The 72,089-nt window shown below is 37.8% G+C and overlaps 1 long non-coding RNA gene across 1 annotated transcript; it reads right to left on the reverse strand.

Moving 5' to 3' along the window:
• Positions 1–16,447: 16,447 nt before the first annotated feature.
• On the reverse strand, positions 16,448–51,719 carry LOC140250385 (uncharacterized). The gene is made up of 4 exons (XR_011903157.1): positions 51,605–51,719; positions 49,882–49,981; positions 23,682–23,832; positions 16,448–16,513 (listed from the first exon to the last, which is right to left on the reverse strand). It is a non-coding gene; the product is annotated as an uncharacterized lncRNA (long non-coding RNA).
• Between the last annotated feature and the right edge of the window lie 20,370 nt (positions 51,720–72,089).

Below are 72,089 nucleotides of genomic sequence, written 5' to 3' on the forward strand. Positions count from 1 at the left end.
CTAATCTGATTTAAAATAAAATAAAAAGTATTTTCCTGACTGGGGGATTAAGTTAATACATCTAGAAAACAATAAAAGAAAGTCTACCTAAGTCAGTGGGTGTCTTTTTGTCTGATTACAATGAGCTTTGCATATTGTCTCCAGTTCAAATGTTCATATGCAGAAAAGTAGGATTTGAGACAGACGTGTTTTCTATGAATGTTCATTGCAAGCAAATGGGCTTCATGACTGTTCACAGAAACTGAAATCATACGAGTCACAAATATATTTATTGAAAAGCTCAAATGAGTATCAAAATTTATTGAACATCTGGCCATCTGGATAAATATAACTATCTAGTTCTACAGATTTTGAAAGGAAAAGAAACAAGAAGAAAAAAGCATGCATAAAAAAAAACCACACAAAAATTGTTACTCAGCAGCATATATTGTGTATTTCCAGCAATAATTCCTTACAGTGTGGATGGACTAGGTGAATTCCAGGAATTCTTTTCAACCTAATACTTTCTATGATTTTTAAGTATATTTTGAATTCATACCTCTGAAAAATACATGTAGATTTTTGGTTTACACAAACAAAACTAAAGGTCTGTAAGCAGCCTTTCAAATGGTAATACAGAAACCTAAGTTTTATATCAGAAAGATGTGACACCCGGATATGTGAGGATACAAGAAATTATTTCAAAGTAAACCTTAACTGTAATTCAACAGAGAAAAAACATCAGAGACTGTTCTCAAAACAGTGATTGTTAAGGAGGAGCATAGCTTAATCAAGTACTTATATAAGCTGCTTGAAGTCTACTTAGAGATAAATTGTAGAAACCTAGTGAGTATTTCTTTCTGCCAATAATAGAAGTTCATCCCCTCAAGGAATTTATAACAAGTAAGCTGAGAGATGTCTGTCAAGCTAGATCTACTAGAAATGGATGTATATATCTGAATTTATAGAGTTTCCGTAGGTCCAGACTAGACTAAGATATTAAGTTTACTCCCTATCTCAGAGTCATGGAATTGCTCTGATGACAAAGGAACAGCCCCTCAATGTCTAGAAAGATGTCTGTGCAACCCTGGCCAAAAGACTGGTCATGATTTTTTAGGGTGGATCTGAACAGATGCATCGCCTTTCAAAACCTCCAGTCAGTCACTGAATCTCTGAGGAAGGGTGTCATTAGGAGCATGCCCTCCCAAGTGGAGAATGACTATTCAAGAGTAACTACATTGTTTTTCATGAAGGGATAGGAAGATAAATCCTGCTTTCAGTGTGCCATTAAATCAAGTATATTTCATTCTGTCTAGTAAGTCATTATGGAGCAGACAGCTAGCAGAAATTACTGTTGCAGGAAGTTATTGTTTTGGTAAATAAATCAACGATTTCTTTTGAACAACTCTAGGAACTGTCTTGGTGGCCTGATATACCCCATTTAGAAGGAAGAACTTAGCTGTTAGTTAATTGTTTATAAGCAGGAATCGATCTAACTCTAATTTCAATCCCAATCTAATAATAAAAGCTATTGAGCAAGTCTTGTTAATAAAATAAAGCAAGAAATTTCAGGACAAGTTTTGACATTGCTTGATATGGCAACCTTTTGCTACAAACCAGAGACCACAAAAATAATTACAGGATAAAAAAAAAAAAAAATTAGAGCTGTGTAAGCTTTTTTAAATGGCATATTCTTTGTGATGGTTTAGTATTTAACATTTACTAGATGCAGCTGGGACTGAAAAGTCAGTAACTAATCAGAGAAAAAATACAAATGGGAAACTACTGGGATTTCAGATAGGACAGCCAAGACAGAAAACATACACATATTATTGAGAAAAATTTGTAGATTAGAAATCTTTCTTTTCCTAAGAGACATTTAAGACCTTGCAGGAAGCATGGTATTAGCTGTCATGTTTACATGCTTTTGAATACTTACATATTGGAATATTTTTTAAGATAAATAGAGGAATAATTTAAATGAAACTTCACAAAATCTATTTTCACTTACCATATAACATAAACTTAGAACCATAGAATCACTCAAGTTAGAAAAGTTCTTAAAGATCATTGAGTTCAACCATGACCTAACCATACTACCCTAACTAACAATCCTCCGCTAAATCATGTCCCTGAGCACCACATCCAAACAGTCAGGTTTAGATTCCAGGGATGGTGACTCAACCACCTCTCTAGGGAGCCCATTCCAGTGCTTCACAATCCTTTCTGTAAAGACGTTTTCCCTGATATCCAACCTAAAACTCCCCTGGTGCAACTTGAGGCCGGTAAGGTTGAATAATATGAAGATGATAGCCAAGATGATACAAAAGGTTATTTGTAAAGGGAAACTCACCAATATCAATGCCTTGGCTGGAAAAGCTGGGGCAACCTCAGAGAGATGCTGCCTCAGTGGGGGTCAGCCCTTAAATGAGGTCTAGAGGAGGTGGAGTCATGCTCCACCCCTTCCGGGAGCACAGCTAAATTACTCTCACCTGTGCTCCCACAGCTGACCCAACATTTGCCTCAGCTGATTAATCAGAGGTTCAGGCTGTGATTACCAGTTTCCCATACAAAGCCATTTCCCCTTATCCTGTCAACTGTCTTGGAGAGAAAGACGAAGTCATTCAACCTCTAGCCTTTGACTTCTAAGCTTCATCTAGTTGACCATACCTCCCACAGTCAGTCCAGTTTTAGCACTGTGAGATCCTCAAGAAGCAGTCACAAATAGCTTTATTATTATTATTATTGAATCTGTTAAAGCTTGTTTGTGAATCTGAACAAGTAACATCCTCAAACTGCTTTAGCTTAGATAGAAAGAGCTAAGACTAGCAATGTGCATACACCTAATATAAATGAAATTATTTGGAGTTTACATTAGCATTCAGATTCATGGTAAAGATTTGTCAAAGATTAAACAATCTGTTACCAAGAGAATAACCAACATTTTCTGAAAGATCCACAGAGAATCCACGTAGTCAATATATGGAGGAACCAAAAAGATAAGATGGAAAGATTTGAAGCATAAACTATACACAGAAAAACTAAACACTAGATACACAAACGGAAAACATTTTGGTAATACTAAAATGCACATAAAAGACCAGAACACATAGCTGTAATATGTGCTATAGTGTTCTGCTTTGTCCCAGAGCACTAACAATATCTTAAGTTAATACAGTTGAACATAACACCATAAGATTAGGAATCTCTTTAGGATAATTATCCTATTCTGAAAAGGACTAATATAAGCATTCCCTGATAATTTTAAATATACAAAAGCAGTTCAAATGTTGTTATAAACAAAACTTTCAGTTTAATAACTTCTTTAACTATTTTTTTCTCTCCTTTATACAATCTAATATCAAAATATAGTCTAAAAACAGAAAAGCTACACAGCCATTGAGAAATTATCACCATATTTCCAGGACACCACCATCCAACAACATTTCTGGTAGGATAATTTAGAAGTTTCATTTCTCCCCTGAAGTTCTGAGTGCTAAGGAGCTTAAGCAATGATCTGACTGTTTTAGATGAATACAGGTAAATGCTCAGATTTTGGGCATTAGGTAAATAATAATAATAATAATCCTACTAGTCTTTGTCTCCAATAAGTTGGTGAATTGCCAAAATAATTCTAAATGTTCTAAAAACCCTTAGAATGACCTGACAACTACTAAGTGACATTTCTGAAGTCAGCCTTTACCAAGATCTAATAAAATGGACTGTGATCTTTTGTATCTCTTGTACCTTCCAAATACTTCATACATGAAGGACTGAATAGGGGCTAAGTCAGCTTTATTACTATATCGTGGAAATCCTCCCTAAACTGTTCCCTAAAAAGTAGTTTTACAGCCACTTCAGGCTACAGGAAACCTCTGAAGACTCTTCCTGATTTCTAAATTGTTTACTGGTAAAAAACTTCAGAAATTTTATTTAAATGGAAGTTACAGTGCCCACATTAAAAACTGCTTACTTCTAATGGTGGAGAAAAAAGAGTGTTGCATTCCAGGAGCCAGCAGAATTATCTGGCACTGGCTGTAAGAGGGAGAAATTAGTTCAGTTGTAAGGGAAATATAGACAAACTCAATTGATATAACACAATGGATGTGATTATTTATTTATTAGTAAATAAACTCCTTAAGAATATTTTGTCTTGATTGGTTTTGTCTTGATGTATTTATTATTACAGCTGCTCATAACACTCTAATGACTCATGCCTAGAAGCTACAAAAGTACAAAAAGTATCTACACCAATTTAAAGTTTTCTAGAAGAAAATAATTTTTAATTCATTGATTTCTCATTAAATATAAGCAACAAACCTTTGAAGGTGACACAATTTTTTTATTTTAAAAGTCTGAGTTTTGGGGGAAGAACTCCAGTCTTTCGGTTTCATAAAACTGAACATTGAACTGAAGCTTGGGGAGTAATTAAGTGTAACAGAAAGGCCATCAAAAATATGTTGGCCTCAGAGGAGGCCTGAGTTCAAAACTTTAATATGAATTTGCTATAGAAAAGCTGAAGCTGGCTCTGTTTCAGCTGAAAATTCAGATAAATTTCCTATCTCTGTCTTCATTTTGGCTGTTTGAAAAAGAAATTTATTTAATTAATTAGGGAAAATACTGTTTCTTTCCATCCTATATGAACTTATTTGCATTAATAGAAAACCCCATAAGTTTTTGGCTATGAATTAATCGTATTTTTTGCCCTTTTCTTCATGTTTCCTAAAGCATTTCACATATTTGATGACTTATAGGTAGTTTAGAAACTTGCCATACACCCATAAGGTATAAGGATTCTCACTTGCTTGTTTGCTCTGAGGGCCATCGTGAGGATAAGACATCTGAATATTTCCTGGCAAACCATAATCTGGCTTGTTCTTGGTTTGTTAGAAACTTCCTTGTATCTAAGTGCTGGTGATAGATCTAACAAACATAATTTTAAAGTGACAGGATTTTATTTGTTTCATTTGACTAAAAAACGATGAGCTCAAAAGAATGAGTTTTATAATGCACAAGACTAAAATGCTATAATTTTGCTAAACCCAAGATACGCTTGTGTCAATAACTTTTTTTCCACAAGATCATCAAAGAAACTTCACTAAATGAGGTGAGAAGTAAAATGGTGAAGTTGTCATAAAAACCTTCTTCTTACCATAACATTTTCATATCTTTAAGTGTCTTGATCAAAAAGAACAGGGTTGGTACATTTGTGATTCCATCATCATCCTGCCTCCTTGCTCTCAAGTAGCCATTAAAGAAGAGGAAAAATCTGTCAATAGTTTGTGATCGATGAAAAAATCTGAAAATCTGAAAATCTTACATGTTTTACTTGGCAGTTATAATTATTCTAGGGTAACTGACAATATTTTAAAATTGGATACAAAATTCCTGTGGGAAATTTATACCAATCAGTAATAAACCAGCTGGACAGCATTTTGCCTCACTTGGTCTTTATCTCACTCCAGGACTATTTATATTGTTCCATCTCATACAATAACTGGTACAAGACACAATCTTCAGCTTTTTAGCTTTCAAGGGTCTAACAGAGTAGCTCAAAAAAGCAAGCAAGCACTGTGATGCTATCATTTACTGCTGACAGGGGCCAAGAGGACAACTGATTGCATATCCTCTTGCAAATCCTCCAAGCTGATATTTCTGAAATCTAAAGTGGAAATTATTTCTGTGGAGCAGATGGATTTAACTTTAATATTTTCCTAGCACCCATCTTCATGCAGGTACTGGGAAACACATCAGACTCATTTGTCATCTGGATGAGACCTGGTTCTTCCTTTAGTTGAGACAATTGAGATTGAAGGTTACTTTATGAGAGACAACAAAATTTTTTATTTTTATTTATTTATTTTTTTAAGAAGCTATTTCTTCTCATCAGCACTTGACTAGAATAAGCTTTGGCAAATAACCTATTCCAGGCCCTAATAAGCTCTCATACAGCAGGAAAACATATGAGGAAAGTAAATTCAAATGCAAAACCAAGGCAGAAGACAAGTGAAATTCCTTGTAGTTTCTATGCCAGACCTATATGAAACTATCCCACTACTTCCTGGAGAAGGAGAAAATAAGTTCCCAGTTCCAGCCCCTTGTTTGCTGATCATTTTGCCTGAGGGCTGGAATGGTAATTTTTTTAATTAAGGAAAAAAAAAAAAAAAAAAAAAAAAAAAAAAAAAAAAAAGAAGTAGTGAAGATGACTTGTATTCACATCACAGCTTCTAAGGTTTCACTCTAGGTGAGCTCTCTGACATACTTACACTGTGCTCTGGAGTAGGCCTACAGTGATATCTTAGATCAACTAACCATTCTCCTTATGACTGCTAAAAACTTTTCCACATGCCCTTGATACCTGTGAATTTCTAAAGTATTTTCTCAGCTATTGGGCCAATCTGTTCAGTTTGCTCATTGCCTGGAGGCAAACTTTGAGCTTTAATACCTCAGCAGTTTTAGAGACAGAGAAGAGGTAAAGGAAAAGAAATTTTTTCAGCCTGCAAAGAAAAGTATTGCAACAATTTTCGTACAGAACTGTTAAGATTCTAAGCAGTGGCTGCAATTCACTCTTTGTTATGTTCATGTTTCATTGCTATTTTGAAAAAGAAGAAGTTGGCTTTAACCAAATCTGCTCTCCAAAGGTGGTGATCATTTTTCTACACAGAACAAAAACAACAACAACAAAAAGATAAAATAAACAGTAAAGGTTGGCCCTCATCTGTTTATTTGCCATTGTACAAGCATAAAGTATTTCATTTTGAATTCCTCTGTCATTCATTTGACTATACATTGTACTTTCCTTCAGAAAGATGCTTAATGGTAACATCAATCCCACTTTCAAGCAATGATAAATCACAGTAGCATAACCTGGTGCAGATACTGAGTTAGGAGCTGGGAAACTTAGTTTCTGTTTTGTACCTGATTCCTCATACAATACACTATTTCAACGAGCCTTAACTTTCCCATCTGCAAAAAGAAGATAGTAGCACTCAGAAGTTAAATCATGTAAAGGAATAAAATATTTATTATTAGATACATAGCACTAATACTGTAGAAACTACTGTTGTAAAGCAACATCCATCCTTTCAAGTTTCTCACAAATTCACCTTTCTAAAATAACATCCTATTTGGAATGACATTGAGATAATGGCAATTGACTATGAACACACAAACATCAGATCAAAACTGATCATCTTTAAGCCTTATTACAATAGATTTCTGGCAGAGTACCAAGATGCCAGTAATTATCAAATCTGGACTAGCTAAGGATCCATTTACTGTGTTCAATGTGTTTTGACATATATTATTTTGAAAAACTCTATAAGCACCACAGGGAAGGTAATGATATTGCTTATTTTTTCTCTGTGGCATTGCAGTTCAGCTATCACATCTATCGGTGTGAGGTGACATGACTCGTGTGGCAGGAGGGAGCCCAAGGATACATTCATTTGGATAACAGCTACAATTATACAAGTGGGTACAGTGTAGGTTCCTACTGCTAGCTCTTTTCTCACATAGCCACAGATCAATGTAAGAAACAGACAAAATTAACTGCTCATTGTAGTAAATTTCTTATTATTTATAAGGAAATTCAGAGAGGAAAACAAAAATAAAAAATACTAGGTTTTACCACAGGCCAGTATCTAGTTACCAGTGGGTAATGTGAGTAATTTAAGACTCTTTTAGATCCGATGCGTAGAGGACTGGAATTCTGGGATTGCTTCCCAGAAATGCTTGCATCCTTTAGAAAACACTTGGTCATTTTAGCTAACTAAGGTCAAAAGCAAGTTAAAAGCCTATCAAATCTATGACCCCCACACTCTACGTTCCTCTCTCAGGGCCCATTGTAGCTATGGCTCAAAATATTCATTGAACGATTCAATTGTCTGCTCATGCAGTACGGTCACCCCTGGAGAGATAAGAGTGTGCTGTTGGGTTGAATACACTTGGGCTGACCAACACCTCAATGGCATGCTGGCCTTGATCTGTTTGTTGAGCGTATATTTGCACACAGTTTCTGGGCCTGGCAGACATGTTTAGGCTCAAGAGTGAATTCAGCTCTCTGCAAAAATAAGAGCGTACACAACATTTGTTGGCAACAGCCCTGGTTTACAAGGTTGTGTTACTTTCCTGCATCCACAGTCATGTTTTACTCTGGTAGTATAACAAGTCTCATAGCTCATTGGAGACTAGAGATAAGCTGCTTAAAATTTGTTTTCACTTTTATCTTACAAGGATGCACTGGGATTTTCTTAGCCAGAAGCTATTTGCCTTCTACTAGTGAACTAGTACATTACCTTTGAATAGCTGTTACATTACCTGTTGCATAGTTACAATCATCTGTCTTAATAAATAGTAAATGACATACAATCTTCACAGAATTATCACTTAGCAGGCACAATCATCCAAAAAAAAAAAAAAAACAAAAAAAAAAAACCTGACTAAACCTCAGGGGAAAGACAGTTGTTCTGAACACAAATAATCCTACAGCATTTGTATATTCCCTAAATCAGATTTCTACAGGAATATTCAATCTTTTCTAAAAGCTTAGATAAATATATTTTTAATCAAATTATGTCATTTTCAGAAAACTGGGCTACTGCATTCTGCAATGGGTAAAAAATCAGGGCAGGTTTTATCTCTGGATAATTTGTATAGATAAAATACCCTATGTACACAGACAACTCACTTATACATCCTTCCAGAAAGATTCAGATCATCAGTCTTTGTTTATGACGTAAGCAAAGTATAAGGAATGATGGAAAGCAACTACTACACAACAGAGTCAAGCCTAAATGGACCCAAATTTGACTGGTGGTTATGCCTGAAGTACCCAGGATTGTGTCACAGGTTTAGTGGTTACACCCAAATACCAGTGCAGGGCTACAAAGCTCCATAGTAAACTGTAATTGAGGGACAAAGCAAGGCAAGAAGACACCCAAACTACTCCTAATTTTGAACTGGTCAATATACTATGACTGCAGCCTACATCACAAATATTTACTGTGACAAGTCTAGCAGATAACAAAGCCATCTTTCTGTTTGTGTGATTTTCCATGCTGGCAGTAATAAACTTGCAGATTTACATTGCCCACTTCAAAATCAGAGCAGCCCACATTACCCTGGGCTGTCATGTTGTCCACCAAGCAGGTAACAGAGACAACTCTTCTACAGGTAAAAGGGAGGAATGGAGGTGGACTTCACAGCTAAGTACAAAGAGAACCATAGCTTTAAACACCAACATTTTCATAAGTACTGGAGAAATAAATAAATAGAGAAATAAGTCAGATTAATTATAGAATTGATTTAATGCAACCGTCCAATGAATAACTGATATGCTATCATTACTATAACAATTAATTCACATGACAAAACTAATACACGACACCTTCTCAGAAGCTAGTTAAAAATCATTTCTAATCATGTCATTGTGCATTATGGCAAGGCAAGTAGTATGAGTAAAAACCTATTTGTAAAACATTTAGTATCGTCATTTTTCATAGTTCTCTGAATGAAATACTAATGGTCATCACAGTTAAGACTGAAATGGCTCTCAGAAAGAAGAAAGAATTACATATCCCTAACATAATACAGATTCATAACTGAAAAACAAAAGGTCTACAGACACATCAGCATAATGGTTTTAGATTTTTTTTTAACTAAACTAGCAAGGAATTCATAATACCCATTAAAACAAGATGTCAACAGGAAAGCCATGCCATAGACACAGAAATTAGTCACTTTTAAACAGGCACTTGAATAATTCTGCCTTCATTGCTTTGCATTCTCATGTTTTAAAGTGATTAAAAGAACAATATGGGGCAAAATTATCATTTACTTCCCATGAGGGAAGCCAAATTTGTAACACATTTTTTGCCTTTTCACGATCATCTTAAGAACTTCCTATATCTATAAAAAGGGCAGAAGCTTCTAAGATGTCAAGAGAGAAAGAAAAAAAAAGGTATTAGTTAGTTATCTTTAAGAGGGGGTGAAGAATGGCATTTTAAAAGGTTAAATTTGGCAAATTAATTGGCAGTACCAGATGGAGAAATCAGTCCAATTGAACAGATAACTTTTTCATACGGTTCCAATGCATTCTGCAATACTTTTAATTTGGCCCTGGCAGCAGATCTGTTATGGCAGGTAAGGAAAAAGGACATTTATTTATTCCAAAGAAGTGTGTCAAAAATTATATCAACTTCTTAACATGTAGGAATGTCTGGAGGAACAAGGAAGAGGGAAGCCAACTCCTTTTGAACAGAAGTTATAAGAGCTTTAAGATATTCAGAACAAAGTCTTGTGGGTTTTCTTGAGATGACAGAAACAATTTTAAAATCTAATTTTGGCACAGCATGACTCAATGACATGCCTCCCGAGTTTTACACCATCATCTCACTAAGCCCATTTTCTCTGCTACTTATGTCATACTTTTTCAAGCAATTTCACACCCCTACTTTTCCCTGGATGAAAAGCAACAAAGGGTAAATTCTTATCCTGATGTGCCAGAATATACATATTACTTTCTAAACATCTAAATATTTGAGCCTGAGACACTAAACTTGCAACTACTCATTTTAAGGGAAAAGCTCCTACTCTCATCCTCTATGCCATTTATTCAACTGGAACTTCACTGACTTCAGTGAAGTTTGCCCAGGATAAGAATGCAATACTTTCCTCTAATACTGAGAAGAAAACATGTTTCCTCTTTTGAACACTTTTATATGACAGATGCAAGAAAAAGAAAGAAAATAAACCCAACTACTAAGAATTATGATTATTCCTTTTCAGTACAATAGGATATTCAGTTCAAAACATCTCCAGAGCGAGGCAAATATATGTCCTTATGAATATACCCTAATTAAAGAAAATTTGTAGCTCCCAAGCCTGATGGCAAGATCTGTTCTTTCCCTCCCCAGTAAGCACCCCCCAAAAAAATTAGTAATTTAGCCTGTAACTCAGTTCTCATTCGTACAATGTCCTGATAAGTCTCAGGTCTAGAGCCTTCTTGTAACAATTATTTGGCACAGTGACTTTGTTTGAATGTTACCTAAGATAGAAAATGATGGTGTCTACTCACAAGTGCCTGCCAGTGCCAACTTGCCAAAAGTATTCTCTAATAGTTTTAGAAAAGAAAGACATATTAGTCATCCTAAGAATGTAGAGACTGCAGATAGTATGGTGATCTTCAACATATATGCACTAAATTTGGGATCTTTGGGGCTGATTGATAGGCAAAACTCTCTACTTTGCTGCAGATCACATGGGGTTTGATTTATACTTGCAACAACATTTTTTTATTTTTTTTTTTCATATTTTCAATTTGACGTAGGTCTAGGTCTGTTTCTCTGTCTGAACTCTTTAACACTGCCAAGTTCCAAAAGTCTTGCAGGAAGGTTTAGCCAAGACAGAAGAAAAAAACTCCAGGGAAAAATAGCATGACCTTTTTACAAAGAGAGTACATAAACATATTGAGAGGAAATACAGTATAAGGATAACTCTGAGAGACATCTGAAACCTATATAAAAGCATTCAGTACAGTTACCACATTTTCCATTTCCTCTGTACTTTATTTCATTCATGGTAAACAACTTACAAAAAACAAGTTTGGTTAATGTAGTTCTATTTCCAAGCATTTTTACTGGCATTCTATTGTATTTTTTGTTAAATAGCTTTTATTCCTGATGCTAGAGGGAAGTACCACCCTGAAGTCTAATTAACCACCCTCCTTGCACTTCGCCTGCACGCCAAAAAAATCTGCAGTAAGACATGTGTCTTTCATATGTTTGCAATGAAAAGAGGACGCATACAAAACAGCGCTACATGGAGGCAGAAGTGCTGTTTTGCTTACCCTGCAGAGGCTGAGAGGAAGGGAGGCTGCCTGCAGCCCTGAGTCCTAGACAGACTCATGGGAAAATAACCAGGATTTCTTCAGTGCATGCTGGATGGCAACTTAGTGCAGCATCAGCAAGCAACTTTAATTTTGGACACTTTAGCAAAGCAAACCTCTGTTTTTTCAGCAGTAACCAGTGGCCAAGCCACAAATCTAAACCTAACTAATATTGTGCTGGAACACTGAATTTCATAGTTCCATGCATATGTGAGAATCACTATAGGGCAGCTGCAGTCCAAAGGAGCTTGCTGGTGGATGAGGTGTTGCAGCTTTGTGTGATGTTCTGCTACACCAGTGCTATCAGACAGTTTCAGAGTTTCCTCTGGCTGCTTTGTGCATGACTTAGCCTTTGTTATACATCTTGGCAGATTTATGTTTCTAAGTTGGGCAGACAGTCCACTTTGTCAATCTTTTTAACAAATATTAGTAAAACTAAGCAGTGCCAGCATTCCTAGACATGCACGCATGCTTCTAAGAGGCTTTCCCACATTTCAGCATGAGCCCCAAAAACAGAGAGTAGCATGTTCAGCTACTGTTTCAACCTAACCAGAAGTCTCTGAACCTCCACAAGTAAAAATTACCATTGTGATGACTGTCCCTACACTCTACTATATTATTATGTAATAAGAATAAGAATATACAGAAACAATGATTTGTTACTTAGGCTATGAACACAAGAACCAAGTGTTGCGTAATCAAGCAATTAATTTGCTCTAACCTTCATTGCGTGCTCCTGTTAGCAGATACCTAACAGCAGAAAGCTGCAGGACCATTTTGTTTTAACCCCTTCAATTCTTTTGGAAATTTTACAGTGCCATGTAATTAATATTAAGCTGTGAACACTCTCTAGAGGAAATAATCAGTTGAGATCATCAACATTGTTAAAATGAGACTAATCAAAAAAGCTGCTGAGCAAAATGAAGGATAGTAAATTAAATGACCTTGTGTTCCATTTCCATCTCTGTGTCTTTTACCTTCAATCCTTGGACCCATCTGTGAGCCAGCCAGCACATGACCTAAGAAAGAAAATTCACCATATTGCCAGATGTTTCTACTTCAAATTACTATGAAATCTTGTTTGTCAAAATAAAGCATGTTATGCGGAGTTACTTCCTTTTACAATCCAACAGGCATTGTTAGTCCCAGTGATTTTTCATTCATATGCTGATACGCAAAGTTCAGTAGCTTTGCTTCTCACAAATAGCACCATGGACCGACAATTTCCAGTCATAAGGAGATTAAAAGTAGAGGGCACCTTGGAAACATAGTTCACAAAATCCTTTAAAAGTCTTTGAGCTACTCAGTAGCCAGCCACACTCAGCAAGGAAACCCAATGGTCAGACACTATGCTTGCTCACTGTAGGTAAGAGATGAGAAACTCTGGAAGCTATTGAACAGTGAATTTTCACAGCAGCTCAGCACCAACATATTTAGCACAGAGGTTTCTGTCACTGTGAAGTGTCAAAAGAAATTGGAGAATGTTCAACAGTTTTCCTGCTCTGCAGTTGGCTTGTACTTCTTTCTTCCCCGTAGTTTCTCTTTACTGAATTCTTATATGCTGTATGGTAAGAAAAGTACCCTTTTATTACACTGCAAGGAATTATTTAAGAGGACTTGACCAAACAAAATTTTGCTGACCTTAGTCTTTTACTCTCGTAGCCTTATAAAGCAGTGATTCAGAACAGCTACACAGAAGGGGTAATGAATAAAATTTCTGTTTAGGTAGCTAATCCCCCATGGAGCACTGAGTCAGACTGCAGTATACAAAGGGTCATTGACCTATATTTTCAGTCTTACTCTTCAGGATGATAAAGACTACAGAAGAGTCAAAACAACAACATAATTAAACAAAATGCCTTGTAGGCAGCTGTTTTCTGAAGAGTCGTACATACACGCCATTGAAACCTTAGTATCAACCAAAAATTAAAGCCCAGTGGCACATAACATATGAGTGTGGCCTCTCTTCTGGGTTAAGAGAAAGGCTTAAGGACACCTGCAGTAATGGATAGTAAATGTTTGCTTTACTATGATATCCACTAAAATTCCCACCGTTACTTCTCAGCACTCAGCAATAGCTGTTTTGGATCCATTCACAGCAACATCAGCTATCAGAGAAGACAATAAAATATCCAAAACTTGTTTAGAATCTCTTTCTCTCATTATTCAAAATCAGATTTAAAACTAAGACACCAGCCTTGCAAACACACATCTGCATAAATGTCAGTCACTTTGTTCTACCTTACATTTTTGCAGTCAACAACAATGAAGTCAGGGATGTGTGCACAGTATGTTTCCATTATTTAGACCCAAAGCTGTTGAAAAAAATTTTACACCTTTCTCTTCTCCACTATCCATTTCACAATTTGGAAAGGGAGTCATGGAATATTTATAAATATAAAATACATTGTCTTTTTAAGAATTAAGATCTGAATCATCTACTATATGTCCCAACAATTTCTAAAATTCAATTAAAATTCCAATTTGTTCATTGCACGTGAATGAATTAGAAGCAACAAAAAAATAGCATTGTATTTTTTTACAGTTATTACATAAATACATATTTACAACAATTTATGTGAAGCCATCTGTATATATTTTTTATGTATGCCTACATGCGTAAATACTTAATCTTTAGCATGACTCAGAATAATAGGGTTTGATCTTACACTACTGTATGGGAGATTGGTAATCACAACCTGAACCTCTGATTAATCAGCTGAGGCAAGTATGGGGTCAGCTGTGGGAGCACAGGTGAGAGTGATGTAGCTGTGCTCCTGGAAGGGGTGGAGCTCGACTCCATCCCCTCTGAGACCTCATTTAAGGGCTGACTCCCACTGAGGCAGCATCTCTTGGAGATTGCTCACCAGTGAGGACTGCCTCAGCTTCTTCAGCCGAGGCACCACCACTGGTGAGTTTTCCTTTACTTATTCCTTCTGTACATTTGCTACCATCTGTATATTAACAACCAATACAACTACTGATGGCAGTGGGAAAGCAGAAGGTGGACTGTGAAATACAATGCAGTTAATGGAGACAATGATACACTATCAAAAATGCTCTTAGATTGTTGTTAATAAAGCAGTACTGAAAATATTCTGTTCAGGCAAATGAAACAAAGAAATCTTTGTTTCAAAAAAAGCAAATCTTAAGCTTTTAAAATTGTGTTGAATGTATTTTCATTAAAAGAAATAAAAACATCACAAAGATGCCTGTAGCAAAGGCACAAGGAGACACACAGAGGATGTAGTTGTATCCTTTCTCCATGTTAGTGCGAAAGAGCAGGGAAAATGAAAGATGTGGAGAGTACTTGGAATACATGTCAAGCAGAATCTGGCTAGCTCCTATGCATTTTGAAAGCTTTCTTTTCCCCGTTTTGAAATTATTCATTACATTGTTCCTCATATGCATAAAGTTTTTCTAGACTGCTCTCAAACTAAACTAGCATTTAATTAAAGCAGGTTATTCTGATTGAAGGACTATCACCACTGCATGCAGTGGTTTGGGGCTTGCCTCTCTGACAGCTATGTTAAGGCATTTATTTTCAGCCTTTCATGAGGCCTTCAGCATCATCTGGTATGGGACTGAGATCCGCACAGGTGCTCTCTCCTCCAGGGTAGGGAAAAGCAAAGGTGCGATATCAGAAAAGCCAGAACAGCAACAGGAAGCATGATTTATTCTGCTTCAGTGGGAGACTAACACAAAAGAATGTATTTTTTATATTGTGTCACAACTAGGCTTCTAACAATATAAACAAAATACACAGCAGCCGTGCCAGCAGTGATCATAAATACATGTTTAGCATTGCAGCTATAATAACTTGCACATCATCATACAGGAACAAATTCTTGTCACAATCTTGTACGCAGAAAAAAAAATGTGCTCTCTAAAATGTTTCACATGAAAATTCAGTGCTCCCATTACCAGAGAGTGTAGTTCTCACAGGACAAATAAGACTGCAGTCTGAAAACTATTTTAATAAATCAAAACTAAATACACCAATGTCTATATTCTCTTTAAAGGCTTATTTTGACTCGGAGTTTTGTAGAGCAGATGCAGTAAACATATGCACACTTACTAGCATCTTTCTCTGCCTCACTTTTCAAGCACAATAGACAGAAAACAAGTAGCACTTGATCACAGTCTCCAGTCCCAGAGAATCCTCAAAGCTCCTTCTAATCCCTACTTCTGCTAATAAATATAATATGTAGAATAACCGAGTGGAAAGCCCAAACCTCAAAAGAAGCAGTGGATATAATTTAAGCACAGCTCTGTTCCCAGTTCTACTCTAGTGTTTCCTGGGACAAGCACAGAAGTCCTTTTGACTCTCTTATCATCCACTTTCTCTCAGTCTTATCCCCTCATTTCAGATCACAAGCAGTATAACACGGTGATTTTTTGCACTGCCAAACCCACTTTAGGAACATTAAACCAATGAAATCACTTCCAGATATTTGCCCTTATATATCAATCAGTAAATCAAATAGTTGTGCTTTCACATTCTTTCATTTCTGCGCACCTAGACCTCTTAAAACCCTCCCTTCTCACAGGGAAGAGAGACGAAGAAGACCCTCCCTTCTCACCTGTTTTGAAGCTCACAGGGAAATTTCTTCTGACCAAAATCACATACAAGCATTCAGCTGTTTCCTGTGAATTGGAAAGCCCACATTGTGAGAAGCAGAGAAGCATATACCTGTTTCATGCTCTTATATGTTTCTATCAGAATTTCTGATCCATGCTGATTAAGAATTTAAAATACCAAATCAGGAGAATGCAACTCTTACTCTGCATGTCAGTAATTTCTCCTTTCTCCTTCCCATTTTTAACAAGTAATTGGAAGGGCGTTTAGAATTTATTCAACTGCATGTCTTAATTGTTCCAATATTACTTTCACAACTCACTTCTATTCGGTATACATTTTACTTTTACAATGCTGTCTTTTAAGAACTTTTACTCTCATAATATGACTGAAATCAAGTAGGAAAATGTACCGGTCTTCTATGTTATCTTGCACTGTCAGCACTTCAAATATTAAGCATTTATTCACTCCTGTATTTCTGATTGTTCACTCCAATCTACTTAGTCTTTCTCTTTTTTTCTTGGCATCCAGGGAGTTAGGGCTACAGGCTTCTCAAGTCAGTTCAGATGGTTATCTGCAATTTCTCTTTGTAGTGCTCTTCGAGGTCAAATCCATTACAGTGTGTGCTCAGACTGACTTTCCACTCTTAACTCTACCAGCTGTACTGTGTCACACTCAGCAGTTCCTCTCAGAAGCTGTTATCCATAGATACAGCAGATGTAAAACTTGATACAGAAGAAAAATTTGCTTCCTGCCTGCTCCTCGTCTCAACAATTCTTGTGGAAAGAAGGACATTTGTCACAAAAAAAGATAAATGTCATACTGCATACTAATTAGTACCACTATATCCAAAATAATACGCACCCATAAAAATTACATTCATGTAGTAAAGTCAGAAAGCCCGATCACATCGGTCATCCCAAGAAGCATAGGGATTATGATTTCTTATCATACCATACCATGTCAGCAGGAAAATAAACGTACATCAACAAACAGATCTGCTTCAAATTTTGCAGCTGATTTATATTGGAAATTACAGAACCAAAGTAATGTTATTTTCTTATGCCCTGCACTCTTGGGTAAAATAGTACATGTAAGGTGTTTAAAATCCAGGAACAGATTTAAAACACCTCATAGGCTTTCCAATGCTGAAGCAGTCTGCCCCAGATACCCACAATTCATGCTCTCATGCTCTGGTAGGAGATTAATACATAAGCCTTTTACACCTGCAGCTGTTTTGTTTTCTTTTTCCACAGTTTTCAAAGAATGGTTTGGGTAGTTCTTTTTTTTTTTTTTTTCTTTTTTTTTCCTCCTAATCTAATTAAGATGGAGATTATTATAGTCATTAGGACAAAGATATCAATGCAAAAGGACTGAAGAAATATCAGTTCTCCAAATTAAGATAATGCTCTGAATCTGGATGATTTTTTCAGGTTCCACTGCATACTAGTGACTAGGAAGGTCCCTTCCCAGCTTCTATGCTTTAGAGATGGAGCCAGACCTTGTACACAGAGAGCAAAAACAAACTAATCCTCAGTTAAATTATTCCAATTTCATTTGTCACACAAAAATACAAAAGCAGAAGTGGAGAAGGAAAAGTAAGGCTGATTGACTCTACACTAAGCAGGGTATCTTCCCCATGACTGTGACATCTGTATTTTTTGAAACAGGACTAGCTGCCTTTACCATTCACTTTAAGGGAAAGGTTTTGAATGATTAGTGTCCAGTTATAGACAACAAAAATGGGACTAGGGCTGCTTATCTAAAGACATTGTGTCTGTCCCTGCCCCTCTAGTCAATGTTACGGTCATCACCCACAAGGAGTACAAATTTCAATACCCTGTCAGCATTCATCAGTTTCTTCTTCCACGGCCTGGTAATCCCCTTGGTCTTAAGATGGAGGATCCCTATCATTAGTTCAACAGACACCTTACTGGCAGTACAGATAGATGGAAAAAGGGAGAGTTAAGGTTTACAGATAAGCTTACCTTTATCTTTTTCAGTCATTTCACACTGCAAGCTTATCATTCACAGCTGAGGTGGTCAGATGTGCCTCAGTTGGGCATGCTAGGAGCTTCTATACTAACTCTGCAGCTACTTCACTAAAAGTCAGCAGAAGCACCTCAGAGCATTTTGTAATAAAATAAACAGAGCGAGAAATGCCTCTAAATGTTAGAAAAGCAGAAAGTAAAATATGTGGCCATATCACCACACAACAATAAAATTCTTCTCTTAATTGTTCAGAAAAGTGCCTTTGATTTTCAGTAAAAGGTGCTTTGTACCTCATAGGTATAGTACAGTAACTTGATTATTATCGTGTAATGTGGCATTTGCTAAGATAATGACTTTTTTTGGTGAACGGCTAAGTCAATAAGCACATAAAATCCTTATATTTTGTCAATGTCTGTGTTATTGCTGCCCTTGGGCTGAAGTAATTATACCTCTTTCCTTTTCAGAAAACTTATCCAGTGTTTTCTTTCTCTTTATTAGCATTGTTCTACTCGTATTTAATTACTCAAGGCTCAGTGAGCCTGCTTCCTATTGTTTGTGCTCCTGTTCTATGAAATGAGCTGCAATAGACTTGCTGATGTGCTTGGTCAGAAAAATAGTATCAGCTAAAACTATCGGAAAGAATAAGTAAAAACAAACAAACAAAACAAAACATTTTTTTTTTCTTTTTTGAAAATTTGTACAGAGATTCAGAGATTATTAGGCAAAAATACTCACTTCACCAGCACAACACTCAAGTGTAAAAAAAAAAAAAATCTTTAAAGCAAGAAGATACTTAGTTCACTCTGAAAGTAATGCCTTCTATTGATTCCCATGGAAACTACAACAGATACAAAGAGCACAACAGCACTGTTTGATGGAGAAAATTCTCAACAAAACATTTTTCAGCACAATCACCACAATTAGCTGTGCATTTTTGCTAGCAGTCAACCCTGCATGATACACTCTTTTGATACCAAAAGAAATGACCCACTGTTTCACAACTGCTTTGTCAGCATCATTTCTAGGAAGATTTTGCCCACACAGACCATCTTTCATTTACCAGATGGAAGTCAGAATGTGCCAAATCTGCGCTATACAGTGGGTGTGGTTGGACAGTCCAGCCAACATTGGCAGTGTGCTCTGAAATGGTCTTCAAACTGGTGCTGAGCCTGGCATTATCGTGTTGCAAGAGAAAGGTTCTCTTCTTCTCTGCTCTGACTTGGAAATTTGAGCCTTTCAGAGTAATGATGTAGCAATCAGAGCTGAACGTTTGTCTGGGTTCCAGGAAATCCAGAAGGATCACATTTACTATCCCAAACAACAATGCACATTGAGGGCTGTATCTCGAACCTTTTCTCCAATGGGCAATTCACATGTCAACACTCCATGGACTGTTGTTTGAAGCTGGCTCGCAGTCATGATACCATGTCTTGTCACTGATAATGATGCAATCCAGGAAACTGTCAGCCTCATATTGGTACAATAGATCCCAATCAGCTGTTCCTCTGTGAGTATTTGTGGGACCCACTAACTTTGTAGTATTCTGATGTTGCCACCATTGTTTCCAGTATTCAGCTCCATACATAAATCCCAGGTCATAATCCACTGATTTGAGCAGATGAGCTGATCAAAACACTCATTTCATTGTGTGACAGCTGTGCATGGCTACCATCAACATCAGTGCTGCCCCACTGAAATGCACCGCCCATTGCCTCATTGTGCCAACATCCTTTGTTTCGTCTCTATAAACATTCAGCAATGACTGTCAGTGGGTGCCATTTTTTTATCATGGAGGATTTCAGTTTCATACCATACATGCTTCCATGTCAGACATCAGTTTGTCAGACTGCACCTCTGCTTCCATTTGTTGCATGGCCAGAAACTGTAATGGAATATTGTTGGGAAGGTTCAGCCTCTACTGCCATGCCACCAACATCTGCCTCTGACGTTGTGGACCAAAATAATAAAATAGAACACATTACTTTTGCAAAAGTGCTTGTGTGTTTCCTGATCCCCAGTAAGATTAGCTCACTTTTCTGTCTCTGTCACTTGTTCAGATGTTAGCAAGAGGTCTAAAGGAGGAGAGAGGATGAGTGGAAATTCCTCTGAATTACACCAGAAGATTAATATACAAAGGGCAGGACCTGGGAAATTGGGACATTTTTTTGCTTTGAAATATACTGTTAATATGGCCCTAAATAAACCATTGGGTTCTTGAGCCTCAGTTTTTCACACTGATAAATGGGACTAGTATTACTAACTTTCTCCCATTCTAACTTTCTCTACTTCGATTTTACATTTTTCAGACACTGTGTTCTCATACTGTGTAGAGGCCACAATTCCAGACTCCATGAATGATTTTTATACCTCAAATAAAAAAATGTATTTATTCAGCTCATAAAAGGAAATCCCAATTGAGCAAACTCATGACCCATATGTATATAACTGAAGTCAATGGGGTCACTTAAAGATACGGATATTTTTAAAGGCACTGCTGATTCAGGGCCTTAACCTCTCAGAATAACATTGATTCATAGCTTGGGGTAGTGGTTATTTTGCTCTTTCTTTCAGTGCATGCTTATTTATAAAGATTTTCCTTTCTGAGCAGACCTTATGGCCTTCACAGTTCTGGGTTTCTGCTCAGTAATCCCAACAGTTTATAAAGATTTCTAAATATCTAATTAAAAACTTTTACATCTGGCAATTGAATTCATCAAGGGATTGAAAAGGAAGGAACACAAATCTTTTCACTGGCAACTTAATGGCTTGAAATACAGCTGCAACATTTGGAAGAATCTGCTGGAGTATCATTTATGAATCCCAGTTCCAATGTGTAGATTGATTCATTCCCTTCTTTTGCTTTCAGATTATTTCAGAGTAATAACAAAGGAGAGAGGAAAGGCTTTAGTATAGCATAGTATGGCATAGTAGGGATGACAGTGGGACACATCTTTGAATGGAGCACCCCAGGATAACTCAAGCTCAAAGTAATCCAAATTTTCAGCTCTGCTCTTTTTTTGCTGTGGGTTTTTGATAGTTTTGCAGATCAAACTCAATATACTTGATGAAAGTTTGTGACGTTCATATAAAAGGATCTCGTTGGTCATATTAAAGCAGGTAAAGAAAAGACCAAGAGTAAAAAATATAAAACATGCAGCACTATAGGGAGGGAGAAGAATTCCTATTTGGGGATCAAAGTCAGAAATGGATGGCGGGAACCCAGAACCACACACACATGGGCTGTTTTCAGATACATGTGCATCATTCATGTGAAAAAGCACATTGTGGTTATATTTTTCAACCTGATGCAGTCTACATGTTTATCTTGTTTCTAACCACATTGGCCTCAGGAGGTGATCTGAAAACCCTGAACCATCAAAGGCAGGATCCCTGTGGGCTTGGTCTAGAGACCAGGAACAGTGAGCTGTAGGGTCCTATGTTTGTGAACAAGAAAGGGGGCTGGCAACAGGAGCTAGGAGCATAATAAAATGAGAGAGTACTGTGGCCTCTTCAGACATAGCAGCTGGAAACCCAACTCATGAACCCAAGGTTCCTGTGTTTTCTCTGAAAAATATCTGTGTGGGTGCTCTGTATACTGCCAGCACCCACAATGCTCAAATTCCATGGGTAAGCTAAGGACCTGAGTTTCCATTAGTCTCAAGCTGGTATTTATTGTGAGCGTAAATATCCTCTTCTAAAACAATGCTCGTTCACCTGCTTTCAAAGACTGCCAGACTGGCACACCAGAGAGATGAGAGATGCTGCTTGCCTCTCCAAATGCAGCTCACACCATCTGGGAGCAGAGCAATGGCTTTCAGCCTAGTGGACCAGCAGGTTCATAAAGCAGCCCGGGAGGATGACAAGGCATTTCTACCCTCAGGAGCAACTGAATTTTCCTGGGCAGCTTTGAATGTTCTTCTGCTGCTTTATAATGCACCTGTCAAGAGGTTTAATTGATGTTATGTTTTCTGAGCACACTTGTATTGACTTTTCTGATAACCTTTACCTAACAAATCATGCATGAAAACTCACCGAACAGATGCTAAACTTTTTTCCTAATAGCCATTCTGTCCAATTTCTTATACACCACACACAGATGCTTATTACATATTTAGCAAAAGTCTTTATAGCTGCAAAGCAGATTTTAATAAATCCCTGGTGTCAGCATGAAACACAAGTAAAAAAGATCAGGTATGAGTCTGTGAGTGCCCTATAGAACATGATAACCATGGCTTAGCAGGCTGTGATGTATCAGTTTGAGGCATCCATTTGTGTGCACACCTTCCACATGAGCATAGATAAGATGAGGAGGAGATCAGCACAGGGATAATAAGAGCTGCTCAGTAGGCACACAGCAGCTTGTTAAGCTGCCAAAGCATGATTTTGTGTCTGAGCCAGACTGAATAACACATCCTGGGTTAATATCCGGAGATTTTCTATATGGAAGTAGGGTGACATAGTCAGGCTACTAAACACTGGTCAGTATCTCTATGTGACTTCGTATCTATTCTTTTTATTACATATGTTTGTAGGTGTTGTATCTGCAGTGATGGTTTTCCGTATTAGACATATAGTGATGCTTGTCATGGCAGACAACAGTCTGTCTGAAGAGATGACAGGAGGCAGATGCAGCAAGTAGAACTGCCTCACCAAGCTTCCACCAGTTACAAACAGTTACTTAGGCAAGCTGGTTAATAATCAGTGCCAGGTACAAAAAGAGGACATTTTCAGACATGTCTTAGGCACTTCTTTTACATAAGGTGAATGCCTCACTGTCAGTGGTCATTTGATCCCTCCCTCTCAACAAAATCATAAAGCAAGGACATCACACCTATCTAGCCAAAGGATGTATGAGGCACATACATATCATCACTATCTGAGCTACATGCCAGTACCAGACCTGAGCCTAGACCCTTGTGAAGCTGCAGGCCCTGCCTCTGGCCCTGGCACTGCTAGCAAGCAGACAGCTGCACTGAGTGGCAGAGGCCGGAGATCCTCCAGCTGCATTCAGTCCCAAAGCATGGCCCCAAGAGCTCCCACATGCCTGCAGCTCTCAGTAGAGGAGCCCCTGTGAAGCAGAATAATTCATTACATGGAGCAAGCCCGGAGCTCAGATGCATTGCGCTAACTGCTATTAGCCACGGATCAGTGGCTGAAAACAAGAGTTTATTTTGAGGAAAAGGAAGAAGCATAAGTGACTGCAACATTACCTACAATTAATTATCAGGATAGTCAGTTACAAACCATTTCAAGCCATCTTTTGTTTCTAACATCACTGTTAAAGCCACCTTCTGGCTGACTGCACTGGAACCTCCTGGAGCATCACACTGCTTCATTCAGTGCTTTGTGGGCTCACGTTCAGAGAGCCATTCGGCCTGCAAACTTGCTGGATTATCTGTAAACAAAGAAAGAAGACGGTTATTGCATGAAGCCCATGGAATGCACCTGCATGCTAATGAGTTAAATGTCACGGCAGAAATGTAAGACCAACGCTCTGCACTACCCTTTAGACAGAATCCCATTTACTTCTATAACATTTCAAACAGAAAATTACAGTGTAATTTCTTGTGTCAATACATAATTTATTCCATAATAAATAACTAAATGCATATTTATTGCACTCCTACTTAATCCATCTGTTGTGCTCTTCCCAGGTTCTCCCTGCCTGAGATGCATTGTTCAGGCTGGTTAAAATGCTTTCTGTCTGAGGCTGCTCTACACTAAAGCTCTGTAGCAATAAAGGTATTCAGACTAAGACACAGCTACTGTTCCCCTCCAAATGCCCCCAGCTTATTTATTTTGCTATTTTTACTTTAACTTAAACTTCAGGGTGTTCTAGTACCAATAAAGAAGAATGTGAAGAAAGCATCCACTGTAAAGCAAATAGGTTTTCTTTTATTGTTATTAAATCTGCTTTGCAACCACAATAAAAATCAACTATGCCAGTAAAGTCAGGGCTAAGGATGCATTCAAAATTTGGTATTCCCTATGCAGTTAGAAATCATAGAGACACGTAGGAAATGCATCATTATAAACTGAACTATGGGTTGCAGCACACAGCAATACAGCATATTTGCAAGCTGATTTTAGACTTCTGCAATGCAGATCCAAAGGACTTGAAGAGAAACTTCCATTTTCTGCTATGGTTTGGAGCTGATTCACATTAGCAGTGATCAAGAAGTGTTGTCAGATGGTTATTTGACTATCAATATAAAATAAGAAGGATTTACTTTAGTTAGACTTTATTTATTTTCACCAATCCTACTTTGTGACTAATGAGCACCTACAGCACAAAATAACTTCTTGCATATGATAGAAACCAGTAACAACAACTAAGTTTCTATTAGTTCTTAAAGTACTACAAAGGAAATTACTCTGATTCTCTAGTTCCATTTATGCATAGTCTCAGACAATATCAGCTGTGTCTTCAGTTGTATCTCAGGAAATGCCATGGATGTATTACAGAGCCTCTGAGTTGACACCTGTCCCACTAAGGCCACACAGACCCTTGGGAGGGCAGATCAGTGAAGGGAACCACCTCATCTCCAATTCAGCTTTGTGCTTATGCCACCAAACTATTCTTAAAACACAAAAGTAAACGTAAATTCTTACCATAATTATGCAGCTGAATTTCTGATATTGGCACTGTTGAAAATCACCTTTAGAATTAGGCCTTGCCAATGACAAAATACGGTAACATGGTGCCTATGCCCCACCCTTGCCTGGCAGCTATTTCCTGATGTGGTTTCAGGAAGGCACATCCAAGCCAGACCTCATGCAGAACATTATGGCAGAACCATCAGGGGACCTGAGCAGGTTCTGTTCTCTGCTCTCTGAACACATTATGTCCTCCCCAGCTCAACATCTGCCTTCCAAGACCACACCAAACCCGTCTCATTACACAGAAGTGCAGATTTACCAAAGAGCTGAAGGGTCTTATTCTCATCTCGCCTCTTCTTTTTGTACACAGGAAAGCAGAGCAGAGACTGGGTAGGGTGCACACCATCTCTATATCAGCACCACTGCCTGTCCTCATTCTCAAGTCATATTTCCAAAAAGAAGGTTGCTCCCAGTGCAGTGAAAGGAGGAAATTGTTCATGGAAGCAAAGCTGCAAGCTTGTTCATGCAATGAAGCTCCAAGGGCACGGACTTCCTCCCCATGAGCAGCAGACACTGACAGGACAATTATAATGCAAACTCCAGTTTGTACATTCACAGTGAAGGCTTTTAAGACTGAATATAATTGAACCACCATGCTGACAACTCAAAGCTGCTCAAAGTCTGTTGTGCTGACACACATACAAGGACTCCTCCAGGTCCAGCACTCTCAGCACGCAAGTGCTGAAGCAACAAAGTGCTTCAACACCCAGCATGAGATGTTGGTTTCTAATTCTTCTCTTTAGAGAATTCCCCAAAGGTGGCCCAGGACCATCTATTCTTTGGAACATCAGCAATACACACATTTTGCCTGTAAAGAATGAAGCCATTACTGAACACAGAACAAGAAAGCAATCTCACATACATAGCCCAAAAGAAGGAAAGCCTATTTTTACCAGTTAGATACAAATCTCAAATACAGTAGATTTATATACTCACTGAAAATGCTGACACTGGCTTTGATATGTAATAGCTGTGCAGATGGAGCAGTCTCTTTGGTGGTTTTTACCACTCCTCTGGAAAATGGGCCATGGCTTTCTCTGGGTTGAGTTTGCTGGCGGGGAGCCCTCATCCATCTCCTTCTGCACACCACGGGGCTGGCAGCAGGCTCAGGAGGCACACAGATACGGCAGCATGCCCACAACAAGAAGTCCAGCTGTTCGGTGCACTACCTAAACTAATCCCTGCTGCCAGAGCCCAGCAAGTAGCTGAGAATCTGTTATAAGGGAGCTGAGAATCTCTGTTATTATAAAAACATTATCTGAGGAAGAGTACTGAATGTTGTGCAGGACTGTGGTTCTAGATAGCTCCTGTACTCCTGCTCCCTCACTGCCTAAAAGGGCAGCCTAATTAATTGACTTTATTAAATCTCTTTCTGGGTGCAGAGTTCTGATGCATTGGCTAATAAAACCCGAAGTGAAGCTTGCACTTACAGAAAATGACAGTATCAGGAAAAGGCAGGGTGCTTTATGCTACGTGTCGCAGCTCATAACAGAGCACAGCGGTTGACATCTTTATTAGTTTCTAACATGGTATGTGAGCGTGTATGTGCACATGTGTGAGCATGTCCCTATATCACAAGGAAGAAAAAGAAGGATTGAAAAACTTCTGTAAAATAAAAACAATTTTATAATGTTACTTATGGACAAAAGTGATTAAAAAAAAAAAAAAAAAAAAAAAGTCTTCAACAGAATTCTACTTTTATGCTGTTTTTCTGAGATTCTTTTAAAAAACTCATATTTGAAAACGTTTGGTTTAAAGTTTCAGTGGATTCTGGTGATATAATGAGGTCAAGCTGCAATCTGCAAATCTGCAGAGGAGTATATTATAAAAGAACTAATGAGAACTAATTTCAAACATTTCCTGTAGAGCATAAGTAGGAGAATACAACATCTTCAAATGCAAAAATAAAATGATCAGCAAAGACCTTACTCGTTTAATACCCACACTGCTTTTTAAAACAAGTCAGAAATCCATCTCACAGTGTTAATGACCTCTCGATGTCCACTTAAATCAATGAGCCAGTAGCAATTTTTCAGGAGAGAAAAAAAAAAACAAAAAAAACCTTATTTTGATCGTATCCTTCTGTTGTTCATTATGGTGAATTAAGCGTAAGAGAGAAAATTCTGAAAATTGAACCAGTGTGACTACTTAAAGATGAGCATACACAGAACTGTTCAGTGGGGCCAAAGCAAAGTGGAAAATTCACTCCAGGTAGTACACTTGGCTGTGTCATCTGCTCTCCTCCTACTTGAGCCTGCTACCCTGCAAAATTCTTCTCTGCATACATATCCCATTCTGAATTATCATACTAAGGACCTTGGTATCAACCTTCACTGATTCCCATAAGAGCAAATTCTTTACTTTTCAAAGGTTTTTCCTGCTCTTTTATTAATCTATTTGTTTCTGCAAGTGAAATACTGCAAGCCTAAACTAAAACTACACCTGCTTCAGTATACACTGTGCAAGCATCTTCTAACAGCTCTGCAGATTTATTTCCATATTGACCTAATTACCATTTCTTTTATTTAACTTCTCAGTGTCCGTAAGCCAAGATAAACTGAACTAAATACCATGAAGCAGCCATGATATTTCAGCCAAGACCAGCAAACTCATTTAAACATTGACCTGAAGTAGTCATGAGCCTCAGATCTGGGAACAGAAAGATTAAGGAATTTACACTCTGCTTTTTTTTAAAGGATGGGAATTTACTTAACAAAAAGCACTTCAAGAATTAAATAAAACAGTCTTGAAAACTAAAGTGTTCTGATAAAATAGCATTCTTATTCGTATTCTGTTCCCAGAAATGCAGTAGCTCTGAAACTGAATGTTTTAATAGCAACCCAAGATATTTTTTCCCACTTTCTTTCTGGAACTTTTTTAAAGGCTTTAGATTTAATCTGTGAATTATTTTAAAAGAGAATTGAGGCAATTGATGCAAATATCAGAGACGGCAGGGTTTTTCAGGTTCTTCTTTATTAGATGCTGTCTTACAGCAACACCTAGTGGTACGCTGCCACTGCACCCTTCAGCTTGCACTGGAAGAGTTAAGATGATAATTAACTATGACAGGTTTACACACACATACACAGCGTGGGAGGCATTACTCCAGCTGGTCTGGGAACTACTTACACACCTTTATGGTGTATTCATTATATTCTGTGTAATCTTTAGAAAAACGAAGTTAGGCACTCATACTGATAAGGAGAAACATTGAGTACCTTGCCTTGCTTTTTTTGAATCTGTAGCTGCATTTAAGACCCTGCTTTTTAGTCTGTTTATCAAATATATATGTGCATATATATATATACATATATCCTCTATAGAAATTTCAGCATTCAGAAAAGAAAAGGATACATGGACACATTTTCCTGATGCAGTTTTTTTATTTGTGTGGTTAGGAACTATTTGCACAAGACTGAACACTCTGCCTCAGGCAGTTAATTCTTACTCTTCTCTGTAGTCTCCTTGATTTCAATAGGAATCCATTCTGTTCAATTGATTTCACATGAAATCAATTTCAATTATGTGCCTGAGGAGTTGGGTTTGTACCTTAGACTATCATGGCAAAATTGCTTTTATCTCTTTGCATTGCTTTTCTAACATTCTCAGCACAAGATCTACCCTGTAAGTTAGTTATACAAGTTTGATTTATACTCTCTGAAGAAGAAAAGAAAAAGAAAATTGTTATGAGTTTGGACACATTCAGGCACTACCTAGGTATTAAAATTGAGGAGAATATTATTAAAAGGCAATTGTAACATCTCAAGAATAATTTAAAATGATGATCACTCTTAAAATGTCATAAAAATATTTTTAATGTCTTAAAAGCAGCGTGTGCATAGAAGAGTTCTTGTGACTACATTTTTACAGCCAGTGAAACCAGGAAAATGATGGGAGGGCATCAGGTGATATCATGGCTAAAACCCTGAAGTTTTATAACTCTAATCTGAGGTGTTAAACTATTTTAGCAGCTCCCTCTCATGTGCTGGAAGATTTTTTTATTTTTTTTCTCTTTATTCCGGTTTAACAGTTTTCTACAGTATTTAGTTCATTCAAACTATAGAAATCGAGTAGGACTGAAAAATGAGAGTTTCTCTTCCTCATCCAATCTACAAACTAAAACAAGCCACAGAAGACTAAAAGCTAATTATTTCAAAGTCTTCAGGAGACTGTAAGCATAAGCACATAAACACATTCAGTTCACTAGCTACAATGAATGCTTTCTGAGTAACAAATCATTTCAAAATACAAAATGTTTTAATTTTAAAATGTCACTAGACTATTTAAAATAATTTTATTTCATTAATAAAAGGCATTAGAAGATGCATTTTCTGCAATTAAATGGAACTTCAACTTAATAAAATTTCCATCTCCATCAAAAGCGGTTTGACACACAGAATAATAATAGTATCAGACAATAAACAAGAAATGTCATTTGACATTTTAATGACACAATGAGATGCTGAGGAGTAGCTTTGTGTAGGTTTAAATTGCAGTTTACATTTGTTTGAAAATCAGCATGTCTCCACACATAACAACAAACAAGAATCAAATATTTCTGAAGAAAATAGTTCGAAAGTATAGCAACAGTGCAAGATGAAAACCAGTAATTATTTCAATCAAGATTTATTACCTCATATTAGAAATTGCAGTTTAGATTACTTGACGTATTAATTGTTGCCTACAATAATATTACATACACAATCTTTGAGTAATAGTACTGAATCTTGCTTGCTTTTCATGTTTCCCTAGCTCAAATTGAGCCCAACAGCTAAATTCTTACTAACGTGGCCATGTGTTTGTCCTGATCTGAGTGACTCATGACAAGCATCATGCCAGTCCAATGGTGAGGAAACACTGGATATTGTCTAATGAGGACAAAATAATAATAGTGTCATACAAGAGTTACATAAACCCTCAAAATAAAGAGATGGCTGCAGAGGTGCTTCTCCACCACAGGATGCCAACTGAGCTCTGCAACCACAGGCAACATGATAGAGGAAGAAACGTTGAGCTCCTCTGTTTCACTGGCTAGCCCAGCCCTGATGGGCACTCCTCAAGAACAAAGACACACATTTACTTTGTAAATATATTAGTACATATACATGAGCAACATCTTTAAACTGCAATATCAGTAGAGCATATTATTAAAACCAGTCCATTACAAACACTAAGCTTGGGGTCTTCCACATAATTCTGGCATGCTACAAGATCTTCATGAAATCTTGGGAACAGATGACCCATTCCACTCTATGCACGTATTTGAGCACAGTTACAAAGACAGAAAATATCTCTGCCATGTGTTGAAAGAGGATATTCATACTATCTAGCTTCAGCCATCTAATTTAAACAATTATTCTCTCTATGACCTTGCAATGGGCAACATAGAGAGAAACAGTTGTGGGTTTTTTTGTTGTTTTTTTTTTCCCCCAGAGGTGACTCAGACCACGTAAATCAGAGCTCTCTGGAGAATCTGACAATAGGAAGAGTCTGGATAATAGGCTGATCATATCCGCTTCCAAAGACTGGATGACGTGAACACTTCCTTAAATCTTTTCAGATTGATTCAGCTGCTCATTATGAGCCTATTGTACATGAACAATTTAAAGTGTAAAACTTGCTTTGGTTTGAAACATTTCCCATTCCTCCTTTCTGGACAAAAAAAGAAAAAAGGAAAAAAAGAAGTATGATTTACTTCATGTATTTAAATAGGCTTCTTTGTAATCCAAAGGCAGCTGAAAGGATTCTGCTGAATCCAAATACTTTCTCAAGCATGTAAAGCTACATCGTAAAGGTGAATGTTACAGGAATTAATGGAAGTATAAAAACAGAATTTTATAACAGAAACTGATCCAAAACCTCCTGATGACCTCTCTGTAAAGCATTAGGTCGAAGCCCTGTTCAGATATAACTATTTAAACACAGGCTGAGTCTAAGTATCTTTGGGAGTTGAATTATTGAGTCTGACAAATTTATAGGAAATTATAAGCATATGGATAAAGATAAGCTGAGAATATGTAACTACTAAAAGCTAAGGGCATTCAAAAGTTTTTGTGTTAAGTATTATGTTACAGTCCCTTCACCTTTACCAATAACCTTCTTATGGGGAGGAAAAAAAAAAAAAAAAAAAAAAAAAAAAACACCTGTAAATTAATCATCTGCAATGTTCAATACCTGAAATAAATTTGTTAAACTGCAATACTAACATTATAATTTCAGGATTGCATCTTTCTTCCCAAAATCATTGTCATTAGCTTATTTTCTATCCTTCTTACAGTCTATAGCACAAGAAAGAGATATAAAAAAAAATTATGTTGCCACTTAGACCCTGTGGAAGAAGAATTAATTTTTCCTCTGTCTTATACTGTATCACAAAGTTTAATGGTCTGAGAATACTGCTGTCCAAGTTTGAAGATTCAGCAATAGGCGTGCTTTGTCCGTTTCCCAGTTGAATAAATAAATTGCAAAAACAGTATATTATTGATTTTAAGAAAATTCTGATGATCCTCAAAAAAACTTTAAACTGAAACCAGGAGTGAGATCTTTTTAGGAATTTTGTTATATATTTACTGATTATAATCACATAGAAAAGTATTCTTGGAGATCTACTATGTTCATTAATACCCATTTCTGGCAGGTGTTGAATTACTCCTGATGAGTACTAGCTTCCCATTACACTATGAAAAGGTATAATATAGGAAACACTGCATTTTAATTATATGTGTTACCTGTTAATATTTATTCTTTTTCATAAAATTCCAGTAAAACTGTAAATTCAAAACAAGCAAACAAAAATAAAAATGGAGTAAACTGTGACAAGACTGAATATCTCATGTGACTTTGGTTGCAAGCTACTGTAAAATCAGCTAATCTGAATTTCAATCATACATTAAATAAAAGGTAGTCGAAATTTTAATTGATTGAAAGGCTACCAAGGAGGGGGAAAAAAAAGTCTGAATTTCATAGATGAATTTCATAGATGAAATTTCAGATGATGCAATTTCTGATGAGAAAAATGTTTACAAACTGAAAGTCATGCAGAACTCGTCGTACAGAATGTGCAGTACTCTACATTCACCAATGTGAAATAAAATATTCTCACTGGAAAAACATGGAAAATATATAAACTTTCCAAACTAAAGTGATCACTCTTTTGAAAGGGATTTTTGCTTTATTTATGCTCTGCAGAAATACAAGGGAAGTCACTACCTGTAACTCCCATGATATCTTTCTCAAAATATTTAAGTCTAGAGAACACAGACATCAAGACAGGTATTTTTCTCTTGTGAAATATTACCTTTGCCAGTTGGAAGGACAGAAATAGAGGAGGAATGAGGATGGGTCACTTGACGCTAGCCCATAAAAACAGAGAAAACAAGGGTAAGAAGCCATCCAAAAATACCAAAACCAAGTAGTAAATCACAGGTGCTCGTTGGAGTGAGGAGAGGAAGATCAGAGGAAAGGATCTCAGACATTTTGCTCCAGCCCAAAACTGGAAATTTACAGGATTGTTTATTTCCTGTCTATATCAAATACCAGAACATCTCAATTCAAAATTATTTCAAATAATGTTCAAAACTTTTAGGACAGATTTGCCAAATGCACAGATCTTCACAAGGAAGATCTACAGAGGGCATGAATTTCACTACTTTTCATATACGTAGAAGAAGTTCACAACCAGCCATAACATTTGGCCAACTACATGTGGAAACAAAATGTGCAGTCCCTCAGAATACTGTTTAATAAACAGGGTGCTCTCTGTAAACAACTTGAGATGTTCTGAAAGTGTGCAATTTTCATAAAAACCAGATTTTCTTTCCTTGATGAGTGAACAAATCTACACACATTAAATATAAATGTTTTGATATCTCATTATACACCACCCCACTCAAAAAAAACTATACTTGAAACTTAAACAGTCACTGTAAAATCAGGATTCTTAATGAAGCAAAACTTTACTCACCACTTTATCGAGAGTATCGAAAGGGATAAATATGGAAAAAATAACCCAGTTACATCCTTTGTAAAAATATGATAAGTTGTTTCACCAAGAAGAGATTTCTGTATTAATGACAGACAGTTGATGAAACGCTCGTGCACTAGACAGGGTTATAAATTTATGTCACCATCAGATGCTATTCTTTGAAAAAATCTAATAAAAAAAATATATATTTCCAGTCATCCAATTGGAAATAATTATTGATCACATGTTCTCACACAAACCTGCTCACCATATAAAAATCTAATCATTATGTCCAGTAGCATACATAGTCATATGATAGTACTTACACTTTTGTGTGTATATGTATACACAAATGGGGGAGGCAGAGGGAGAAGGAAGAGAAAGATGAAGAGAGCCTAGAGCATAAATATACCATTATTAAAAAGATATTTTATTATTTGACTTGATTTGGTTATGTATGTTTAGCAATCTCATACAGATTACTACTCTGCACTTTCAGAAATCCCAGTAAAGTGACACTGAGCAGACCTGAAAGGCATCTACTCAGTTCATACTGTCATGCTAGTGCTTTATAAAACGTTGAGTTTCAGCAGCTCCTGAACTGAAAAGATTGATTTGCTTGTCATGTTGAGTAGAATCTAAAAGAAGTTTAAGGAACAATTGACCCTGAGCAGAACTGCAGCTAAGTCTTCTGTGCATCAAACAGAAGGCAGTTCAAGATTTCCAAGATAACTCAAATTGTCTCAATCATGAAAAACAGCTACATAGCTCACTGTGGACTGAAAGGTTCACGAGGATTTTCATAATTAAGAGAAGAGTTTCTTTAAAAGCTGCATTTGCAGAAATACAGTTAAATTTCCACTTGATTGGCATTAAAAAATACATTGTTTTGTTTTTATATTATTTTTATTATTATTGTCACATTTAAATATGGTTCTTCAGACTTATACCACACCATGATTCTTGCTGAATGAAAGAAAAGGAAAATCAGATCAGTGCTGGCTTCTCATAGTGGGTGTGCAACCTTGCCAGCCTTTGTCATTCAAAGTCACATATCTCATGTTGCAACACTTACGGAGATGGGAGCAGGGGGTCCCTGAGGGATATATTTACAGACTATGATACACAAACTGATAGGCCCAATGAAATTTTCTTTTTACACATGGAGAGAAAAACACTCTTGAAACTACCTGTATTGCCTATATACTTGAAACTCCAGCTCCTGATGATTTTAGACCAGGCAGACAATCAGTAACAAAAAAAAAAAAAAAAAAAAAAAAAAAAAAAAAAAAAAAGATTATTATTCACTTACTGATTCTCAAAAGAAAATGGTTGTTTGGATTGGATGGATCACTGAAATAAAGCAAGCTGAGGTGTTCTGCCTGAACTATAAAAGGCAGTTGTTTCTGCAGGCGTGGCTCCACTGCACATGGGTTTCCAAAGACCACAAAATGCCTGTCTCAGGTAGTAACAGACATCGCAGTAGCCCATCATGGAGTGCCTGAGACACTTTAACTGTTCATTAAGTCCATTAAAATCAGGAGGTGAGGTGACGGTTATACGAACTCAGCTCCAGTGTAAATAGAACATGCAAGTCACATGCCTCTATTTTCAGATCATTATTTCAAATTTGGCTAATGAAGAACGAGTGCTTTTACATCAGTGCATTCCAAGGTTGAGCTGTTTTATAGTGTGCAAACCCAATCACCTCAACTGGCTGCATTCCCACAGGCAAGACGAAAAGATAGCCATTAAATTGCTGTACAAAGTGATAGTGTGACCGCTGGCAATGTTCAAGTTAAGGTTGTGTCAGCAATAGCCTTTCCATTACAAACCCCCATTTTTCAGGGGGTATTATGCCTTGAGATAAAATCCACTCGTAATTCTTCATTCAATGCCTCCACTCGATGGTGAAGTTTTTGCATCCATCATGTTGCTTTTTTTTCCTCACTAATTCACTTGCAGCACTAAGCAAAAATATTGGAAAAGAGATGCTGGTGAAGAACTGCAGCAAGAAGAACAAGCAGGGCTTCTTCCATTTTCAGGTGCTGAAAAGAGAAGGCAAGCAAGGCCTCAAACATCCTGCTGGCAATGCTTCCTTTTGTGCCTGAAGCTGGCTAGCATATATTTAATTATTCTAAGGTAAAAACACAGCAAAGTTACCTTCTGGATTGCTTTCTCTGTATTTTTATTCAGGCTAGCTGAAATACTGAGTACCCCAAGGTAAAACACAGCTTTTGTGGTAACAAAGGCAAACCCTGTCAAGGATTCCAACCCTGACAACAGTTAAGAAGAGTTTTATTACAGAAGATCCATTAATAGCCCAATGTCAAGAGCTACACATGCAAAAAAACATAGTTGTCCTTAAGAGTGAATGGCTTCCCCCTGTGTCCAATGCCAGAGACATCCCTGGGCCCTCAGCATGCAGAGCAGCTGCCTGTAGAAGAAAGCTGCTGGTTCTGGGTCCCTCCTGCAACAGCACAGTTTTCTATCCTTACTTCAGTTCAGATGATCTGTTATCTAGTCTGAGCCAGCACTGTAGCATCCTTAGACAGTTGTTAATTAGAAATCAGTGATGGAGATGGAAACTAAAATGTCTTCTGTATAACAACACACAAAGTGAAAATCACTCTTAGTGCTGATCAGAGGAGAGAAAATCTCTGTCTCTCCCATTAGCTGCTGCTGTGTATCCATGTAGTTAGCCCAGCTGCAGCAGTACCCTTCAAGATTTGCAACACCTCAAAGCCCGCAGGACCACATCTGATCACAAGCACAGGTTTCCCTTATCCTCTTGCACCTACAGCCACATTGATCAAGCTTATCATGCCCCATGACAGTGCCCTGTCAATGCTGGGGCACTGAGGTGAGGGCACAGTGAGTGCACACTATCCCAGACACATTCCAGGTTGGAGGCTGACAACACAGAGCCAGTGTCTGAAGCCCTGGCCCTTTCAGTATTTTGTGGTTTGTGTATCCAAGCCTACTCATCGGTGTTGCAAGAACTACCAGTGTATTTTCTGTATGCGCTTTTTCAATCAGAAAATGTCATCAGAGAACAACATTTCCTGTAAGTGATATTTTAAATTTGACAATACTGGTGTGGTTTTATTTGCTCCAGGTGAAAATGACTTCAATATAAACAATTCAATTCTGTTTTGAAGCTGAAGCTTGATATCTATACACAGGTTTATAGTGCCAAGTCCTACCACTGTGCATATTCTAGCACAGGCCTTGGCTTCTCATGTTAAAACCTTTTCAATTTCTATAAATAAATATGTCTGAAGCACAGACTCAGAATTCTAGCCTGATGAGTGCAAAAAATTTATTCAAAGAGAAACAACTCCAGTAGACAAGAAAGAGGTTGAGTCTGTAGCCGAGAGGTTTGCACTGAGAATGAATTGAAAAGAAGAAAGCAGAGCCCAAACAGATCTGTTCAATGGTTTTCTGTGCTGAACTCTGACTGCAGAGTTAGCATGCCCAGCAAAGAGAGAGACCCTCAAGCCTCTTATAAATTAACAACTTGAGCTATGCAGCATTTATTCCTGTGTGCTGCATATATAGCCCTTTTCTTAAATCCTCCTGTGCTATAGCTGCACGCTTTGCCATTCAGAAAGATGCTGCGTAATGCTGCTTTCCATTTTAATTATTTCAATTATTTTAGGGTGGTATCAGCAACATTCAAGACACGTTTAGATGAGGCTTCTCGTGAGCAGCACAGAGTATTTAATGGGAACTCCATCAACACGGTAAACAAATACCCTGACCTTGAAAATTTCCAAAGCCAATGGATACAAGTCTGAAAACAAATATTTATGTAGATGAAAATTTACTGCACTTGGTTTTACCAGTCTGAGTTACCCACATTTCAGTTTCCCTAAATATGCTCAGAATCTGTGCTTTGTGACAGAAAGGAGAGTGGTGGATATTGTTGCCATGGAAACAATAACATCTTTCTTCTGCTCCAAAAATGCTGTCTATTAGAGAACAGTGAGTGAAAAAAAAAAAAAAAAAAAAAAAAAATAACATACGTATATAATTAATTTCACTGCCTGGCATGTTTTTCTGAATCCAAGAGATCGTTTCTGATAAGGTTTTCAGAAACAGGGATGCTTAACAACAGTGGAAATCTTTACAGGCAATGGGGTGCACCGTTGCTAATATAATGAAGTGAAGGTACTTCTCTCCTTGCTATCCTCACGCTTCAACAGGAATATTATTTCCTCACTTGCTATTGTATTGGATAGGACATTCAGATAGGAGCTAGATCTGCATTTTGTATTTGGGGTTTTACAGCTATTGCCTCTTGATGTATTGCTGTTAACCAGCCAAATAAAAATGAGAGAGATTTTTTATGAGCAGACTGTTTGTTAAAATGCAGGTGATCGCTGCTTATTCCCAAAAAGCTTTGCCAGGCTTGTTCTCTCTCAGACTGTACTCCTTCCATTGTTCTACACATAGATGGCCGCAGATTTTAATCTTAGCAGAAAAAAACCTAAAATTCTTGAAAATGCTGTGAGTTCTGGCATTCAACAAAATTAATGCTTTGCCATCAGACCCGACACATCTGCATTCCCCTTCATATATGTCTACGTGCAAAAAGCAACATATACATAGTCTCTAATTGAATGCCAATCTGGTCAGCTCAATTTTTGTGCAGGAGAAAAATGTTTTGTTGTGTTGTTGTTTTTTTATCCAACAGATATTTATATTTTTATGAGACACGTTGGTTTGGCCTCGCATCAGCAATGCTGCTGTTGGAGATGCATACAGGAATACTCAAATATCTTCCTCTGTTTCATTTCCAGTTTTCGAATTAGAAGATAATTTGTGCTCCTCTTGTGTTTCAAGAGTACATCATAGGTAATTATGAGATTTCTTATTAGCTTTTTGTTGATTTGAGCTTATTTGGTTCGTTATTTGTGATTCTGCAACGCATGCAGCATCATCTCTTTGATTTTTTTTTCCTAATTAACTGAAGAGCCTGATGATCTACTTTCAAATAGTTTTTAAGTACCCTCAATTATTTTTTGTTTTTGGGAATTGACTTAGATTGAAACACGTCTCAATTAATTGCAAGAGATAATACCACAAAATGGTATGAATTAACAAATATTAATGCATACTTAACATCTATTCCAGATAATATTTATACACATCCACAGAGGATGCTGCTACAGGCTGAAATTAGAAGGCAGAAACAATGCAGCATATCCAAAGTCTGTATTTCTCTAGCAAACTCTAAGCAGGATGAGGAAAATATTCCTTTCAGACTAACTTCAATATCTGCTATGATAAGAGAAGCTTCTAAATTACCATTTGACAACAGCGGTTGTGCTCTTAGCTAGTATCACCCATTTAACATCCAGGGTGAATAATTTATCCAAAAGCTTTAATTACTGTATCCAACTTGGGGGGGGAAATATATATATATATATATATGTATGCATATATATATATATATACACACACACACATAGAGAGAGAAAAAAAAAATGGCCTTATTTTTTTTATTTCTCCTGTTTGTCATTTAAATTACATATATTTTCAGCTTTACCAAGTCATGTGAAGCAACAGCAACTCATGTTCTGGGCACACCATAAATCTTTACAGGAAAAAAAGAAATGCGTTTAGAAAGCCTTTAGAGCTGTTAGAACATTAAAGTGGTGCTATTTTTCAGTGTCTTCTAGCCTTGAAGCTACCTCATAGTATCAAAAATTCAGCTGTAAACGCATCTAATAAATAAATAAATAAATGAGGAGGAGAGAAGGATAGAAATCCAGGCTTGACCTTAGAAGGTTTTAAAACCTACTCAGAATATTGTTCCTTCATCAATGATTGAAGTCACTCCCTTTCAAAATGTATGAAGCTCTCATTTTTATCTGGATGTCTGTTACCACAGCAGAACTCCAACAAACACCAAACAAAAAAAGGTGATAATTAGGATTCAGACAACCAAGACCAGTCCAAATGCGAACTTTTCCCCAACTCCTTGGGAAGGGTTGGTATCCTGAAGGGATACCTGGGGATCAGGGGCCCAGATTATCCAAAATAACAAGTCATAGCAGATGCTCAGCTGTCATCAACACATCAGGTAGCCATCCCTCTGGGAAGACAAGTGCTCAGAGAACTGGACACTTTTAGCAAAATTGACAAGAACATACTCAAACACCAACGTGCCCAATACATATTTGTTTTGATAATATACATTCTGCATCTTTTGCAGGTCTCTCATTTTCTTCTTTGCATGTGTCTTCCTTGCTTTGTCTGAAACCAGAACAGGGCAAAAAAATGTCATGGGACTGGAATAATGTGAATATATTTATGTGTGTGTATATTAGTTGTATATATCTGTATATATCATCATGCTATTTTTATATGTTCTTTTGACTGCATACTTTCAACTCTTTCATTACTGATTGAAGATATTCCAGAGGTTTTTAGAATGTACCTTCACAAATAGCAGAGATAAGGAGTGGAACATACCATTTGGAATCTGCCCAAATTAAATCAACTCCATCTGTATTCCAAACATTGGGGCTAGTTAGAAAGATATGAGTGAACTGAGGAGCAAACATGCTGTTCTGCTGAGAAAGCGGAAGGCTAAAGAGGGAAGTCCTGAGAGCTTAGGGTCTATGGATCATCCCAGATGAGTGAAGGAAAAGGTACTGCATTGTGTACTTTAGAGTTTGCATGGGCCTGTTATGGAAAGCACATTGCAACAGCTGGATCTCACATCCCAGCATGGGATCCTTGGCTGTTCCCAGACTCTGAAAAGGTGCATCACCAAGCCACCTGGAGCAGCCTTTTATCCAACCCGACCCACTCACCCTGGGGAGCTCCCCAGACTGCACAAATGCATCAAGCACCAGCCTGATGCAGATAGGGCAAATAATCATGGCAGAACAAATCTCTCACGGAGATTACATTGTCAAAGCTTAGCTCTGTCACACAGAAATTTAAATATCAAGGCATTTTTACGTTTTCACAGAAACACTTCACATTCATTCATCTAGCATTTTGGACTGACTGCCTCCTGGACATGATCACATGGCTTCAGTGAAGCCCCTCACTGAGCCAGCTAGTAATGCCAACCAGCGTTCTCCTCTTGTGTGCACAGCTTAAGCGCTTTCTAATCATATTGCAGTGAAGAGCAGGGATTGCTTGTAGTTTTATTCACAGGAACAATGTTATCAGTCTATGGGAATGCACTGCAGACTAAAAACTACAATAGGATGTAGAGATTTGTGAGCTAACTTTAAACAAGCAGCTTGGGTATCAGAAGCAGTTTGATGTGGCAGCCCAGAGCTCAGTGTAGCCTAATTTAATCTGTTTAATTGTGCGTAGCTGGCATGGAAAGCAAAACTAGATCTTATCAGATATATCTAAATGCTTCTTAATAACCTATGCTTTCATCAGTGTTTTCTCTACACCTTGCTCTTTGTGAGCAGTACTTAACAGTTTATAGTCCTTCAGAGAGAGGATTGACTGCAGCTGTGAAGCTATCAGAGAGAGTAATGACTCTGCTTTATTTTCAGATATCCAAGCCAAAATGCAACACAATCATGATAGAAGTTACTTGTATCCAGGTACAGTATTATGGGGAAAAAATCAGTGATTGTCATACCTTAAGAAAAAAAAAAAAAATAGCCTCCATCTTATCAAAATGCTAAAGGCACACAAGACTGTCTGGAGGTATTTGTCACATCTATAGTTACACCACAGTGACTGTGCCAGTATCAATACCAATGCACAGGCTCTGGAGCATTGCTATGCCTCAAACTGTACTCCAGCACCTGCTGCACACCTGGCTGCCTTTATTTATTCAATCTGCTATGCACTTGACCTGATTCAAACATGGCATCCCACACCTTTCCAAAGGCTTACCTGTGGCTGTGCATCAGCTCTCAATCGGCACTAGCGAGAAGACAAGGTCAAGTGGAGGACATGGGAAAAAACACCAGAAGTAAAACATTCACTGTGTGAGCTTGCCTGATGTCAAATGAGGGGTATATACCTTCTTCAGCTCCCTGTGTGGCATCACCACAAAGTGAATAAAGTCTTGTTCTTCATTGACATTTTCCAGCCTCTGTTTAGAAATTTCTCTTATGCTGAAGACATAGGGGCAAAAAGCTGAAGGCAGACTTCCCAGAAGTTAAAAAGCAAGTAAAAGACAGCAAGGAAGAAGTAAAGGAAAGGGGTCAGTGTAGAAGGGGCAAGGATCTCTTCCATAGACATCCCCTGTTCAGGACTGCCTGGAAAGGAGCATCAGCCATTTTGAAGGACAGGGAATGAATTTAGAAGAACTCATGATGCTGTTTTCTAATGTACCAATGTGAGTACCTTAAAAAGAAACAATCAAACAAACAAGAGTAATCATAGAATTACAGGATCACAGAGTCATTTGAATTAGAAGGGACAATTAAAGGTCTTCTAGTCCAACTTCCCTGCAATGAACAGGGGCATCTAAAGGTAGATCAAGATGCCCAGAGCTCCTTCTAGCCTGACCTTGATTGTTTCCAAGGATGGGGCATCTACAACAAATTCAAAATGAAAAGTAAATAAATAAATAAATAAACAAATAGGAAACCCTTAAATATATGTTAAAGAAAGAAAATATGTATTTTCACATCAGACATTGAGATGAGGCTATAAAGGCAATATCTAGTTGTAACCTTTGCAGGTATGTTGAAAAGAAATCTGGGAAAACACCAAAGCATACACAGAATGACTTTCCTTTGCAGTTCTTGCATTTGACCATATTTAAGCCACTGCATCAAATTTTTCTTGTTAATATGCAGTCCAAACAAACTGATCTAGACCTAGAAACCCACTGACATTGGGGTAGAACATGGCCAGTCATTTGCTATTTCAAATTGCAGAGTATTAATGGTTGAAAATACCATGTTATTCCATTGTAATTACTATATAATTTGTAGCATTGCAAGAAGATTGCAGTGTAGAAGACAGAAATGAGTGTCTAGTGGTTATTTTGTAATAACGTGGAATCTTCTGTGTAGGTTCTTGGTCAAATTTTACCCTATAACTATCCAGCCTTTAACATAGTAGCCTGACTGCACCTGGTTTCATAAAGAACAAATGGGTAGCAAGGGCCAGCGCAGCTATATTTGAAGCACAAGCTTCTCAAAAGCTCTCCTCTAATGCTTTCTGCTAAACTTCTAATACTTTTGAAACTATTTGTTTCAATTTGCATATTTTAAAAATAATCCCATAATGCCTGAAGATTTAGAGGGGATTGACCTAGATGGGCTTTAGCTTTTTTCTGTTCTAAAGTTTGGTAAAAGGATAATAGTGCTATTCTGAGAGCCAGAAAATGTATCAGTTCCATACCCTGTGAAGAAAAATGCCTAAACTAAGTATCTTGTCTACTTTTATTTCCTTGTTTTCTCAATACGTCTTATCAGGAATTCTGCTTCAAAACAGGTATTGTAAATTCTGTGGATGCCAGAATAAAATACTCCAGGTCCATAGTTCACTCTCAGAAGATGAAAGAGCCTGCAGAATGGAGAGTCTGTGCTGCTTTTTCAGTAGGTAACTCAGGAACTGAAGCTGCTTCATTCTGAAATGTGCCAACCCTACCCATGCACTGGGGATTTATAGTTTTGTTTGCACAGTGAAATTTACAGATCATGAATATCACAAGCCCTCAGTTCACCTTAAGGCACTTGAGGGACCCAAGTGCCACAGAGATGGCTGAACTCCTACAAGGAAGGAGGAAAGTAAAATTGCCAGGTAGGGCAAAGGCATCTGGAGAGCTGGGGGAAGCCAAGGAGAGGAGAGGCTCTGAAAAGAAAAAAAATCCATTGGTAGGGGGCAGCTGTGGGATGGCAAATGACAAAGGGCTTGACTTCAGCCTGCAGAGTTGACAGCATCACTTCCACTGGCTTCTTCCTGCAATGCAGGTAAACTTGGGCTTGGAAGTGAATGTCTCAAAGGACAAATGACAGTTCTATGTTTAGTCTGCAGCTGAGGCAAGGGAACACACTACAGCCAAAACAGCAACCTCTACCACTATTTCTTAATTATTCTAGCAGTAGAGAGGGGAGCTGAGCAGAAACAACAAGCTGGAATTTGTGGCAGAAATCTGAAAACTTTCATTTGGTTTATAACCACATATAAAATGTTACTTTTCCTCCATAAACTCTCACAAAGGTTTGTCTTAAGTGATACCAAATATAAAAATAAATAAATAAAAAATAATAATAAATTTTAAAAAAGCCAAAGCAAACCTTACCATAATTTTAGAGCAATGTAAAATGACATTGACCCACTATAAAGCATTCTCTAGATCATCGTGTATCTTTAAAAGGGGATAGGTACTATGGTTCCCACTTTAAAGAAACAGCCTAGCATTTTCCCCTATAAAGAAAGCTTGGAAAGAGAGAGAGGAACAGAAAAATAAACTGGTGAACTACTGTTTTATAATGTACTCAAAGATATTAAGATCAGGTGAAATGAAACAGGGTTTTTCATTCCATTTTCTCTATCTTAAAAACAAACAAACAAATGAAACCCACAACATTGATATGGGTTTGCACTACATTTATCTTTAGACAGTCTGGTTGCCTGAAGTTAGGAGACTACAATACAGGGAGTATGGGACATGAGCTTCATTCTCAAACTTTCCCTAACTAACTGCCTGTTAGTTGTTTCTGTGTAACCAGTGAACTGGTTTCAGATTCTTATGTTTTGTTGTTTTGTTTTTTTTTTTGCCATATGTCACATGCACCTTGCAGAGCACCAGGTACAGGTCCTCAAAGAGGTCTACACAGGTTTTGTCATATTAGGACAAAAAGGGTAGAGGGAAGTGAATTATGTAGCCACCATCTGCTGCTTCAGGTCCTTTGTATATTTTCTGTAAATTTGAGAAAGGCAATTGCTCAAAGGTAGGTGAGAGGGGTGAGTGATCTGTTTCTTTGTAATTCCCAGCAAGATTCCCTGTTAGGCATGGGTTCATGCAGAGAAAAGTGCAGGATATCTCAGCTCTTGGGTATCCACAGCTGTGCCAAGGTTCCAGGATAAATGTAGCCTTTCCTGTTTTGAGTCTGTAAATAGCTAAATTTACCCTCTCAAAGTGATGGTGGGAGAGATATCTAACTGAATCTTTGGTCAAGACCTCTCCCTTCTTACAGTAGCATGGATTTTTTTTTTTTTTTTTTTTTTTTTTCTGTAATATCCTTCCAACTACTAAAAAAAAAAAAAAAAAAAAAAAAAAAAAAAAAAAAAAAAACAGACAGTAAAAGCCAAGTATTCAGTTCAGTAACTGACACAAAATGACATAGAAATTTTGTGCTATTTCCTCATGAGAAGGGCATAGCTCTGATCAGTTACAGAGTGATTTTAAAAACATGCTGCCTCACACCGATGCAGGAAATCTGTCTATGAAAAGCATGAAAATAGTATGATATGGAAAGTTTTCAGTGGCATGCAAATTTAATTTGATTTTAAAATAGAAGTGTGAGTCCTTTGAAGCAAAACTGAATGAGAAAGATTTTCAGATGCAAAGAGCTTGGATACCAGGTAATAACAATATGGTGGGTTTTTTTAGGGGAAAACCAACCATCTTAGTGCTACACCTCACACAACAGCCATCCTGCTCAAAAGCCAACACACATAGTCACAGTCACTGCTACCACCACGGCAAGGCTGAATGCCTGAAAGATCTCACAGTGCTGTGACTTCCAGAGGTTATACCTATGTAGATAGCTCCCTGGACCCCTCCTGTCTTTGATCATTCACATTACGCAAGTATTACTACATCTACCTTTGAGAAGAAAACACTTTAAGATGAAAAGCAGCCATTCAGGAGATAGCACTTTCCAGTGACTGTTTTCTGTATAACATGCACATAACTGCACCTCAGGCTGTCCCCCAGCTGTATTAGATCTCAACAACAATTGAAGATACAGAAGTTTCTGAGAAGTCGCACTACAGAAAGACCATTCTGGCATGCTGCAGTACAGCCCTCTCTCTGTTTATGACACATACAACAGAACTAAGAAGAAAAATACATGGCTTAATAATCATCATAATAACAACAAATAATCTGCACTTCATGTCTCTCTGATACAACCCTTGTACAAGTATCACTTCACACTGGTGAATTTCTCAAGCACTGTATGCAATCCAAATTAAAACGCTGTTCAGGTAAACAAGAGGTGAAATGATGCTTTATTACTTACTCACCTGCAAACAGAATCACAGAAACATTTGAGTTGGAAAGGATCTTTAAAGGCCATCTAGTCCAACACCCCTGCAATGAACAGGGACACCTGCAGCTCAGTCAGGCTGCTAAGAGTCTCATCCAGCCTGACCTTGAATGTCTCCCAGGATGGGCCTTCCACCACCTCTCTGGGCAGCCTGTTTCAGTGCCTCACTACCTTCATCATAAAAGCTTTTTTTCTTATATCCAATCTAAAGCTCCCTCCTTTTAGTCTGAAACCATTTCCCCTTGTTCTATCACAGCAGACTCTGCCAAGCAGTTACCAGTGAAGACTGAGGCAAAAAGGCTGTAGAGTACCACAGCCTTCTCCTTTTTAGTTGTCACCAGTTTGCCTATATGGCTCGCTGGGGAGGTATGCCTTTTTGGACCTGCTCACAACACTTCACATAGGAGAGTAAGCCATGAAACTACATTATGGTTTGGATCCAGTCATGGCTTGGCTTTTATACAAAAAGAAGTACCCAGCAACAGTCCTGAGGGCACTACCTTCTCAAAACAAATTTACAGCAAGAGAAGAATTAGGTGAAGGAGCAGAAGTTGTCTCTTCAGGGACAGCCCCAGAGACAGCAACCCAGTTTTCATGCTGTGCAACTATTACAACTCTGCAGCTACTGTTCATGCCAGGGAGATCCAAGATGAATTCTAGAGAAAGACCAAGTACACAAATACAATTGCCACGTATGCAAGTAAGTGTAAAACTTGCTGCAGACTCAACAGGATAACCCAAGGTCAAATTAGCAAAATTTTGAAGGTCATTTAATTTCATTAACTCCTATGAAGCAACCTCAAGTAATTTTTAAGCTTGTTTTGCCTATAAAATGTATGTTTTCATTAAATGCATCATTACTTTTATGGCCTCTGCAATCAATCTCCCTTTTTCTCCCTTTTAAACATAAGAAACCAATCAGACCTAGACACATACATTTATATTGATGAGTTTCTCTTTAAGCGTGTGCTATAGCTTAGAGGCAAGAGAATGAGCTATCATTTCATGACACATGATAAAAGAGATGGTTTTAACTGCCATAGGAGAGACAGACTTCAGAAGACGAGGCCTGACACTGGAGAGGGGAAACGCATCCATAGGTGGATGGGAAAATAAAAACCTATTTTTCTTACTTACATATTTATTTTAGTATGTATTACTCACTCATTACAGGGTTCAGTACCTGAAAACACTGCTCTTTTCATACAGTAACTACACAAAATACACAGACTTGTATAAAATACATAGGCCTACCATTTCAATTCCAGTCTTCTACAAGAAATCACAAAATACACCATCATTTTATCTACAACAACATCACCACTTCATCAAACTTCTTCAATCAATGCCAACATAGACCCATTCTAATGACTTTCTTCAAAGAAATACAATCAAAAAAACTCTCACAGAACATACAATTTTCCCCTAACCTAACTCTTGGAAATTGAAATTATTTTTGGCCTAACTTTCAAAAAATGCAATCAATGAGACAGAAGCAGTAGGTAAATTTTCCAGAGAATAAGAAAACTGTTTCTTATTCAAACCTATAGCAAATCCTACACTATCTGAGAGATGGCTAAAATATTCTGGGGGGAGTGGAGGAGGGGGAAGAAAAAAAAAAAAAAAAAAAAGGTAGAAATCTGAGGTTCAAGGGAGACTCTGAAGGACAAAGTGCAGAAACAGATCAGGGTCTCTCACAACCAGAATAATTTATTATCAGCAACATAGTTCCTGCTAATTTCTTCTCATGCAGGCAGTCATCATCGTTTATCTATATAAAGTGTTCCCAGGGCTCTGAGGCATGGGAAGGACACAGCCGCTTGCACACCCTGTGATCAACCAGCAGGATGGGCTGCATCAAACCCACTGCCACATCAGGAGATGCTGTCCCTTTGGCATAGGGCCCCTCATATTGCTCCCCACCGGCTTCAGGCATGGCTCAGAGTGCACAAACTAGACGGCACGGTGCCCTGCGCACAAGGCATCTGATCCACAACCCAAGGAAATCCTGCACAGATAAGTGTGTTGAGTTTGTTTGCAATGGGAAGAGGTAATCAGCAGCTCAGCATTAAAACATTTAATAAAAACTGCTGCCAATAACATGTTTTAAAGCCTATGCCAAGTACAATTATGTGAAGAGAGTGCATGGATGTACAAATTTTGGCAAAGATTAAATGTTAACTTTGCCGTTACCAAGCAGCTTAGAATCTAAACTGCAGTAACTGTCTCTCACTGTATGCATGCAGTGTCTGACGCAGTGGGGCTCTGCTCTCAGTCAGGGCATTATAAATAATGATAACTAAATGAAATCACACTCCTATCACTGCATTCATCTTCCTTTCTCCCCCCCACCCCCCATCCCTACACCTCAGGCTCAGAAATAAATGGTTCAGAACCCCTTTATCACATACAAACACTGTCCCATTGCTTACAGTGGAAATGCATGCTCATGCACTGTTGTTTACACACTCAATACTTCAGGAATTCAGCATGCCTTCTGGCCTCTGAGTGACTCATTAAACTGCAGATCAGTACAGCACAAGCAACCAAAGGGAGGCAATGAAAATAATTAGCCAGTCCTGGGGTTCTAGAAAGCTCAAATAGTAATTAAAGTAGACGGCTCTGCAGAATAAATCATTTTTAAAAGAGTAAATAAGCAAGTGCATTCCTGCTAGTTTGGAAAGCAAATGCTATGATTGGTGCTGGATCATTGCTGGATTCTTTACCTAGAGGTGAAGAAAGAAGGAGACACAGATTGATTGTGACCGACCACAGCTGTTCACTGTCCAAACTGCTCTACAGGGAAGCATGCTCCCATCCATGGGAAGAACAGGCTGCAACTAAGGTGGGGCTCTGAGAGCATTTCACACCACAAAACATCAGGGATCCTGAGTCCAAGCCTTTCCTTCACATCAGTTTTCACATCAGATTCACAGACTTTAGAGAAATAAGGAAAACTGTACTGAATTTACTTACAATGGACTCTCTCATGCTTCAATAACCCATCAAATCTCAATTTATTTATTTTTTTAATAATATATTCAGAATAGATTGCTGACTCTTCAAAATTTTAGATCTTAACATTTTTCCAGTCTGATACTTTCTGTTTCAAGGAGGACATTAGCAACATGGAGGTAACTGCTGAATAAGAGAGATGAGACAGAGAAAGAGAGTAGCATCTACATATGTGTTCATTTTGCAATAGCATCTTGTAGTAGGTACTCGGAATTCAAAGGATGATTCAAAATACCAAGACCATGTCAGTGGCCATCTTCAATTCTTCAGGACATCACAACCAATCAAAGATTTAAGGTGACATTTTAGTAGTAAGGAATCAGATGAGAGACAAGAAATGGCACTGAAAATAAAGGTAGGTGACTTGTATTTGACTGAGAGCAAAGGAACCCAAAAAGCTAACTGGCTTCACATTAACACAGTAGCTATCAATTGAGAAATTATCTTTGCAGCCACACTGTGAGTGGATGTGAGCAAGGCAATAAGGCAAAGAGGGGATTCCAGGAATAAAAACATGGAGAGTACTGCATGTGTCTGGATGGACTGTAAAAGCTTTACATCTCAGAGGCTTTGCATGGAACAAATTTATAAGATGAAAACATAACATGAAAATGAGGACTTATAATCTCAGCAAGTTACAGACAAAATGAGTGACCACTGCTGTTCAGCAAAAGCACTCAAACGGAGGGGAAACACTCAAAGAGAAGGATGATGTTCAATGAAATATGCTGTCTGCACACACAGCCCATACACCATCCTTTGACTGATCACTGTCACTCTCATTTTTGTCTCCTCTGCTGCTTATGCTCCAACAGACAGGACTGTGTGCCCCTTGGCACAACCTGTGTCAGATTCAGCAGCCACTTCTTTCATAAACTAAGGAGTCCTGAGATGGAACTGATGAATGCGAATATACATAAGCAGCATTTAACTAAGTCACAAACAAGCTACAAATACAGAAACTGTTCTGTCTTTGCTGCGAAAGTGTTTATTGTTTAAATCTATTTGATAACTTTGCAAAGCACAGCTTAAAGTAGAACACACTACATGTGAACAAATCCTGATTTAATATTAATATCCTCAGACAGTAATTAAACGGTCTATCTGCAAAGTCAAAATTGATACCAGAATTTGATCTTGAGCTAATGTAGCTGCCCTGTGAGAAGGACAAATCTGAAAGACTTCATTAACATTCCTGCTTTTAAAAAATATTATTCCTAGCTGAATGTATGTGTCTAATAATTTGCTTGATTAATTGAGTTCATCTGCTTTTTTCTTTTTTCTTTTTTTTTTTTTCTTCATCTTTTACTGCAAACAAGCTTTAAGTCCTTGTAAAAATCTGCTTGAGAAATTAATACACATTGGACTTCTCCATGACAAATTTTATCTTCTAATTTTATTTCATCTCAGCTGAAAGGTACCTGGGTAAAGTTGTAAGTATATTACTTCTAATCAAAGAACTGTGGTTGTTTTGTTTCTCTTACAGAATGTTTTTCTTCATACTAGAAAAAAGAAATCCATCTTGGATATGAGACCAAACCAGGAAACTTTTTCTTGATTATAATAGATTCTTACATACCTGAAAATAAGAAGTACAGCAGGAACCATTACATAATCTAAGAACCAAGGAGTGCTATTCAGCAGGCTTCTGCTCTTGCAACATTTACTTGATTATCCATCTGCAATGTAAATGAGGCTGTGTCTGAGAATTCATACAAATGCAAAGTTTCAAAACAATTATTTTGTTATTGCTAACATAGCAGAACATCAAATTGAAGAAAAATTGATAAAATTTTATCCAGGGTTCTTTCCCTTAATACATTTTGTGAAAGAATTTTTAATTCTATTTCAATATTGCTTCTGTAATTGTATGGAAATACATGCTATACAGAGCAGTGAAAGCCTACCAAAAGGCAATCCATGCCATGTTTTAAGGGCAAACAAAGGATAAGAACAGCATGTGTGCACACACTTCTAATTTAGCATAAAATACTCAGAAGAAAAATTGCATTTAACAGGGTTAGTTCAAAACGTATTTCAAAATCTGCAAGTTTTGGTCTAACTCTGGGATTTTTCATTAGAGAAAGGACTTAATATTGGCACAGTCAGAAGAACCTGTGATGTGAGCCCCTGAAGACAGCAGCCACTCAGCAGCTTGTCAGGAGAAGGACATGCATGCTTATCCCAAGCAGCACTCAGCATCATCTGCATCGACTTTCCACAGCCCACACTGGACAAGTTTCATTAAGGTATCCCAAAGAATAGCTTTCCAACTATTGAAATAGTCCAGCAGTGGAGGAGAGAGTGAAGTCTTAAAATTCAACCTGGCAGCAAACAATTGCACCCTTAGTGCATAAGTAAAAAGGTTGGAAGTCTTAGGCTGGCAAACCAGCAAAGTAACCCCGCATCTAGGTGAGGGAGGTCAGTCAATGTTAGCGTGAAGTAATCCTCCTGACTGACCTCTGGAATCTGAATGAATGCATTAGCCTGGTCTTGAAATTAACTGCTGAAGGTTAATATTTGTTTGTAGTAAATAAAATAATAGGAAGGAATTCATAAGGAGTAATTATAGGGACTATTTTCAGATTTTGGAACATTCTTTGGGTGACCCAACCTTGGCAGCCAAAGGCGTCTGTAAGTTCTTACACTACACTCCATGATGAATCATTGTCTCTGGGGTAGATACAGCTCTTAACAGGTCATGAGCTACTAGAGAAACAGCATCTTCAGTCTTGTTCCGCCTAACAATAACAGCTCTGTGTATAAGCTCAAAAAAAGTTACCCAATTTGCTGGTAAGTATTTACTGCACATGTAGCTCCTGGGGATAGTTCAGAGGTGAGATGGAAACATCTCAAGACCTTGGAGAAACAACAAATACAGCTTTGGAGTAAGACAGGAATTCCCCTTCTTCAATTCTACGTTTTGCTAACCATATGCTAACCATATAATTTTGATAGAGTACTTAATAAAAACAATACAAACAGGAGAACCAAGGGAAGTAGGGCAGGCCATCACCTTCCAAACAAATATTCCTAGAGCTCATCTACAGCCTACCGTATTTTTTAATACAAAATGGTTCTACCTTAGTCATTTGAATTTAGCCAAAAGCAATGTTCAGGAAAATAAAGGAGCTTCTCAGAAAACAGATCCCACTTCCCTACTGGTAACCACTAGAGTAAGACACTGTAAAGCCTGACATCATGTCAGTGCCATCTTACACTGAAAGGGCACCTACAGCTAAACCCATCCAGATGTACTGATCCTTAGCATTATTAATGGAGAACGAAACAGAAAGACTTACATTCTTGAGCAGGGGAGATATTTTCCACCTGGACCCTATCTGTAGTCACCAAATAAAAAATTCAAGATTCTTCTCATTTCTTCATTCACTCTCCATGCTCAAAAGCACATGCGTGCCTAGGGTATATTAAATAAAATATCTTAGGCACCTCATGAGAATTTTTTTTTGTCCTCTAAAATGTCAGCAGACACTCATGCAAGGAAAAGCTTGCCACAGATCAAGTGTTCCTGGAACAAATCATAACCTAATTAAAACCAACTGCACAGTATCACTGTGACACCAGAAATTTCCTTTAAGCAAGACACAAATACCCAAAATGTCTGATTCAGATGACAGCATGTGTACAATTTACACTCAGCAATAACAAACTTCAGCCAAGATCTCATTTACCTGCTTCTGCTGTTGGTGATCAAAGAAGGAAACCTTGGAGGACAGTCAAGGACAAGAAAAATACAGTATGCATGGTCTGTTTTACTCTTCCCTCTCCAGGGAGAAGGTGGTGAGCCACTGGAAAGCAGCTCTAAGAGGAACAAAAACACTCTCGGGGTGTTTTTCTGGAGCACTGTTTTGGCTTTCAGTGTTTGGCAAAGCACAGAAATCAGTGAGCAAGCTGGCCAAGCATTTTATTCTTCACAGCAAACACTGAACTCCCACTAAGATTTGCAAGGTGCAAATGGAGTTTACAAAATACATTAGTAGAGCTACCCAAGCTCTAATATCTGATTTTAAAATTGTGAATAGTAACTTACAATCAAATTAACTTCTGCTAAAAAAAGGAAAAAAAAAAAAATAGAAAAGAAAAAAAGAAAAGAAAAAAAAAAATAAAACAGCTAAAAGCCAAGCACCGAGACAGAGTTCTTCCTCCTGCTGAGCTTCAAGGCTCTTACCCCAGGTCCTGATTCAGCTAAGTGCCTACATGCAGGCAAAAAGCCCAAAGCTCTCAGCTGGAGTTGTCAGCTGACCTCTCAGACTATGATTCACTGTCCTGTTTGTACAATCCTCTATATTCATGGCCACAAGCTAAAGAAAAAGATTCTATTAGACTTCACGAAGCAAGACAGTTGAATATTTCACTCTGTTTTATCTCTTAGGTGATGCTAATAGCAAAATAAAGGAGATAAAAAATAGTGAAAACTTTTAAATAAATAAATAGAAATATTTACAATGTGCCTTTGCAGAGAAAAGTTAATGACCAAAACAGCAGCACACGTTAAGACACCCAGACCTTAGAAGGCTTCTTTGACCAATAGTAGTGCAGGTGTGATAGTCCACTAAGCAAGTTCCCTACAGAGTATAATAAACCCCTTCATGTGCAGCAAGAGGTGGATCTTACAAGCCGTGAGCTCTTCACATTCACTTTGTGATCCCCGAAGTGTCGTACCAGAGGCAGGATAATTCTGAATGTGTTGAGGTGTGAAGAGAGCAACTGCAAGTGTCTTGGAAGTAAGGCAAGTGTTGCTGTGTGATGATGGAGTAACAAAGGCCCTTACATGGCTTAATCAGGGACTGACTGATGCAAAAAGAAGCCCAACTTGTATCTTAACACTAAGGCATCTTATGAGACAACATAGCAAAGGAACCGCTCAAAGCAGAAATAAAGAAACACATTTGCAAGAAATGGATAAACATGTCATTAACTGTGATGGAGAAAAGTTGCTTTTATTCATTTATGCTACTCCTAGAAAAGAAATGGGGAATTGCTTTCTTTTCAGCACTCCTTTGAAGACAGATAGCACAATAGTTCATGAGCCTGGTAAAATCATTTGAAAATCAGTACCAGGAAGAAAAAAAGTTTCTCTATATAAGAGTCAACAAAATAAAAACAAATTTTGATGGCATTCTCTAGTTATTTGGAGGAATAGCAATGTTGTATGAATGCAAATCATTGTGACTATTTAAATCTTAAACCAATATTGACTCAAAAAGCACCAAAAAAAAAAAAAAAAATTACCAAAGGACAAAACAATTAGCTTTTAAATAAGTGCAAAGGGGTTTTTTTTTGTTGTTGTTGTTGCTTTTTTTTTTTTTCCCTTAATAGCAAAAATTTGTTTTTGGGAAAAATGAAAGAACAGGCCAACCAGTAATTCAGTAATTCTCCCAATCCAGAAAGCTGCTATAAAGAGTTTAGAGAAAATGGAAGAAGTTTGCCTCAGGGACTTTAACTGAATCCTCTCTGTTCTGGGATCTGCAAGAAGAGTACTTCTGTGGTAACATTCAATTCTCCTCAACTGCATGTCCCATTCTGCTCAAACCTCCCATTCCCACCCACACTTTTGAAACAACTTGTTCCACATTCTGGCTAATTTCCCCCAAAGCACATGTCCTATTTGCTTCCTTTCTCTGTCTCCTCAGCTCTGCATTCAAACTGCTTTTTTTTTTTTTTCCCCGTTTCCATCTTCTTCCTCTGATGGCAGCAGTGGGAAAAATGAAAAACACCAGTAAATCTGTAACTTCATCATCCAGCTAGAGTGGCTCTCACTGATGTATTCCAGTGCTTCCAAGAGAAGCAGCTTCAAGCAAGGTCATGCTCTCTTTCTCCCAACAAGTGCTGCCCACACCACAGCTAGTAGTGAAAGACTGGAAAGGATGAGGTTTGCTATATCTCAGAAAAAAAAAATAGCTTACGAAATTAAAAAAATTCTTTTTGGGTGGTATATGGTGTGGGGAAGTATTCAAATTTAGGATTTTGTTTTTCAAATATTACCAAAAATATTCCAAGTCAGTCCTCTACAGGTACACAGTCTTTCTCCTCCTCTATAGCTAATACTCTGTTCCTAAGAACAGAAGCATACAAGGAACAAAAAAAATCAGTGATATGAATAGCCATCATGAAAAGATTTAGACCAAATGCCTGTGATGAGTTCTAAGCTATTCAGATCAGCATCACAAAATCACAAGTGTTGAAAGGGACCTCAAGAGAATATCGAGTCCAATTCCTCCACTAAAGCAACTACCCTACAATAGGTCACACAGATAGGCATCCAGACAGGCCTTGATTATCTCTGCAGAAGGAGACTCCACAATTCTCTGGGCAATCTGTTCAAGGTTCTGTCACTCTTACCACAAGAAAGGTACATCTGCATGTTTGTATGTATGTATGTATGTATGTATGTATGTATGTATGTTCAAGTTTCAGGCCATTACTCCTTGTCCTATCGCTATGCACCACCAAGAAGAACCTGGTCTCATCCACTGCCTCCCACCTTCCCTCAGATATTTAATCAGATATCCCCCTAGTCTTCTTTTCCCTAGGCTGAATAGACCCAGGTTACACAGTCTTTCCTCACATGGGAGATGCTCCAGGCCCTTTATCATCTTTGTGGCCCTCTGCTGAACGCCTTCCATGAGATCTCTGTCTTTTTTTTAACTCAGGAGCCCAGAACTGGACACAGTATTTTAAATGTAGTCTCACCAGAGCAAAGTAGAGGAGTGGAATCACCTCCCCCAGTCTTCTGGCCACACCCTTTTTCATGCACCCCAGGATCCCATTGGGCTTCTTAACCACAAGGGCACACTGCTAGTTTATGGCCAACCTGTTGTCTGCTAGGACACCCAGGTTCTTCTCTGTAGAGCTTCTCTCCAGCAAGTCATACCCTTACCTGTACTGATACATGCGGTTACTACTTCCCCAGGTGCAAGACTCTATACTTGCTCTTGTTGAACCTTTCCTCTCTTCTCAACTCTCCAGCCTGTCCAGGTCTTGTTGAATGATAGCACAGCCTTCCGTGTGTCAGCCACTCCTCCCAGCTTTGTATCATCAGCAAACTTGCTGAGGATGGACTCTATCACTTCATCCAGGTCATTAACAAAGTTGTTGAGTAAAATCAGATCCAGCACCAACTCTTGGGGAACACCACTAGTTACAGGCCTCTAATCAAACTCTGCATCACTGATGACAGCCCTCTGAGCTCTTCTACTGATCTTAGTTGAGCAAAGTAAATAAAAAGAAGGTTGATGGGAAAAGCAGTAGGAGAAAAGCAAAGAGACTATTTGCAAACAATAAGGCTCATTAGTCAGTTAATTTAATAAAAGAAGTTCTGTCATTTCAATCTTAAACATAGCCATCTTAACCATATAGGAAAGTGCTAGAGGTGTTTGTCCATTTAGAGAAAACTAAAGGAAGTTTGAGGAAACTGTAATGTACTTTCTACAATTAATACTCATTTTACAAGCTTATGCACAGCCTTCCACAAGTCTTTAAGCACTGGGGTTTTTATCTGGCACTGTTCAGAGAATGGCAGGAAGCTGATAAAATGCTCTGTGGAATTTGCCATTCGTTTATCTGTCCTTCTGTGGCCTTCAGAATTTACAATTTTTATTTTGGGGGAGCTTTCAACAGTATGATTATATATGAAAAATCTTTCCATACCACACAAGCTCATATTATGGTTTATTAGAATTAAATGAGAAGAGAAAACTTTTCATTATACATTTCTCATTGTTATTCATTCATGCATTCTTCTAACAATACTGACTCAGACTTCTGTGTGTATACTCTTAAGCTTCCACAAACAGTTTATCCTTTAGAGCTTCATCCACCAGCCAGTGCTAATTAAAAGGAAAGAATAGTCCTTATTCCTGTATTCTAAATAGCAATTGATGAAATTCAGAGACTCTGATTTTTATCAGTCCTCACCAAATTTTAATATGCAATTTTAAAAGCCTATGAAAGCAAAGAAAAACAGCTTAATCTTATTATGTGGCCTTCAATATTCAAAAGGAAATCGCCTCAGTTCATCACATAAGATCATACATATTCTGAAAGTGGACCACAGGGTAACCAATTATGTGCAGGTGCTAATACGTGAAAATTCTGTCTTACGATATCAAAGCAAAACCCATTATAAGTACACATGATATAGTCATAAGTGATATCATCTAGGAGACATGCTGAATGAATATTTTAGGAGCTTATACATATAGCTTGCAAGCATCAGTGAACTGGAACAGTTTTCGTCCACTATTCTCAAAATCACAGATTCCTAAAATGGTTTGGGTTGGAAGAAACCTTTAAGATCATCTAGTTTCAACCTCCCTGCTATAGACAGGGACACCTCCTTCTAAACCAGGTTGCTCAAAGCCCCATCCAGCCTGGCCTTGAATGCTTTCAGGGAGGGGGCATCCACAACCTTACCAGGCTACCTATTCCAGTGTCTCACTACCCTGTCAGTGAAGAATTTCTTCCTAAAATCTAGTCTAACTCTATACCCTTCTGGTTTAAAACCATTTTCCCTTGTCCTCTCACTACAAACCTTATAAAAAGTTCCTTCCCAACTCTTCTGTAGGTCTCCTTCAGGTATTGGAAAACTGCTATAAGATCTCCCTGTAGGCTTATTTTCTCTGTTCTCACAGGGAAGAGAATCCAGCCCTCTGGCTCTCCTCTGGACCCACTCCAACTGCTTCATGTCCTTGTACTTGGGGCCTGAGAACTGGATTCAGTACTCGAGATGGGGTCTCATGAAAGCAGAGTAGAGGGGCAGAATCTCCTCCCTTGACATGTTTGTCACACTTCTCTTGATGCCACCCAGGATATGGTTGGCCTTCTGGGTTGCAAGCACACTGTTGGCTCATGTTAAATCTAAAAAAATATATATCTAAAAATATCTGTATGTATCTAAATATGTCTAAAAATAAATCTAGCAGGAGGACTAGAAACAATCCTAAAGACATTTGAATTAAATGGGATTTGTCTCTAATTTTGAATCAAAACAGAGAAGTATAGAAATTAGGTCTTCAAATTAAATGAACACTGCAGCTGTTTAAAATGATGACAAAATCTTCAGTGGATAGTTTTAGCATAACCATATCTACGTACATTTACACTCATGCTGGTATGTCAGTCTATAACCTTTATTTATCTGCAAGCTTTGGCTTTGAGTAAACAAGAATTTTCATCTCAGATCCTGTTGCAAAAGTATTGGTCTGAGTTTTTCATCTCATGCCTGCCTAATAAAAACATAAACAGAAAGAAAAATCACTAAAAAACATTTATCCCAGAAATACTATGAAAGAGTTGGAAAAGAGCTCTTAGAAGACAGGATCTCTTTCAGCAAAGCAATCCATTCGCCAACACCAGCCTTGTGTTTTAAAGATTTGTGACTGTCCTTATAACACGTTTCATTGGTCATTTTATTTTATCATAGAATAGTTTGGGTAAGAAGGGATCTCAAAGATCACCTAGTTCCAACCTCCCTGCTATGGGCAGAGACCAGGTTGCCCACAGGTTGGATGGGGCAATAGCTTCTCAAGAGTAATCTGTTCCAGTGCTATACCACTCTCATAGCAAAGAATTCCTTTCTTAATCAAATCTAAATCTATCCTCTTTCAGTTTAAAGACGTTACCCATTGTTCTATCACTACAAATTCGCTCTCTATCTTTCCTGTAGGGCCTCTTTTAGGTGCTGGGAAGTTATGATAAGTTCTCCCTGGAGCCTTCTTTTCTCCAGGCTGAACAACTCCCATCTCATCTTCTCATCACAGGAGAGGTGCTCCAGCTCTCTGTCCATCCTCATGGCCCTCCTCTGGACTTCAGCAGGTCCATGTCCCTCTTATGTTGTGGGCCTAAGATTTTACCATAGTACTCTAGGTGAAAGGAATTATTCCTACCTTTCTAATTTCCTTTTTCTTTTATAGATAATTAAATCACAGCACATTTTCACAAAAAAAGCTTAGTGAAGAATGACTGCATGTCAAAAATACACAAATCTGCCAGATTTAGGAGAAGATCATTCAGACTACTGTAGGGTGGAAGGAGACTTATCTCAGTATCACTGTCCAATAGCCCATCAATATCTAATCAGTAGTATGAAACAGGATACAAACCTTACTTGTCAGTAAACAAAATTGGTGAAAATGTTGGGAAAAAATTATCTTTGATCCAAAGCAGCACTGACATCACTACTTGAGCTGCATCTGCTGAACCCACAGGATTGACAGGAAATAGAAAAAGTTTACGTTCTTACCAGTTTGCACATAATGAACTGGACTGTCATCCAAGTTACACTCCCATAGAAACTTTCTTAAAACTAGGTAACATGATTAGCAAGGACTCGATCTTATATTTCTTTGTTTCAGATTATGTCAAGATCCCTTTTTATAGAAGACAAGGCTGATACCTCTTATGACATTTTACTTATTTAGATTTATATATTGACCTTACGTTATCTGAAAGGACAGCCTGAAATGCCCTAGAAATTATAGCTCTAACTTGATTATTCTATGAGTTATTTCCTTTCTCCATGATATATATTACCCAGAGAAACCAGAGGCCAGCACAGGTCTTCACTTACTGCAGATTTTGCCTGCCTCTTTATGAAGGGGTCATTTGAAAAGCATGCTGTGCTGGAATCCAATTTAAAGGCAAAATCATAGCTCAGGTATATCGATGAGATTTTGTCATATTTTCTTTGCTTTCCTTTATTCTTCCAGCATGTCAGTATTAGATGTTGGACATCAAATTCATTGACGTGAAAACAGAAACTGAAGAAAGGAGAACAGTTCTGCTTATTCTAACTGCTGCTTCTATTTTCCATTTCTCTTTCCTTTTCAATAGCTTGGTCACGATCCTGTAGAATTTTCTTGGTGCTTTCCATAAGAACTACAAGCAGAACTTCATCATCTGAAATGGCACTGTTCATCACTGAGTCAAATGTGTATTTGTCTTCTTCAGTCCACTGTATTTATAATTATTATTATTTTAAAGGACTACAGTAAATCCCAACTTCACTGTTAATTTACTGTGACTCTGCAATCATAATGAGTTCTCTTTCAATCCCCATCATGCTAGTTACTGTACAAACAGAAGACACAAAGTCCCTCTCTAGGTTCTTACAACACATAAAGCAGAATATAATCAACTGAAGCTAATCTTGACATTACTCTCTTTATCCAGGTAGGCTTCCCTTAAAGCTATAGCAGAGAGGCAGACTTCTACAACAGGAAACTTAGACTTCGAACTTCATTTAAGGTCCTTAAGTTTCTCTGAACATCAAAGAATAATAAAATATGGGCCAGATATGTCTGTCACTTACACATGGATTGTAGGACTAAAGCCTTAGGTATTTGCTACTGCACACTTTTTCCAATTTCTTACCTTTCATCTTCTCATTCTCAAAACCTACTTGTTTTTTCTACACAATTTTATTTCAAAGAAAAAAAGCACAAGTGGAAATCATTTCATTGATTCATGAAAGCAAATAAATAGTTGTGGGGCCCTATATCCTGGAAAGGACCTCCAGAAGCCACCTACTTCAACCTCTGGCTCATGGAGTGCCTTTGTGTTACTTAAACATAGATGCTCAGACTTAAAGCAAGGATAATCAGCCCATTTTCCTCTCTCCCACTCTCACCCTGAAGGCAGCAGAAAACTGCTCTCTTCTTATTCCTATTTTTCTGTTTCTTATTTTTCCTGACTATTCAAAAAGCAGCCGAATTTATTTAGTTATTTATTTGTTTGTTTGTTTTTTACTTCAATGGCAGAGAAGAGACTGAGTACAGGGAGAAAAACCATGAATGCGCTAAGCTGTTTTTGCTGATCTGGACTTTGTTTTCTTGTCCAAAGGCAGCTGCAGTCCTTATTACTACGTACTTATTACCAGGGTATTAAGCAATCCTTATTCATAAATGATACAACAAAGGAGGCAGTTGTGCAGCAAGGGAATTTGCTGCTATTATGAAGTTATGCAGAGCACCATGCCATAAAATGGCAGGTTAAATTCAATGCAGATAAATGCAAAGCTACTGGAGTCTATTCAGTGTGCCTGCACATAATAATAAAGATCAGATTTAAAACAGAAAATCAAAATGAACAGAGAAGCCTAAACACAGTATGTAGTTTAGAAATGAAATGACATACATTTTTCTGCACCTGAGAGCAGACAGAGACTGGCTGCTCACTGTCTCTACCTGTACAAGAACAAGGGTCCCACTCAGAGGAAGCTGGTCAAACCCAAGCAAAAGGAAGGGTTCATCCCACAAATGATTCTGAGTGGATTGACCTTCAGTCTGAACTGCTACAGTAAATCTTATGTTCCACATGCATCCTTATTCAAACAGTAAATTGAGCGTTACACGGGTTTATTGAGGACCCACAGGACAACACAGTTCAACACTGGACTTATTAAGTCCACCATGCACAAAATGCTGTTGCGAGCCTGTGCTGGCTAGCAGTGATTGGATTTTCCCTCAAAAGGAATGAACAAAAGAACAGACAGAGCACATAATTCCTCCCTAATATTATCCAGAATTTGTAACACCAATTCTTCTTCCCAGTCACTGTCTGTATCCAGTCATTAAAAAGTAAACACTAAGGAAAACTTTTGGGAGCTTAGGAGATGTTATTTCATTCTATTTCAAATACTGAAGAAAAGCACACATTACTCAGTTAATTCAACACCAGCACTTCTATAGCCAGGCTGCCTTTTAAAGTATTTTTATAAAATGTACAGAGCCTATCCTTACAAACCTCGTGCAGCAACTATAAGAATTCTAATACCTACAGGAACTATTTAGAAAAATATTGATTTGCATTTCATATTAAATTCACTAGGGGAAAAAAAAAAAAAAAAAAAAAAAAAAAAAAAAAAAAAAAAAAGTTAGAAGATATACTGGATGTCATTAAGTAAGCCTAATTAAAAATTTTAATCTGTCTAAAATCGAATCAATTCTGGTGAAGTTAGGCTGTGTTACATGTAAAGGAAAATAAATAAATAAATAAATAAATAGCTGTCCAAATTGTTACACTTAATGATTGGGCACAGAAGAAATGAACAACTTCTCTAAAATAATTAGAAAGATATTAGAAAATAGCTAATTTCTTAGTTGGGTGCCTCACATGGTAGAGGAATACAAATTGCCAGGTTCCTCATTTGACTACAAATAATGGGAAGGAGGTTTCAAAGTGTAAAAGTTATCAGTGCTCGCACCCTTAGAAATAAAATACAAATCAGTGAGAACATTCTATTTCATACAGGAGAAGGAAAGAATTTCTACTTTCCTCTGACATTGGCTTTAGCTAAGTGCTGGGACAATCCCATTTTATTTGCACAGGTTTTGGCAGAACGCACATTTTACCCTTGTTTTTTCAAGGCATTCATACTGGTATATTACAAGCTACACAGGGGTTTCCCTGTGTTTGGCCAACCAGGAAACAGAAATATTTCCTCTCAACTTGCGATCAGTCACAAAAACTTGAGACTATTTGGAGGATTTGGCTTTGCCTGGCCACTGCAAAACATTTCCCAGCCCTAATGTGACAGCAACTAATGCTCACAGAACCACAGGCAGCTCAGCCATCCCATACTCAGTGGTGGCTGATTCTGTCACATGCATTACTCACTGGGGGCTGCTACCATCTTATTTGGTGATGTCTTTGGGGATAAAGTTCTGCCACCAGACACACTTCAAACAAAGTTTTCTCTGAAACAGCTCCCTTTACAATTGGATTGGGAGGAACATCTGATAGATAGGAGCAGAGCAGCTGCCACAAGCAGTTATGGCAGTGGCCCACCTGGGTCAGTGTTCTGACAGCAGCCGTTCCCCAGGGCAGAGGTTTCTCTCTACCATCATACATTACTTTGCTTTCAGTTACAGAGTTCACATGTCTGACTCAGTGAGATGTTGGGTTGCCTTAAGTGTGTCAGTCAGGATCTGTGAGCTCATGAGGCTGCACCACACATCACGACTACAATGTCCCCAAGGGCTGTAGCTGCAGCAATGCTTTTTCATAGCATTATTATTAGCAACCCCAGCAGACCTCAAGTAAGACAGGAATCTTATTGTCCTAACACCATATAACACTTTTTGAAAGGTACTCTACACCCAGAAGCACTTATGACATAAAGTAGTTAGATAAACAAGGGAGAGGAGGGTGGCAGTGTTCTGGATCCTTGACCAAAAGCACTTTAGATTTCATTAAAAACAATCATAGTAAAATAAAATTCATACCTCTGATGTTTGGTAGAGTGTCTGAGGCTGAGTGTTCCCAAGAACATTTCTCTCTATTCCAGCACACAAGGTAATACTTTACACTGCCTATGATTTTTTGTATACAATACTTTCCTTAAGATCCTATTGTTGCAGTAATAAACCTAAACTTTTATCTTTAATATGTATAGATCAAATGCCTTCTAATAATATCAGTGCTTTGACAGAATAAAGTAGATCAGTAAATATGGCTCATCTTTAAATTTACTAAGGAAAATCTCAGGGAGAAAAGCTCTTCCAGATATGTCACACCAGAAAATAATAATTAAAATTAAAATTAAAAAAAAAAATCACAATTCTAATGAATTATTTTCCCAGGCACAATTCAAATTCACAATTCAAAATTAGCAGACACTTCTTCCTTGACACCAGATTGTAGAATAATGGTAAAACACAGCCCCAGAAAAGGAGATATTTATCCTAATGCCCTCTTTGATACAAGAAGAATGCATGGAAGAAAAAATACTAAATTTCTGCCATGGTGACAAACACCAGCCTACAGAGATTGTGAAGATTTAAATATACATCAGTGAGAATATTAAATATCATTTAGAGAGAAGGTTTGGGCTCCAGAGAAGTGGTTATAAAAGCTAGCAATGTGCATGCATAAAGTTTCAATCAGGAAAAAAAAATAAGAAAGAAAACTGGAGCTAGACACAGACTACCCATTCAGCTTTTGGATGGCGATCAAAATGGCGTATTTGCCTCAGTTTGATTACAATACGCAGTAGTCAGCAGCCAAAAACTGCAGACAGAACTGCAACCTTTGTTTACTATAATTACCAAGTTACCAGGTATACCATAACTGTAGTTATGAGAAGAAATAACTGTAGTTTCATGAGAGGAAATGTCTTCCTTGAGGGTTAAAAAATGGTGAATTGGTTCAAGTCACCTCAACAAGCTAACAGTCCTGTACTTGAACTTTTCCATAAATAACCACATACAATATCCATATATCCTCAAACTACTTTGGGATTAAAAAAAGAAAAAAAAAAAAAAATCACCCTTTGAAGGGATCTTTCTCAGCTGCTGTGAAGGGAGCTTGGATGACCAAGATTAAATACATAACTTCTAGGCAGCTAAAGCCAAAGTAAAAGCAATCCCATCTTAAGGAGCTGCAAATAAGCCCCTCTGCTACACCTGAAGGGCGAGGTAACTCAGGGTCCATGCTTCTGCTCTTTACCACCAGCATCCTTCAGGCAGGTGCAACACAACAAGTAAAATGTTGCTCAGCAGCATGAGAATCTCACTGGGAAATCTAGGATTTCCTCAGAAATAGTCCTGGATATCATTTCTTCCACATACTAATATCATCGCACATAGAGATGTGGTTGGACCAGGCAAGCTTACACTCATAATTTCTCTGTTTCAGGCCCTGTTGCTGTGGATGTGACAAAAACAGCTCACTGTGCTAGCCAGCCAAACAAGCACCTGCATCCTCAGGACAAGCCCAAGTACAGTCACTGTACCTGCAGACCTGCAGGTGCTACATGTGCATCTCCCAGCAACTGCCCAAAATAACAGAACACAACTCTCATCGGAAGGAAATGGCAATTCTTGCCATATTTTTTCAAGCTCACATCTTTTGTATGGATAAACCAGGCACAAATTCAGCACAGCCAAACACTGATTTACTGCCACCCTTCTTATTTTACCACCTTAATAAAACATCCAGAAAACGAGAATGGATGAATATAAAATTATTGCTGATAATAAAAAAGTCCAAAGATGCATTCTCCCCATATTATTACTCTATGACAGTCCCAAACACTATAAACTGCTATTGAACATCACTTACTGTTTCTTTGACTCTGGTAAAGAACTATCACACTTATCCATCCACACATTTTCACCAGCTTTTCCCAGGGACAGGCAGGAATCTGCTGATGTGCAAAGTAACCTAGGGTGTACCCTATACCTCACCATGGGACACTGCATTACAAATTCAGTCAATATCTGTATTTCCACAATCTATCATAATTTTTAATATTCTGAAAACAAGGAACAGATTCTGCATACATGCACATCAAAACAAGAAACCTAACAACGAACTTACAACAACAACAAATGTGGAAAAGAAATGTAACAGCACAATGCTGAAGATAATTAGAGAGGCAACACCAACTACCAAAAGGCTCCACTGACAAATCCTCTGTACTCTGTGCTGTGTATAGGCATTACTTTATGTCTTCTTGTCCCAGGCAGCAAAACTACAGAACTGTGATATTTGCTGAACAAAGTCTGTACCCACCTGACTGCTACTTCTCCCTCCACCTGACCTGGGTCATACTTCCCAGACATTCAGGTTCTTGTGAGGTCCCACTTTGATTTATCCAAACACATCTGTGGGTAGGGCAGATGCTTAAATAAGTATGCTGCACACATCTAAAGAATGCCACTGAAATGGCACTCAGTTTTCTCAGTCTTTTTAACATGAGTTATACAGCGATGAAAACAACCAAACCAGCTTAAAAATGCTGAAGATGAAATGTTTAAAAATAACAATTCCATTCACACAGGAATGCTACAGTAGTTCCAGATTTGCCATTTCAGGAGAAAGAGCAAAATTTTCTTTCTTGTTTTGCCACAGTAAGACATTAGTGACATTTAGAACAAATGATCATTCCTGAACAAGGCAGTTATGTTACAATACAGTTTACAACATGGAGATTTATTTTAGCCTGAGGCAAAGTTAAGATTAAAGAGATGGTGCCGCTATGACTACAAAGGCTCGTAAAACACTAAGCCATTATCATGACCTTAATATAGAACTTAGGATTCAAGACATCAGTGGTTATAATAGTCTTATATTCATTTAAAATTCAGCTACAGTTTGTCACAGTCCCCTTTTAGTTTTCATCTAAACTACCCTGAACTTTAGCTGCACAAAGTATTTATTATTTCTTTATTAGCTGCAAAATTCACAAGGTCCAAAGGTGGGAGGCATCAAGTCCCTGAGAAATCCAAGAAGCAACTGCAATATTATCCAGGCTGTCCTCTTGTGCTGCCTTTTTACAGTAGAAGGTCAATTTACAGCATAATAGAAAACAGAATTACTACAATTTCAGGCTTGCCATGCAGAAATACATTTGCAGAGCTCTGAAGACTGAAACAAATTTTCACACCACAACCTTGCAGTCATTAATAAAGAAGATTGTGGTCTATGTTTGTAGATGTGTGTTGCTCTTAAAAAATACCAAATCAGCTTTTCCTTGAGGATGGAGGGAGAGAAATGAGTTTGTCTGCAGGAGCTGTGGGTTCCGAGTCTGTAAAAAGCATTGTGTTAGACAAGATAAACTTTTGCATCTTCTGTTTGAAGGTCACCTTCAGAATGGTAATTATCAGATTGTAATGATTTGAGTGTTCCAGACTGAACCCTCATTTCACCTCCTGCAAACATGAGGGCTGTTTTTATAGGGCAAAACTATACAGGCATAAGAAATGCTAGTCTTCTGAAAGCAGAATTGCACAAACTGTAGCACAAATATAATCAACAACAAAAGTTCTGTGAGAAACAAACTCCTGCTGGTCATTGGGCAAGAGAGGCATTAATTAATATATATCTGAATTGTTGGCCGTAGGTGCCAAGCAAGAAGGCTACATGATAGCCCTCAAGTCATAAGGTCTGGATTTCTTGCTATAGTAAAAGGAACTTTTAAGAAGGTTTCTATTTGTTGCAAAGAAATGATGAAAATATGAAAGCTACTCTCAGAATTCTAGAGACTACAGAAATACATACATATTTATACCTTTAAGCCACTACATGCAAAGTAGATGTTTTTAATAGAAATACATAGAAAGCATGTCCCACTGGCTAAGATTTCAGTTTCTCTGCCCTTCTCCCTCATCAGACTGCTAGCATGATGTTTTGGTGTGGCTTAGTAATGTGTTCCCCCTCACAACTACTGTCTTTCCAGCATAATGCTGAGGATTTTCAACTTACAGGTAACTTCGGGGCCCAGCAGTGGAATTCCCAACGGGAACCACAACTCACACCTTGGAGGGCAAAATGCCAATTTGCATGGTAAGGAACACCCATGAAAGTTAGATTTGGACTGTACTGAATCAAAAGCTGCAAGTTTTCAAAAAGAGGAGGAAATAACTCAGCTAAGTGCTTGTTCTTCAGTGGATACATTTGCAAAATATGAGGTATGGCAGAAAGTCTTTCTTCACTCACCCCAAGCCATAATACCTCTTTCTTTTCCTTTTCACTTATGCCACTTTTTATTCTCCTCAATCCCCTTCCCACTCTATTTTCTGCAATATATTCTTCCAGACAGGAATGAATAATGGAAGCAATCAAAAGGCCATCCAAGGATCAAAAACCTTAAGCTGTTGTTTTCAAGCTTTATTTATGTTTATTAAACTTTCCCAGCTCATTTTATTATTTCTCTGCTTACCCACCCTGCTAAACACCTCTTTGGTGAATAATAAAATAATTCAAATAACAGAAAAGCAGACATCTGATCCAATTTCACTTGGCAAGCTAGAATGAATGGGAAATACCAGATAATTATGAAAAACAAAAACAAACAATCATACAACCACAAGTATTTTGTGAACCTAAAGACCTCACTATCTGATTATTTCTATTTCCTTCTATGTGTTCCAAGACTTCCAAAAATGGAATGATATATATGTATCAGGGCATAAAATCTTATTTTCTGCATGTTTTTCACTACCTGTCCATGTCAGCCTCCACAATTGATCAAATTTATAAGTCTTGGTTTTAAAACGGCCTTTAAATAACAAAGATGGAAAGTGTCAAAAATGATATCAGCAAATATTCTTGACAAAGGAAATGGGTAAAGAGTCACTATGCTGGTTTACATTGCTATTAATAAAAGATGAAGAGATTAATTTCAGTATCTTTTCACAGTTTATTAGCAGACTGATCACTAGGACAGTGTTAATTCATAGATGCTTCACTTGTTCATGCAAACAAAGATCAGATTTAATAAAATGGAGTCTGCCTGATTTCCTTCAACCACCTTGCTTTATTAATAGTACATAATTTTCTACCCTGGCCTCACAGTGCTGTTGCTGATCCTTAGCTACAAAAGGTGTTGTCTTAATAAGTAACATAAGAACAAGTCTGAAGTGCTTGGGCAACTGAGAGGAAACAGGCATTTTGAAAACTGATGTCTCTGGGCTAAGGTTTGCACCTCCTGACCCAGGCCATGCTCTGTAGATCACAATTAGGCTAATGAGGTTGCACATACTGTTTGATTTCTAACACTTTTCCATTATTCATGGCAAAGAAAGGGGAATATCAGGCTGTGCGGCTCCATCCTGAGAATCCCTGAGCAGACAGGTTAACCACCTCCATTCTAAGGCACCTGGGAAAAGGGGTTCCCCTTCCCTCCCCCCCAAAGCACCACTTCCAATTGCTTTTTAGTCATTCTGTATACTGAAATTTGTACAAACAGATAATCTATGAGCATGTCAACTGCCCTCTATTCAAATTAAGTGAAAGAAACAAACATTACTTTAGCTTCAGCTAAAACAACAGAAAAGTGTTCATGGGTTAGATCACAAGCACACCTGGATCACACCAAGTCTCCAATATATACAAGGGCAGGGGGTTCAAACAATTGCAAAGCTTCACTCACAGCTGAAGAAGTTTGTGAATTTGCCTCCACTTCATCCAAAGAAAATGCAACTGACAAAAACAGCAGCCTGCAAACCACTCCTGCAAGAAGTACCATGTCTCGCCCTGTGGTGACACCAACTACACAAACCCAGTGATGATGAATGGACTGGAGGAAGGCAAAGAACAACAAGGCTGGACTGAAGGCAAAAGAAGTATCTTCTGCTGTTTACAACCAGAGAAACAAAACTTACAACAAAGGACGTGGGATTTTTCCTGACTTATTATCTCTTTTGGACCTTGGCTCCCAGAGGAGAAAACTCTCAGTCCTCTGGGAAGGAAAAACTAAAAATAAAAAATGAAGAAAACAAACAAACAAACAAAAAAAAAAAGTAATGATATACTATTCCTCATACTGTATCACAAGGAGATGGGCAAGATTTTATGAAGAGAAGAAAGAAAGAAATAGAACTGGGGAAAAATAAATAAATAAATAAACAAAATTGTTTACACAGTCACATTTTTATCTCTTCCCCTCATTTCCAGGCACTGAGAGTTGGTAGGCAGAAGAAAGAGGTCACCTATTTCCGTAGGAGTTCCTAACCAATGTAAATCACGCCACTGATTTTTTTATCATTTGAAAATTTCCAATACAAAATAGCATGTGCCATTATTTCAGAAATTATGGTGAAGTTGCACTGTTATTACAGCCATTGAAAGAAGAGAATAAACTGATGCAGTTTAGTGTCAGCTATGAAACAGAAAACTTAAAGAGTTTTTGCATTTGAAGTTATCTCAGAAAATACATTGTGTCTCATGACAATAAATTGTTGATTAATAGCAATTAAATAGCATTTAGTAAATAGAGGCAAGCAAAACTATTCATTACAGAATCCTCTGGATATCCAGCAATCTAAATAAGAAGAAAAAAAATTAAGTGGCAGAAAGAAGAAATTTTGGTGGCGGTTTTACCCGGAAAGGACTACAAGGTCTTTAGTGACATAATCTTGGTCTTTCCTCTGGCCTGAAGTACATCCAAGCACACTGCAATTCCACACATTTCTAAAATTCAAACTTTCTAGAGAACAGGCTTTGTTAATTGACCCTTTCTATCCTATTTCAAGGTTTTATTTTGTCCTAGTAATCAGTCATAATAGGAGTCTTATACAAGAGCAATGTAATTATGTCAAATTTCTCATTGGATATAAGTAAACAACAAAACATTGTGTGTAGTTTTACACACACTTCAACCTTGTAATCCTTTCATAAGACCTACTGTCACCTCATACAAACAGCCAGATTTCAGAATCAAAATAATTCCTAAGGACCTGCAAATATGCAAGTATGATTAGCCAAGTGATAAATCAGGCCAATGAAACCATCACTGAAACTGTCCATCCTTTAAGAGAGGAGCTTTACTCAAATTAAATATATCATCATAGTATCATAGTATTGTGCGAGTTGGAAGGGACCTTAGAGATCATCGAGTCCAACTCCCGGGATTCGAGCCCTCTAGTGTAGCAGAGCGGCACTTCTACCACTTGTGCCGCAGGGGGGATTTGAACCCCGGGCCTCCAGTGTTGCAAGCGGCAATTCTACCACTGTGCCACCAGGGCACACAAATATATATCATACATAAAACTAAGATTTTAATCTGCATTAGCAAGATTTCACTAATCTGTACATGTAGGCAATCTTGGTAACCTGAAGGAACCACATGTAGGAAATCCCTTCAAATTCAGTTTCCTTACACACAAAATGACCCTAAGATCTTAGTTGCTGCCACTTTTTGTAGTATATAGATCTCTGTGTCTGATAACACCTCCTACTTATGTCAGTGGTTGTTTTTGCTACCTCAGTTGCTGCATCCTTTCCTTTATATTTCCAAGGACGTTGGCTTTCTTTATCTCTTTTTGTTCCACTTAGGGAGGTTTAAATCACATAGTGGCAGCTACTCTTCCCATTACTTTTAATGGTTCAGTCTTTGGTTACTCATGCAAATGTATTGCAAGCTGCAGACTACTCAGCCTAAACGACTTTCCCTAATGGCCCTCTTAGGATAAAGGTGGCAGCCATCCAAATCGAGGTCTGATACCTGCCTCCACCAGTCAGCACCTCCAAGGATGCAATCAGTACCACAGCTAATGTTCTTTCTGGTTTACAGCCTTGATCAGCACAAGAAACACCTGCATGGCCTTAGCTCTTTGGGCAAGTTGATAGTTTGACACTTCTTATCACTCAGACATTAATGATTCCAACAGTTGCTGACAAAGTTTCCTACATTTGCATTAAAAGTGAAACTACCTAGGTGGACATTTAAAGCCTGGAGTATTCAATAGGAACTGTTGGTTGGTTAGCACAGCCTTGCTTTTACTACGTAACTCAGATTATGGGCACAGAGTTCCTGCTCTACCTTTCTTTTCTGCTACAATCTACAGGCCAGGAATAGTGGTAGCAAAGCTCCCAGGGGATGCAGAAGTGAATAAGGACAAGCATAGGTCCAGCATGCCTCAAACTTTTCTGACTGGCATACAAAAAGTGAAACCAGCAAATGATGAAATTTTACTATTATCTGTACACTGAAGGAACAAAAGTTAAAAGGCAAATGTCAAAGACAAATGTCAAAAATTTAGTCTCCAGATCTATTTTTAAAAGTACTCAAATAAAGGTATCATATACCAAAAAAATATATATATATCACTTGACTCAGGAAGTATCCATTAGGAATCATACTGGTTGCATCCAGATCTAAAAGGCTTTTTGCTCCAAAATTAGGCCACATGCTGCTTAGCTCCAGTGCTAACTGTGCTACTCAGACTGCACCTTCTTTCATTTCCTTGAGCACTATCTCGTTGCCAAACTATATGGTTTTTACTAACTGTGCAATTCCCCCATGTCCACAGAGAAGACAGGCAAAGTAAGTTAATGTTTCACATTTGGGTGCTTTGCTATAATTAAAATGATTCTTGTACATGAAACCTAACTGCTAGTTATGATTTCTGCTCTATTTCTGTAGTGCATTCTGTAAAAATCCTAGCCTTTATCTCTCTTTCATTACCTTAGGTTAATTTTAGGCTTGTTTCCTTTATATAAAAGACATTATAGTGCATTCATTACTATACTTCCTATCATCATCACTAGACAATTAAACTTAGAGTCATTTAAATCTAACTGGGCAATTTTGTTTGAACAGGTGCTTTCATACCACCATCATGGTACAGCAGTTCTGGGTATCATAAAAATATCTTTTGAAGCTATAACTTCTTTCTTTCAAGAATAATATTCTAGTTTTATATACAAACTCAACATCACCATGTTCTTGAGTCGATATAACGAGCTCCAGTTTTCACCATAGCTTCTCTATCCGCTTGCAGAAATGTGTAATAATATTCCTGTCACCAATGAAAGTGCATGTACTAATATCAAATGTACGCATTTAAGAAGCTGGCAACAGCAATCGAGGAGAAGCACCTAATTCTAAATGCAGGATGATATAAACATTCAGAGCCAGACCGATTATGTTAAATTTTTGTACCTAAATTAAGGAGTACCAATACTTAACTAACAAATGAATGAAAACAGGTAATGCCACAAGAAAGGCAAGCCTTGAATAGCCAAAATTAGACAGCTGTCATTTGTGCAGATGCTTATATAACACTGCCATATCAAAGGGATTGTGGAAGACTATGCTTGTACATTAAGAACTTTAGCTAAACACCTTGAAAAGCTGGGCAAGTCCAAACCTTCAGGTCAAATTGTAAAATATCTGTGTCAGCTGAAAGACATCTTGCTTATTGAGACTTATTGAGACTTATTGAAACCAGAGACTTCAGCTAGAAATTATTTGGAAGCAGCTACTCCTGTGTGCAACTGTACCAATTTAATTGGACTTAACATTATTGAAGTTCTACT

Source organism: Excalfactoria chinensis, chromosome 3 (assembly GCF_039878825.1).
Source record: "Excalfactoria chinensis isolate bCotChi1 chromosome 3, bCotChi1.hap2, whole genome shotgun sequence".
Taxonomy (NCBI): domain Eukaryota; kingdom Metazoa; phylum Chordata; class Aves; order Galliformes; family Phasianidae; genus Excalfactoria; species Excalfactoria chinensis.